This window comes from Phascolarctos cinereus, unplaced genomic scaffold (assembly GCF_003287225.1).
Source record: "Phascolarctos cinereus isolate Bilbo 61053 unplaced genomic scaffold, phaCin_HiC Scaffold_7;HRSCAF=346, whole genome shotgun sequence".
NCBI lineage: Eukaryota > Metazoa > Chordata > Mammalia > Diprotodontia > Phascolarctidae > Phascolarctos > Phascolarctos cinereus.
The window spans coordinates 52,260,010-52,332,098 of NW_027556180.1; the positions used below are offsets into that span (position 1 = coordinate 52,260,010).

Genomic DNA, 72,089 nt, shown 5'->3' on the forward strand with positions numbered 1-72,089 from the left:
ACTGTCTGTTCTACTTCCAAGCAGGATGCAATCAAACAGTCCCTTCTTTATGCCAAAGGCTATTTCTGTTAGCATCCGTGCAACATGATGAAGAAGAAAATTGTGCCCGGTGTCAGAAAGAAAACCTTAGTGCTACTAATTACATTACTGCTTGTGTCTGCAAGGTCCTTCATTAGCAGCAGTTTCAAGAAAGGGATTGGTCTGCATGTGTGTGTGCGCATGTGTGTGTGTGTGTGTGTGTGTGTGTGTGTGTGTGTGTGACAGAGAGAGAGACAGAGAGAGAGACAGAGAGACAGAGACAGACAGAGAGACAGAGACAGAGACAATGTTTAATGAAAATGTGTTAGAAAGAAGTCTGATCACTTCCACAGAAGAAACCCATCCTCGAGGTAATCCAGTAGTCGTTTCTTTAGAGGAAAACTAAACCCAAATTGTGAAAGACATTGTGATTCCATACACAATAATAATGTTTGCCCCAAAAAATATAGGTTGAAAAAAAGTGACTGTAAAAGTTAAGAATTTGGAGAGTCTAAGTCACAGAATAACACAGTTCTAGAAGTGGAAGTGACTTTGAAGATCATCTGGATCAATTGCCTCTTTCTAAAGATGAGGAAACTGTGGCCCAAAAAAGGGAAGTGACCTGCTGAAGGCCACATGTATAGTTAGATGGAATGACCAGTTCCACATGACTATAACTCCACTAATAAATGAATGACAATTAGCCAACAAATGGAAGCACTAGATGAGCTGTGATAGGATCTCATCCAGCAACATTCTCTGATTTGCTTATTTATATTTTATTATATTATTTGTATTATATTGTTTGCTTATTTATATTTATACTTTACATAGCCAACTCCTTTCACCGTGCTCTCTGGAATGCCTTCTTTTCTTAACTCCTCCATCTTTTTTCACTCACTACAAGCTGGTTCCCTTCTGATTAGATGTCTCTATTAGACTGAACTCTTTGAGAGCAGGGGTTGTCATTTACCTTTCTTTTATCCCCAAAGCATAGTATATTGTAAGCTATTAAGAAATGTTTATGGACTGGCTGACTGATGACAGCTTCCTTGGTCACCTTTTCTAATAATGACTGTATTTTCACTCATTCCCCCTAACTCATTAGTCGAGGTGAGGGAGTTGGAATGTTTTATTTCCCATTGCCACTTCCAGACTGTCCCTCTACCATCGTCAATCAGTAACCTCTCTTCCTTTGAGGTCCATTCCATCTATATCACCCAATCAAGCTTCGAGTAGCTGTTGAGTCTAGACTTCCAAGACCCTCTTTCCTTCCTCAAAGAGTTCAGTACCTGACTCATTTTACTCTCTCCAACTCCTGATCTCATACTAGGATATTTCAACATACATATTGATACCCCCTAAGATACTCTAAACTCCCAATTTCTCAGTTTACTTATTTTACATGACCTATTCCTCCATTCCATCACAAGTACAAACAGAAATGGTCAAATTCTTGATTTCTATCATTCATAAAACCATCACTTCCATGTTCATGAAATCTGAAATTGCTTTATCTAAACATAATCTAATGTCATTCCATCTCTCCCTCTGCCTTGTTATCCCCAAACCCTATTCTCACCATGACAAGTTCTTTCCCAGGCCATTACCCCTGCACTCATTACGCTCTCTTTCCTTCCCCATCTTTATACCAGTTCCATCCTATACTTCTCTGCTCTTTTCTCAAATCCATTGCCTTTTTTCCTATTGTCAACTGGACCAAACCAGCCTCTCCCCTGTGGGTAGCCAGAGCCAAACAGAACAGGCTAGACACAGGAGAGTCAGGAATCAAACATAAGTTTAATTTCAAAGTGAGAGAAATGGCTTGCAAGCAAGGACATGTGTGCCAGGGCCCTGCCCCTGGGGGGGGGGGGTACTTGAGGCAGTGGGGCTGAACCTTAAATACTTGTGGCTAGACAAAGAGTCAAACAGTACAGTGTAGTAACAGTAGTCAGACACAACAGCAACAGTGAAACAAGGCTATCTAGGGACAAAAAGTGTGTTCATAGCAGGACTTCATGTCTGGGCCTGTTGGTGTTTGCCTGAGCTCAGAGATCATCATTTCCAGAGGGTGAGTACAAGGGATTGTTGTTATGCCAAGCTCAGGGCATAGCTTGCTTCTGGGCCTTAGCTCTGGAAAACAGAGTATCTCCTAATAGTATCCTGAAACTATCAATGACCTTACCCTGCCAAACTCCAAGCTTGGATTACTCTCACCATTCATTTCCTTCATTCCTATTCACATGCTGCTGAGTGAAACTGAAGAAAACCACAAAACCATGCTGACTAGGTCTGCTACAAGTTTATGTTACATAATCTCAACTGGGCCCTCACTGTAGTAAGGCAATCCTTTCATGCCTCCCTAATTGCTTCACTATCCCTCTCCTTAAATCTCTCACAATTTTCCCCCATTCTCTCAGCTAATAACCTTATTTCATATTTCACTGGGAAAAAAAATGAGGCCATTTCCTGAGAGCTCCTTCTTCTCCCTAGCTCTTTATCTCACATCCCTCTGATGCCCTCTGCCACTAATTCCTTCATTCTTGTTTCACGTGTACATGTGATCTCATTCTATACCATCTTCTCCAACATATGCCCCCTCTATCACCTCTACTCTTTCACTAATCATGAATTGCTCCCAATGCACTGGTTGCTTCCCTTTTAACTAAAAGCATGCCTTTGTCTCATTCATCCTCAAAAAACTCCCACTTGACCCATCTATCCTTAATAGTTCTTATCCTATATCTCTCCTCCCTTTTGTGGATAAACTCCTCGAGAAGATTCTAGATGGCCCCAGTTCCTTTCCTCTCGCTCTCTTTGTAAGTCTTTGAAGTCTGGCTGCCAATTTCATCATTCAACTGAAACTTCTCTCTCCAAATTTGCCAGAGATCTCCTAGTTGCCAAATCTAGCAGCCTTTCCTCAATCCCCATCCCACTTGACCTTTGCTTACCTTGACAATGTTAATTACTCTCTTCCCCTTGTACTCTTTGTTCTGTAGGTTTTGAAGACATTTTTCTCTGGTTCTTTTCCTATCCGTCTTATAGCTCCTTCTCTGTCTCCTTTACTAGATCTTCATCCACATTATACCCACTAACCATGGGGGATCTCTAAGGCTCTCTCCTGGGCCTTTTTTTCTTCTCCTTCTATACTTTTTCTCTTGGTGATATCATCAGCTTCCCTAGTTTCAGTTATCTTCTCCATGTAGATTACTCTCAGGATCAACTTGTCACTCCTAACCTCCTTCCTGACCTCCAGTCTCATATCTATAATTGCCTACTAGACATCTCAAATTGGTTGTCCTCTAAACATCTTAAACTCAACATGACTAAAACTACACTCGTGATCTTTCCCCTCAAACCCTTCCCTCTTTCTGGCTTCTTTAACTGTACCAGCTGCCCAAGCTCACAACCTTGGGGTTATCTTCATCACTCTAATCAGTTACAAGTCTCATTGTTTCTACCTTAGGTGTTATTATTAGATGTTAATCTCTCCTCCAATACTGTGACCACACTCATACAGCCTTGCTCTCTGCCTAACATGTACCCTTAGGATTTTGTGCCTTTCCATTTACTCTGCTACTGAATTCTTTTAAATGAGTTGTCTCCTCCATTTAGAATGTGAGTTCCTTAAAAACCAGCACAGTCTTTTTCCCCCTTTTGTCTCTCTAGCATTTAGTACAAGGTTTGGCACAAACAAGTGCTTAATAAAGGTTCTTTCACTCATTTAATCCTTCATTCTTTAGGAACAAACTTAGTCATTACCATCAGTCTGAGTTTGGGTGCCTTTTAACTAGGAAACATTTTCATGGGACAAAAATTCTGAGTTTCAAAAAACCAACTAATAAATGAACTCTTGTACAAATCATTTGTAAGTTTGGAATTATCTTCATTTTATTTGAAAACCAAAAAAAAAGAAATTTGAAGACCCAGTGAGATAATATATGCAAATTAATTTATGATCTTAAATGCTATGGAAATGTGATTATTATTAGAGAAGCAGCCTGCTATGACAGAGAGGTCTGTATGAACCTTGGGGATGTCATTTACCCATTCACTGAGTGTTCATTCTCCAGACAATTTACTAACTCTAACTGCAGAAAAATTGGTGATCTGCCTTGGTAAACGAAGTTTCTTCACTAAGTGTTCACTATATAAATGGAATCATGTTTGGACAAAAAGCCATCATACGTGATAGAGATAATATATCATATACATATATATACATGTGTATAAATATGTTAGCTTCCATCATATGCATGCATGTATATATAATGGGCTTCTGTTTTTGTATGAGTATATAATGGGCTTATGTATACACACACATATACATACATATGAATATGTTAAGTGATGCATTAGATAGAGTGCTGGACCAGGAAATTCAAATCCTGTCTCAGATACTTACTAGCTGTGTGATCGTGGGCAATTCATCTAACCTTTCAGCCTTACTTTCCTCATCTATAAATGGGGGTTCATAATAGCACCTACCTCCCCAGGTTGTTGTAAGGATCAAATGAGATCCTAGATGGAAAGTGTTTGGAAGAACTTAAAGCACAATATTAATGTGATCTAGTATTATGTATTTATAATGTCTCTACTCAAATCCTAGTTTAGTGACTAGTTTTGATCTTTGGAACCATCAAATAATGAGATTTTTTTGCTATACAGATTTTTTTTCCTAGAAATTGACCCAAATCAAGGTTTTATTAGGAAATATTTAAAAATATATTCTAAATCTTACTATAGAGACTCCTTTGGTTTCCATCATTTGAACATGTCATTGGTTTAAATGCCTTTAGCACCTGATTAATTAGTAATCAGGGCACAGTCAGCTGATGTTCTCTTTTTCTTGGTAGTTATCATTCCCAACACAGAGTTAAACCCTGAGTAGGCTGCAAATATGCCACTTTCTCCAATTTGCTCACCCTGCACCATACTCTAGGTTTATTTTAAGGGTTCCTATGGGAAGAGGTGGGCACCTCTCTCTCAGAGATTTGATCAGTGAAGGATACATGAGCGGTGATAGAGGTCCTTCCTGAGTCATTTTGTTTTGTTCTTGTCACTGACTTCCTCGGGCTGTTCAAGAAAGGCACTTGTCACATGCCAGCCCATGTGTACCCCAGAGGTAATATTAAACATTTAAAAATAAGTCAGAGTCAAGTTACTTGAGTGAAGAAAAAGGGAATTATTCAGAAACTATTCTTCTGTAAGAGCTAGCACCCAAATCCTGAATGTGGAATTTATAAGAAACTGCCTATCCTTTTTGCTTGTGAATCTTCCACCTGCAGCTATCCATGTGAGTCAAACTGCCCCGATACAGAGTTTTCTGTGTACTGTTAATTACAGCCATGGTTGGAAAAACTCAAGCCCAATTAGTCACCTGCCGCTCATATCCAAAGGACATATATGTGCCTGGCATCCATTAGCCAATTGCCAGCATCCTTTTTCGTAAGGTCAAGGTCATTACCTCTCACAGAATGGCTTCTTTTTGAATTACTGTCTGTGATAGGACAGCTACAGCAGACACCACCATTAAGATGCTGATAAAAACCAGGCTGTGGGAAGCAGAATTTATATTATTGATTGTTTCCTTGACCTGTGGAGAACTTCCGGAGGGAAGGACAACTACAATTACCCATTCAGCTCTTTAATTGTGTCAGCTTCCCTTCTAACTAGAATTATTGGGGTTAGTGGGGCAGGAGAGGAAGCAACCCTAAATGATGTTTTGAAAAAGAGGTCAATAAAAAGAGGTCAATGCTTAGGACCCTCTGCTAAGGAAAGCAGCATTGTCTGGGTTGGAAATCACGGGCCTAGAGAGGGTCCATTTTCCCAATTTTGATGAGACAGCTATTTCTAAGTGAAAAAGGAAGGGGGCCACATTGACTAAGTGAGTTAGATGAATGGACTATGTCTAACAGATATGAAGGCAGTCCTGCAAAATGGTGTCACAGGAAAGGTAACATCATGAAAGTTAGGAAACAGAAAGAACCATTTGCTGGAGGCACTGATATTATAATATGGCTTTATGAGAGAAGAGGAATTGAAAGAAATAAGAGTAGGAGAGCAGGGCTAGGATCAAAGAAGGGGGAACTGACTTCATGCTCTTCTGGGCCATCTGCAGTTGTCCTGATCTATATCTGGCCACTGGAACCAGATGGCTCCAAAAGAGAAAGTGAGGGTGGTGACTTTGCATAGCCCTTCTTCAGTTAAAACTAATTCACTTGCAAGTCATGGCATCATCTTCCTGATGTCATGGTCCTCTTTAAGAATGAAGAATAAGCCACATGACTTCATGCTCTTAGAAGAACATCTGTGAATATTATTAAGATGGCAAAGAGGTGAGTATATTCATAGAATTCTTGCATATCAAAATGTAATGGAAGTGAAGGTATCATAATCAGAGGAACAGGACAAATGTAGCATGTTAAGATACCACTGTGCCCTTGGTTGGAAAAATTCACTTGTTTTCTCTGACCAACTATGAATTATAAAAATCCTAAAAAGAATCAAGAGATGCATAGAAGTGCCTGAAATGAACAATGTCAAGTAAGAATCAGCCCCACATAAGTTAAAGAAATGCAGGGAAAGAGCATGAGATTTATAGAAAGGCAGCATAGTAGAGAGGCTAGAGCTGACTTGAAAGCTGAGAAGTCCTGGGTTCAAGTCCCACTTCTGATAAGTACTGGCCCTGTGACCTTGGGCAAATCCTTTAATCTCTCAGTGCTCTAGACAACTCTCTAAGATTGTAAGTTACAGGGAAGGTGCTGACCTGCCTTGGTAGCAAGTTTCCTCACCTGGGAGTTCCCTATACCAATGAAAAAACAGATCCAGTCCCCATCCCTATTTATGAGCTTTGTGCATCCAGGAAACAAAACCAAGAAAGAGGACTTCTTAATATTTGCTGCAATCCTTGAGAGACTTCCAACAGCCTGAAGGAAAAAATCAGGGAGATATACATTCTTACCTTTGATGTGCATTTAAGACATTTCTTTTTAAAAGAGGCATAGTAGTTAACATATATCACTTTCCATATTTTACCTTATTTGATCTTTGAAACCACCATGAGAGAAATATGTGTCTTTACTCCAACAATACTGTCATTTTTTTCCAGGGGTTTCTTAATTGCATACATTCTTATAGGATAATGAGGATCTACTTTAATTATTCCCACCACATAAATAGATGCATAATATACACACATATATATATATACACATATACATATATATATATACACATATACATATATGTATATCCACACATATATATATATACAAACATATACAGATAGACTCACATATATGTGCTCATATATATGCTTCCATTTTGTAAATCTTTGGTGTAAATCTTTTACTCTAAACCTTGCTTCTCTAAAAGTATGAGGGAAAAATACATTTTAGAAAATGAAAATTACAAATTAATATATTTGAGTTCTTTCTTTGCTGTTAACTCAAGTACCTTGAATGCAGAGAAGAGGCAAAATGTTGTAGTTTTTAGGGTAGCTATCTTTAGAATCAATTGCCTCTCAGACAAGGCATTGAGGGCCCTTCTCAATCTCACTCTAACCTACAAGGTTATTTCAGGACGGGAAGGCACTAACAGCTGCGAAGAAAAGGCTGAACCAAGAAAGGCTTCAAATAAAAAGGCGTTTGAGCTGAGCCTTAAAGAAAACTAGGGAGGTGAGAAGAGATACGTTCAAGATATAGAGTCAACCAAAGGCGAAGACAGATAAAGAGACATGGGGAACTCAAAATGTCCTAAGCAGACCTCATTATTGCCCTTCAACACTGCAACCCACTTCTCTTCCAAACTTTTATTTCTGTTGAAGGTAATACCATTTTTTCAGTCGTTCATTAGATAATGAAATCTTCATTTTGCCTCACACCATGTATCTAAAGTATTGCCAAATCTTGCCATGTTTAATTCTACCTCTTTTGCATGCAAACTTTTCTCTACTCAGATAGTTACAACCTTGGTTTGGATCATCATTACCCCTTGCCTGAACTATTGCAATAACCTTCCAATTTGTCTCCCTGCCTCCTCCCTCCTCCCCAATCTATCCTCCACACAGCAGCAAAAAATATATTTCTCAAGTACAGATTTGACCATTTTATTCTCCTACTTAATAAATTCCATTAGCTCTTTAATGCCTCTAGAATCAAATATAAACTCCTCTGTTTATTTTTAAAGCCTTTCACAATTTAGCTCAACCTATTACTATTTATTTCTCCCCTCCCATGCACTCTGTGATCCTCCCAAGTTGGCCTTTTCTGTTCCTCACAAATGGCTCTCAGCTTCCTGCATCTCCCATGCCCAGAACACGCTTCTTCCTCATCTTGACTTCTTTGAATCTTTATCATTCTTCAAGAAACAGTTCGAGCACCATCTTCTACTTCTACATGGAGTTTTACCTGATCATTCCAAGGCTTTATGGCTTCCCTCCCTAATTACCTTATATTGTTTCTCTTTCTATCTGTGGGGGAAGCAGAGGTTGGGTCTGATATGCAGTACACCAATGAAGAAATGCTCCAAAACCCCTCAGAATATCTCAGAGTCCTAAAAGGTAGATGTAGCATGCCTAATGATGGATAGTGAGGTCAGAGCATAGTTTTACGTATTTATTCTGTATATAGTTGTATCCATATTTGTTGTGCCCTCGATAGAGTATACAGTTGGTGGATCAGTACAGAGAGTGCTGGGCCTGGAGTCAGTACGCCTTAGTTCAAATCCAGTCAAATCAGGTTCTTATTAGCTGTGGGAATCTGGGCAAGTCACTTTAACCTCTATTTGCCTCAGCTTCCTCAACTGGAAAATATGTATATTAATAGCTCACAGAGTTGTTGTGAGGATTACATTATTTGTGAAAAGCACTTAGTATAGAGCTTGACACATACTGAGCCCTATGTAAATGTCTATTCCCTTTCCTTTCTGGACCTAGCACAGTGTCTAGCATATTATGGGTACCCCATAAATGTTTGTTGGTGGATTGATGGTGGTCAAGGTCTATTTCAGCCCTGAATTTTTGTGATTTTGCATTTTGTGAGCACTCAGATAGAGAAGTGCTAATCACTGAAAGACAGCATGGCTTCAGCAAGAACATGTCATGCCCAGTTAAACACATGTCCTTTGTTGATAGTGTAAGAATGCCGGTAAATCAAGGTGATGAAGTACACATAGTATACTTATATTTCAGCAAAATATTTGATAGTCTCACAGGTTTGTGGATAATATGGAGAGAAATGGGGCTTGATGATCATAGTTAGGGTGATTTAGAATTTAGTGAATCAACATAATAATAATAATAATAGCAGCATTTATCTACTTTTAGATTTGCAAAGTACTTTTATAAATATTATCTTCTTTTATCCTCACAACAATCCCACAAGGTAGGTGCTGTTATTATTTCCATTTTATAAATGAGAAAACTGAGATAAACAGGGGTTAAGTGACTTGCCTTAGATCACACAACTTTTAAGGGTCTGAAGTGGGATTTTACCTCAGGTCTTCCTGACTCCAGGTGTACCTTTCTACTTACTGTGCCACCTAGCTTCCTCTACAAAGAGATATCTAATAGAGTGCTCTAGAGATCTGTCTCTGGTCTTACGTGCTTCAACATTTTTATTAATGACTTAGATAAAGACATAGAGTTTATGCTATTCAAATTCCCAGATAACAGAGAGCAGATATCTGCCACGTAGATAACAAAATTATCTAAGGCAATCTCAAAAGGCTTTCACAATGAGCTGCAATTCATAAGTTGAAAGCTAATATTGATCAAATGTAAAGTTTTACACTTAGGTTCAAATAATCAAGTTCATAAGTAAAAGGTAGAAGAGGCATAGCTTAACAATTTCTGTGGGAAAGACACAGACAGTATATGCTATTGAAGTTTCATAATCTAAATCTATTCATATACCCCCTTCCACAACAGATGTAGAATGTGGAGATCTTTGAAGTATTTGAAAGAAAAACAATAAAAAAGATCTAGGGCTTTTAATGGATGAGCTCAATGATAAGCCAATGATATAACAATAGTAATAAGTCAATGGTACTGGCTGAAAAGGTGAATACTATTCTAGGAATATTGTGTGCAGAATTAGGAAAATATTCATTCTACTACACCTTACACTAGCTAATATACATCCAGAATACTATGTTCATTTATAGGTAACTTGTCAAAAGAAATATAGTCAAATTGAAATGTGGCCAGAAGAGATTGGCTAGGATGGTGAAAGGACTGAACATATATTTTATAAGAATAGGTTGAATAAACTGGGGATGTTTACCCTGGATAAGCCAACACTCAAGGAATATATAATAAGTGTCTTCAAGTAATTAAAAGCTTTCATATAGAAAAAAAGGCATAAAGTCAGCTCAAATATGTGTTGGATAGATTTCTTTGATGCCAAATTTAAATTTTTCTATGAGTGATTTCCATCCTTAAACTTAATTCTTTCCTACCTGTCTACTCCTCTTACCCCTCACTTCCCTCCACATACTCTATGATTCAGTGGTACTAACCTCCTTCTTCTTCCTCACACAAGACACTTCATCTCTGGAATCTGGGCATTTTCACTGGTTGTCTGCATCTCCTTGTCTGTTCTCCCTCCACATCTCCTTGGCTTTCTTCAAGGCCACCTTCTGCCAGAAGCATTTCCTTGTCCCCTTCAGTGCTAGTGTCTTCCTTCTGAGATTATCTCCAATTCATCCTGTGCATATCTTTTTTGTATATATTTTTTTACATGTTGTCATCCCCATTATATGTAAGCTTCTTGAGAATAAGGACTATTTTTACTTTTCCTTGTATCCCTAGTGCTTAACAATGTGCTTGGGGCACATAGTAGGTGCTAATAAATGCTTGTTGACTTGATTTGGATTAACAGGGGAGACATCCTTTTGGCAAATTTATGGGAAGACATGACTGGGAGTCACCATGGATTGCCAGATGTAGTTGGGTTGCAATCTGCATTGTTGGAATCAATTCTCACATTGATGACATCATAGCTCCATTGGTATATTGGAATATATCATAGGTCTTGCTGCAACTTAGTCATAGAAACTGGATTATTGATATTTTTAAATAGAACCAAATGCCTACTATGAGATGCTACTCCAAAACATATCTCACCACTTCATAAGTAACAGGTAATAACTGACAAGCAAAATCTGATGGGAATTTGTATCTAAATCTTATGAGTACAAGATCCTTTTTTTCCCTTAGATGTACTCTGACGTTAACATTGTTGTTTTCCCTTTGTTCTTGAAGAGGACCATGACATCAGGAAGATGCTGTCATGACTTGCAAGTGAATTGGATTTAAGTGATAGAGGGCTGGCCAAGGTCACTAGCCTCACTTTCTACTTTGGAGACATCTGATTCCATTGGCAAGATATAGATCAGGATGACTGGAGATGGCCCTGTAGCCTTAGCATTACAGACTAATCGAAATAGTGACAACCTATAGTCAAAACACCTCTCTTCACTGACCATTCCTTTGTATTGTGTGCCTAAAGTTTTCTTTTGTTAAGCAGACATAGCCTTTTTTCCTTGGTACATCACAAAGATTTGGTGATAAAAAGATGAGAAAAACCATGAGTTGCTTGGATTAAAAAAAAAAAAGCTTTCCATGATGAAACTGGAACTTTTTGACTCACCAACATCCACCCATTCACTGCTTTAAAGTGTGAGAAAATTCCTTAGAATCTACTTAGGAAGTAGATTCTAAGGAATTAGAAAGTGAATAAATAGAAAACTTCCAGATGTTAATTATCTTAGGATGTCAGGAAATGAAGAATAATTAGGTAGTCAGCAGGCCTTTGAAATGAGCATATCTCTAAGTTACATATAGTAATGATACACATGAGACAAGGACTATAAATATTGGGAGGTACCCACTGAAGTCACCACTTGAGGCCATGAATATTAAAGTTTAAAATGCACAATCTTGAAAATAACCCATCATAGATATTCTAAAGATTTGCTGACTTCAAAATTTATGGAAACATTTTTTAAGAAGATAGAAAAAAATCCAAACTTATCTCTCAATTTTGAATATCATTCAACCAGCAAGTATTTCTTGTCTCCCTATGCAGAGCCTCCATACACAGAGTACTGTTATGGATGCTCTGTACTGTACCAGGTACTATATCAGATTGAAAGCCTAAATCTTCTAAATGAAAACTCAGTAGTTATTCTTGTAAACCAAAGTACAAACAGTACATTTTTAAAAAATGAAAACAATTTTAGGTGAACTACATAAGTATTCTGTGAATCTCATGAAGTATCTTATTACTTCAATTAGACATATAGGCCAGACCACTAGCCACAGTGCCTAACCTCTAATCTGTTTCCTCTTCCAAATTTTCATATTATTTTGAGGGTATCACACTCCTCCCAGTCACTTAGGATCACATATGAATGTTACCCTCATCTCTTCACTCATGCTCACCCTCCATATTCAATCTATTACCTAGTCTTATCATCTATACCTTTACAACATGTCTGTCATATGACCCCTTCTGTTCACTCACAAAGTCGCCACCCTGGTGCAATCCAGTGATGTCTAGATTATTGTAGCAGCCTGTGGGTTGATCTCCCTGCTTCAAGCCTCACCCAATTCATCCTTGACTAAGCAAACAAAGAGATCTTCTTAAAGCATAGATCTGACCTTGTCACTCACTCACACACACACACACACACACACACACACACACACACACACGCTCAATAAACTACAGTGGCTCTTACTACCTTGAGGATCAAATATTAAATTCTCTGTTTAGGTCTTACAACCAGCAAGATGGAAGACTAGACCTTTTCTCCAATCTCCAAATCTCTTCAAATCTCCACAGATAAAAATTATGTGCAAGAGATTAAGCAATTGCAACTATCTCTAAAGGCTAAGACACTGTAATGAGTTACTATCTTGATGAATTAATAGCAGAGAAGACTAATCACTAATGTTTCCATAGCATTCTTTCCCCCACTAACCCCCATGCACTGGCAGAGCCACATGACAAGACCCATAGACTTGTACTTTGGAATCCACCCAGCAATTTCCTTACGGCTTCTGTAGTCTATCAGTATACCTTCTTACCCCTGCTCTTCCCCACCATTCTGTGGCAACAAGCAGCAGAATTCAGTTCTTCCCTCATCACTTGCAGAGGCGGTCGAAGTATAAGAAAGAGGAAACTTTCTTTTCCTAGGGCAGCAACTTTTTGTGCTACAACACTGTTTAGCCAAAGAATTAAAGAAAATAGGGTACTAGGGCAGGATGCTAATATTTTAGTTAGGCTGCACCAGGCCTCCAGGAAAGGAGACTAGTATCTAGCTGGAGTCAGATCTGACCCCCCATAAGTGAGGCAGATGCTGAAGCCAGTCAAAAGTGAATTCCCCAACATGGGAGGAGACTAAGATAGCACTAAGGCCTAGCCCCTGAGAAAACTATCCTCAAAGAGGAAAGAGCAAAAAAAGAGTTACAGAGGAATATAAGAAAAAAATGACCAAAATTATCAAAGATCTCAGGAGAAAGAAAACTCAGTTTAAAAATCTAAGTATAAGTTTAAGATAAACCAACAGGGATGATATTAATAACAGTGGGGGAAACGGCCTCCAGAACATCTAAACAAGTCCAAATACCCCTGAATAAATATTGTAAGACAAAAAAAAAAATCTGATGAGAGAGAGGATCCTGAAAATGTATTTCCCCAAATGCATGGAACCACAGTAGAATGTTCCTGTATGGTTTAAGTGAGAAATAAGAATCATCAAATCAGAAAGGCCTATGAGAGAGAAATCTCGAGACAAATAGAAAGAAAAAAAAACTGAATCCGCAGTGACAAATCTCTCTAAAGAAAGAAGAAAGAACAATTTTTGGGACTAGGAATACAAATATACAGAAATGAAAAACAATTTGTAAAAATAAAAGTAAAATGTAGTAATGTGAAAAGAAAAGATGATCTCTATATAAGTAAAATGCAGTTAAGTGGTATAGTGGATAGAGTGCTAGGCCTGGAGTCAGAAAGACATCTTCCTGAGTCCAAATCTGGCCTCAGACACTAGCTGTGTGTGAGCCTGGACAAGTCATTCGTTCCTGCTTACCTGTTTCATCATCTGTAAAATGAGCTGGAAAAAGAAATGGCAAAAATCCCAAATGGGGTCATGAAAAGTTGGACACAACTGAAACAACTGAACAACAACATACAAGTAAAACATGGTCTGTACAGATAACTTAAAGATTATAGGTCTCCAAGACAGCATAACAAGTCAAAAATCTTGAATATCATGATATAAGAAAGAAAATAGAAAACTTCCCTGAACTTCAAAACACAGAATCCACAGATTGTCTTCAGAAAAGGGGAAAAAATGTTATGCTTCTAAATCCACAGAGTGCTTAAATTTGACAATTGAAATGATAAACAAGAAATTCTGCAAGAGATGGAGAGAAAGACCTTCAAATATAAAGGAAGGGAATTTGAATGACACAAGACTATGGTACACCCACCAGAAACTGCAGAAGGGAATGGAATAATGCGGCCAAAAGAGCAAAGAAACTCAAGATACAACCAAAAGTGAAACACCCTACTAATCTGAGCCTAATAATCAATAAAAACATAGTCATTAAACAAAAAGAGGCATTTGAAGTATAGTACAAAAAAAAAGAGGATATAAGGACATTGTTTGCTTTATAAAATCCTCTGTTTGGTTTTTGAAACACCTTTCTTATACTTTCTGGTCTTTTTACACTTTGCTCTCCCCCACGTACTATATAATCCAGCTAAATTGGCCTGTTTTGTGTTTCTACCACAGGATACTCGTGCTTTTTCATTGGCTATTCCCCATTCCTGGAATGTTCTCCCTCCTTAACTCTGCCTTCTGGTTTCCTTTCCTTTCTTCAAGACTCAGCTCAAAGGAGGTCATTGTATGATCTTCCTGTAAAGAAAGATTTTCCTTGTCCACTTTCCACTACCCCAACTACTAGCACTTTCTTTCTGAGCTCGCTATTTGCAATGTATATCTTGTATGTACATAGTTACTTGCATATAGTCTTCCCATTATAATGTGACCTTCTTGAGGGCATGAACTATGTCCTTTTTAGTGTCCTTTGTAGCTCCAGCACATATCACACTGTCCAAATGTAGTCATATTAATGAATTTTCGTTGTCATGTTGATTGTGATTTTTGTGAGTAAGGGGATAAAAATGGCTAGCCCATATGGCAAACCAGTTCACATCTATTAAGCCAAATGTCATCTGAAGCCAAACAACAGATATTTCTGGCCATGTAATTAGTAATTAAAATCTCAGGGAGCTTTTTGTTTTCTTTTAACCTTAAACTCTTTTCAACTTCTAAGCATTCTTTAGCTAAATGTGCTGCTGTGGAGTTCTGTCATTTATTATGGAACAACCTAGTAATTATTGTGTGAAATGTGCTTTTTACTGTAGTCTAGTTTATATTATATTTTTAGTGGCAAATTACTCTTTAAAATAAGATTACAGCCTAATTTGCTCTGCTCAGTCATCTGAAAAGTCACAGGATGAAAAGTGTGTTTCACCATATAGGAATTACTAAATCTACTTGGAATTGAAAATACAAGTTTTAATTAATACTGACATTTCTGAGCCATTTAAGAAATAGGGATTCAAATATGAGAAACTGAAAACCCATTTAGTATTTCAACAGTGGGTTAAGAAGTATCTTTATGTGAGCTCTTAAGAGGCCCTAACAGGTATGTATATGTGTATATACATACACACATATACACAAACATATACATATATTTGTGTATATATGCATATACACACACACACACACACACACACACGCACACATATACTCACATATATACAGATGTATAAATATGTACATAGGTCTAGGATAAAATATTTGATCATTACATTTTAATGAAATGGCACATAGGGACACTTGCCTATTGTTTTGAATTTTCTCAACAGGAGTATAATTGTGTTGTAACTAGGTAGATGTTTTTTGTTCCATGGTGAAAACCTGAGGGAACTACAAACCATCTAGTGATCCAACCAGAAATGGAGCATTCCAGACTCCATCTTTAGGAGGACATATGTCCTATTCTGATAGTATTTTCTTAAATAGTTCTAAGTTGAATGGCAAAATGGTTTACACACACACACACACACACACACACACACACACACACAGAGAAACATTCTCCCCAATATTTTAATACCCCAATATTTAAAGCCTTTTGTTTGATTCTGCTCATTACTTTTCCCCTCAATGGTCATGAGAGATATGTGACAGTTACGTAAACTCTGTAACATGGAGGAAAAATATAAAATTTCTCATCTCTGGCAATTCAAGTAAGCTATCTACTTCCCTGCTGAAGTATGATAGTCAGACATTGAGTTTTCAGATGCCATATAACTTATCCCTGATGGACCAGATGATCTCTAAATTCTTTTTGAGCTTTAAAATTCTGCTGGCCATAGAAGCACATTGAGAAACAAGGACTAGAAGAAAGAACATGATCAGAACATGAACATGACAAGTTCAGACTCATGACACCACAGGAAGGTAGCAATAGTCCAGGAAAGAGAACATGGTCTGAAAGTATTGGGCAAATGAGCTAAGTAATAAAGAAGGGAGTCTCCCTGAGGAAAGTACTCCATTGGTACCAGTTTGATGGTTCTAAGGGAATCACCAACATAGTGACAGTCTCCATCAGTACAGAACATCTAGACATCCTCATAGGGTGCACATCTTACCATTACCCTCCTGTGAATCCCTTTCACAGAGAGTCTATCCAGAATTCTGGGAATTTTCCTTTAGGTCTCTGGACATTATATGTGTCCCAATAAAGTTCCCAAGCTATCCCTTTGTTATCTCTCACTCTTCCTAATTTGTCAACTTGTCTCCTTGTCCTGCTGCATATCCATTTGAGAATATATTTTTATCACTTTTGTTGAATTATTCATCATTCATTAATTGCTACATCCTATTCACATCCTCCCTACATATCTCCACTGTCCCTTGAGTGATATATGACTTTAATTCTCCAGGGATTTTGGTATTCTATAAGTAACAGCCATGTAACATCCTTTGAAGCATATTGACATTGAAGAAATATGGTGTTGAAGTGCTGAATCTTTTCTTCAGGAAGAAGTTTGGAGTCATTAAAGTATCCCTCAGCTTCCTAGACCCAACCTCAGCTACTGTCCTCGTCTCATGCTATTCTGATCTGAGTTCCTTGTCCATCTAATCTATTCAAGATATATATACTGATGGGCTATCCATTCAACATATATATCATGGCCTGTGCAACAGACATGTTTTACCTATTTTAATTTTCCTATATGAATAGTTAGTCAATCAAGCAATATCTACTTATTAAGTACTTAGTATGTTCTAGGCACTGTACTAATCACACAGATGACCAAAACATTCCCTGCCCTCAAGAAGCTTACTTTCTAGTGAGGGAGACAACATATTCATAAGTCATTACATAAAAGATAAAATACATATTAGGCAAAAGGTACTATTAGAACTCTTTTGAGTGATTATTGATTTCAACTAGGAAGTTCTTCGATGTGTGGGAAGTTGATGGAATCATCACAATATCATCCAAAAACAGAAGCACCTGAAGGATCTCACTGTGGAAACAGAATCCTTCTTTTTTCTGGACTCTCCATTGGACATCCACCATGACAGTGCAAAATGTTTTACCAAGTTCTATTCTTTGACTCATTTGAGTCTTTTGCAACTGTTAGCTCTTAATGAAATCATGCTAGAAGGTCTTTAACCACAGGGAAAGATTTTTATTTCTTTTAATCCTTATGTTTATACCTAGTGGTTTACGTGGTATCTGGCAGATAGAGATGCTTAAAGAAAACCTGTTGAATTGAATTTTTATCTTTTGGGAAAAGGGGGGCTTTCATTGGTTTGATGTAATTTGTGTTTTAGGAGAATGGGTGGGAAAAGAATTTTTACTAATCTTTTTAGGTCTATGGAAGTTTTCTAAATTTTTTTTTCTTATTTAAAGGAAATATATACTTACAATCTATTTTTAAATAAGATGTGGGTTTAGCCAGATGGAGTAACATGAGCTACAGCCACAAAATAGGTGATGATGTTTGAAGCAGCCTTTGAAAGCCTATTCTATCTAACATTTTCCCACAGAAATTTGGTCAGGGCCACATTCTTGCACATGAGATAACCGAGAAGTTAATGCTGTATAAACATCACAGTGTGGTTCATGAAGGGTGGTGAGTTTACAATCCTTCAGACTCTCTGGGAAAAAGTTATCTCCAAGGAAACTCCCTGTTTACCCTTCACTGGCAGAATTGTGTGAATGGAGGCCTTCCACCCTGTCCAGACATGACTCTCGCCTGGACATGACTCTCCCCTAAGGGCGCAGATGCTGTGCTCTCCCAGGTGCAACAGAGACAAAGCTTGGTCAATAAGCAAATATCCCCAGCAGCTCCAACACAAAGCCTCCAGGCAAACAGTATTTTATTAGCTTTCAACAGGAACTGGATGTCCATGGAATTTGCCCCCAAAGTCCAATACTATCCTAAGAAATAAAATCTTTCAAGATTCAAATCTTTCAAAGTTCAGCCATTTGGAGTAAATGCCTGCGAGTGAGAATAGTTAATAAAGGTGATGAGTGAGTGGTTGGGAAGCAGGGAGGAAAAGAGAGACAAGGAAAGAGCTTTTCTCCACAGAGGAAACAAACCTTTGAATCCTCTGTGTCTTAGAAAATTTGGATTATTTATAAACCATTTCCCCCCTGCCTATCACCCACTGATCTGACAAGCAGAATTTAAAAACTGTGCCAGAAAGGAAGACCTGGTCCCATACAAATGTGCTCTAATGGTTATATGGATCCCTAATCTCACCAGTGTTGGTCCTGAAACCCAAAGGGTGGCTCACAACCTAACCCCACCTTCTCAGCCTGTTCAACTCTTGTCTACATCTTCTTATAAATCTTCCCTAAAGGTCTATGAGAGAAAAAAACTAGTGAGAAAAAGGAATATAGAAAAAGTAAATGGAAAAAAAGAACATGATAAAGAGGAAAGATCACTGGCTCTGGAGTCAGAGGAACAAAATTAAAATCACCTTTGATGTTTCCTATCTGTGTTGGGATAGATGGTCTCCAAGCTCCCTTCTAGCTCTCTCTCTGTCTGTGACTCTATGGTCTGATGAACAAGCAAAGGTCAATAACCTACTTGTGACAAAAACCTTGAGGGGTGGGGCAGGGAGGTGGACAATGGGATTCAGGGCAGCTTGATTCACCAAACATTTAAGTGTTTTCCTAGTTCAAGTAATATTTATAGTGCTTTCAGATTTACAAAACACTTTGTGTTTATCAGTTTAGTAGATCCTCACAACAACCCTGTGAGATAGGTTCTATTATAATCCCACTTTTACAGATGAGGAAATTAAGACTCAGAGGGGTTAAGTGTCTTGATAGACACAACTAGTTAAGGCAGGATTCAAACTCAGGTCTTCCTGACTCCAGATCTAGCACTCTATCCACTATTCCAAACTGTGAAGCACTGTGTCAGGCAGTGAAGATGCAGAGATATAAATGAAGCCATGCCTATCCTCATTATGTTCAGCCGAGAAAACTCAACATGGATCCAAATAAAGAATAATACAAGGTAAATTGAAAGAAGAGTCTGCAGTAATCACTAATAGGAATCAAAAAAGATTTGAAGGAGGAGTGGTACCTATACAGAACTTGGATTGAAGAAATTCAAGGCTTCCTCAGGTAGAAATAAGGAGTGCATTACAGCAAGAACCTCCTTTTATATTTAGTACAAAACTTAAGAGACATTTCTTACAATATTCGTGTATTAAAATTGTTTCCCCCATAATCAGAACCTGAGGAAATGCCCTTCCAGGTAGAAAGGGAATTCTAGGCATGAGTAATTTTACTAAAGGAATATTTCAAAGGTGATTATACTCTCCTAGGTAAGAAATTTCACCCTTTTTCATTTGTAAAATATAGCCTAGAATTTCAGTTTCCAAATAAATATTGAATAATAGATTCACACTATAGGAATTAGGAGGAGTAGTGAAAATAGGGACAATCTAAAACATCATATAATCCAGAAACTATTTGTATTTAGAAAGACATTTTGTATATACCTATGCATCTGATATTCAAGAATCTATTTCAGGCAAATAAAGTAGCCACAGCATGATGTCTTCTGTGGTGGAATCCAGTATTTATCCAAAATAGGACCTACTTTCTCAGACTAAGGCAAGATTTGTTCTCTCTCAAACCTTTCCAAGTAAGGTGGTTAAAATGGTGAGGTTTCAAATGTCTCCTCATGCAAAATAAATCTAGAATACAGACATCAACAAAGCTATCATAACTCAGATTGACTATTGCCTATTAGCATCAAGTTCTTTATAACAGCTTTAGGTGTTCCACCAATACCTCAAAGTCCATATGCCCAAAGCTGAATTAATGGCCTTCCTACCTTAAACCTGATGCTCTTCCTAATTCCCCTTTTTCTGGTGAAGATACCACCATCTCCCAGTCATCTACGCTTGGAACCTCTGACCCTCTTTGACTCATCCTTCTCCTGCACCAACTATATTCCATCAATTTCTAACTCCTGTCCATTTCACCTCCATGTAGCTTTCACGTCCATCCCTTTCTTACCATTCATGTGGCCACCATCTTAATTCAACATCAATATATTAGCTTCCTGGCTAGCTGCCATGCCTCCAATCTCTCCCCTGTGCAAAGCATTTTTCTTCCAGCTGCCAAAATAATCTTGCCCAGTGATGTTCAGATCATTTCTCCACTCAACAACCTTTAGGGGCTACATTTTGCTTATAAGATAAAAAAAAAACCTGGCATTTAGCATTCTCTACAACCAGGCTCTAACCTACCTCTCCAATTTTATGTAACATTATTCCCTTCTTTCCCACATCAGCTTCTGCCATTTCCCACCTTCATGCAGTCCCAAAAGCCATCCCACAAACCTGGAATACACTCTTTCCTCATTGCTACTTGCTCAACTACTTTTCTTTTGAGAGCTAGTTCAATGTAACCTTCATTGTTTCTCACAGCTATGTTTTTCCTCCCCTCTAAAATGTTCTGGAGCATTTGGAATGTCCTCTTTCCTCTGACTCCCTTCTACTTCATGTAACAGTTGTATTCCCTAGTAGAAGGTGAGATCATTAGGGACAATGACTGTTATTTTTCAGTTGCACCTAGCATAATTCCTTGGATATATTAAAAATGCTTATTGAATTGAACTGAACTGAATTGAATTGAATTGAATCTTAAAACTGGTAGATGACTTTACACATCATTTAGCTGAGAAGCATATGGCCTAGTGGGAAAAATATTAAACTTGGAAGAACAACTAGGTTTTCAGTCATTCCTTGGATACTTACTAGCTCAGTGATCATGGGCAAGTCATTTAACTACTCAATCTTCTTCAGGACCCTGAACTCAAGAGCCTTGAGAGTAGCCATGCTTCCAGCCTAGTCCCTTCACCTATCTAGCAACCCCTGTGGAGATACAATCCAGCAACTGTCCCTAACATAGCTACTGAAGACCTAGAAAAGAAAGTTCTTGCCACCAAAGTCTTTGGAACTATAAAATGGTTCAACATCAGAAAATTATGATTTTATCAGAGGACATGGCATTACAAAAGAGTCACTATCATCTGCATTTGAGGAAATTGAGTCTCAGAGAAGTTGAGTGACTTGAATAGGGTCACACCGCTAGCAAATGTTAGACTTAGGTCACCTGACAAAAACTCTTCAGATTTTTTTCCTCTGAACCATAACCAGTACACTAAGAAGTAGGCACACAAATGCTGCCAAGCTCCTAACCAAATATAATACATGAAAACACCATAGGAATCCTTCCCTGGCCAATGTGAAATGATGGATAATGGAATAAAGCCCCTTATGAACCAATCCTAAGTTCCCAGAGAAAATTAGACAATTTATCCATTCCATACTCTTGTGATAAGCAGCAGTGGAAACTGAAGGAATTGGTAACCAAAGATAGTAGGGGTTCAGCAATATTTAAACTGTCCAATCATCCTAGGGAATCTGTCTATCTAGATTGATAACTAGACAGAAATACATCAATAGATATAACAATATAGGTTGATATGTTGAGAGAGAGAGAGAGAGAGAGAGAGAGATAATCAGCCTCTGGAGTAGACTAGAGAGGAAGACCCATTGATAGTAAATGACTCCAAGTAATGTCTTGTTTGACATATTGATGGAGTCTTCTTTAGATATGCATTTGTTATTCATATATTGGATGAAGGAATTACACATATCAATGTCCTTTTTCACAGGTAATTTTTTCACCATTGTATAAATATCAAGTTAATGTGGACCAGTCATCTTAACAGGCTTTCATGGGTGACTTTTTAACTTTTCAGCTGACATAAACTTGTAGGAACAGAGATGATTTAAAGCTGGAAGGAACTTTAGAGATCTAGACTAGAGAAGTCAAGGGGTTATCCAGGGCCACATAGAGCTGGAACAGAGTTCTATGAACCAATTTCTTCTGATCCTGAGTGCAACACTCTTTTCAAAACACTGTACAACCTTTACATTTAAGTCATAAAACATGGCACAATATAGAGATAAAAGCACAGTCCAAAGAAAATATAGCTTTGTATCAGACTCAAGTTGTACCACTTACTGGCTATATAACTTTGAATATGTCACTTAACCTAACTCTCAGCATATTTCCTCCCTGACAAACCAAAAATATCTCTGTCCCACCTACCACATGTGACATCTCAATGAGGAACTCTTCTTATCAAATCAGATTGTTGCTGTTATGGTTCAGTCATTTCTTCAGTCATGTCCAATTCTTCATGACCCATTTAGGGTTCTCTTGGAAAAGACACTGGAGTGGATTGTCATTTCTTTCTCCAGCTCATTTTACAGATCATAAAACTGAGGCAAACAAGTTAAGTGATTTGTCCAGGGTCACATAGCTAGTAAGGGTCTGAGGCCAGATTTGAGCTTAAGATGAGTCTTCCTGACTCCAGGCCTATTACTCTATCCACTGCACCACTTAGCTACCCTTGAATGACTTTAATGGTCTAAATCTTATAGTCTCAGAGATTTGTATAGAGTACTGAGGGGTAAAGCGACTTGTGTTAGAGGCAAAAAATGAATCCAGATCTTCCTTACTCCAAGGTTAATTTGATATCTAGTATGCCACAAAGCCTCTTGGAATTGTGATGTATATTACATGAGAATTGATATGAAGTGTTTAGCAATCATAAAATGCTACATAAATGTGCTTTTATTATTATTATTATTGGTAATGATAATTGCAATAAATGTACCAATAAAGAATCACCATTTCCCACATTCTAATCAATAAAGTATTTTTTCTCTGTATTGTGAGTGTTCATTGATCTCACTATCATTGGAGGCTATAATAATGCCACACTCCCCCACCCTCTTTTGTGATGTCAATTTGTTTGGTTTAACTCATTTTCCAGTGTTTTTCACGTTATGCATGCTACCAATTGGAAAATAATTTTAAGGTAACATCACATTTTGATTCTCCGCAATCATAAAATCAAAGATGACTTAGATGAGAAATTTATCATAAATGAAAACACCAACAACACTAATGTCTGCCAAAGTTTATTAAAACAAGAAATGCCTACAACATAGAGGAGGCAATGGAGAAACTCCTGATAAGCAAAGATGGGCTGCTATGAATCCAGAAGAGCATATGGCAGCAGCTACTATAACCTTTACCCAGATCTATGTAGAGCAGGACAAGGGGATTCCATAAAGGAAGCCCAGTCAAACCAGTATGATCCCTACAGTAGAGCTTCAGTGACCCTGGGCAAGACACCTTCTCTACCTGTGCATCTGTGGTATGCACGAGAACATCTTATCATTTCAGAGACTGGCTCAGACACCTCCCAAATAGCCTGGAAGCCAATGATGAAAGGAAAATGCTTGGTAAGAAGCCAGATGGTGAAGAACTAATTGTAAGTGAGTCTGTTATAAGTGATTCAGGATCCAGTATAGAAAATGACATGGAGCTCTGGGACTTAAGGCAAAGACAATGAATTTGTAGCCCTGCCAGGAAGACAGTGAGGCTGAGGTTGAAGGTTTGGGTAGTTCAGGAAAGTTTTCCCCACAACATTGAAACCATGACATTTCTCAGGAAAAAGAAAAAATCATCTGCTACCTTCAAAGAAAAGCAATGGAACCTCCAGCTTGTGTTTCTAACCAAACAATGAAAATTGAGTAGCCAAGTCAATGCATAAAGCAGACAAAACACCAACAAGAGTTACAGAAACATTTTCCTCAGTATGAAAGTTTCCTAACTTACCATTAGATTACAAGGTCTTTGAAAGCATGAGCTATCTGTGTTTGCATCTCCAGCACAATGCCATGCAAACCATAGGTGCTTAATAATAAATGCTTATTAGATTGACCCCTAAGTCTAACCGATGAACTGTCTCAAAAGGACTGGGAATCTTTTAGAAGAGGCTAGATGGAAATTTGTCACGTTGTGAAAAGAATTCCCATTCAAGTAAAGATTTAAACTAGGTGACCTCTAAGAGCTCTTTATACTCCAAGATTCAGTGATTCAAAGAGCATCCTTTTAAAAAATAAATCACTATTAAGCAAACAGCCCAATTTATCTTATCCTTAGGTACGTTGCAGAAAGGTTAGAATTTATTATTTTGATTTAATTTATTTTAATGGATTTAAATCTAGATCTAGAGAACACACACACACACACACACACACACACACACACACACACATACACACAAAACACTTAATCCACTCAGGTTTGGAACTTCTGCCCTAGAGCTAAGCTTAGTGAATGAGGAGAACACTGCACACTCATCTAGCACACTACATGAAGCCAGCCCAGGCCAAGGCTTCCCACCCAACTTCCAGCAGTCTACCTAGACCTTTGGCCATATGTCCTGCCCATTCATTTACCAACTCTTCCCTCACTTCCTATCTCTTGACCAGGGTGCAATAATCAAATCAATACTGCTAAAGCTTCTCAAAAGGTTGTGTTAACTGAATGCTCTGTGAATCAACTGCCTACTCTAAGGAACAACTGTCACTGTGATTCCTCCTACCCAAAAAGAAGTGGCAGGAGAAAGAACTGGTAATTCATAAGAGACAATATGAAACAAGGAACCAGCAATAAACATCGGTAGCTCCAAATATCTATATACAAATGCACAAGGTATGAGTGATAAAGAAGAGATGAATAGCTGAGGATAAATACAAAAGTAAAGCATGGTCCTTTAAAAAAGAAGTCAGAAGAATTAAGGCAAGAATTAACTGAAAGTGACAGTGAATACTTTCAACAAAAAAAGTTTTTGCTTTGTTTTGTTTTGCTTTGCTTTGTTACCTATTTTGGAGGCCAAAGGAGAATGAAAGAAGAGATTGGAGCAACACGACCATAGCTCTGCCTCACTTCAACCCAATTCACTTGCAAGTCAAAACATCACCCTCCTGATGACATTGGTCCTCTTCAAGAACAAAGGATGAACAATAACAACAAATCTGATAATGATAGATTATGAGGGAAGGATGAACTGTTCAACTCTTAATCTGATTCTTATTTTATCTTTGAGGAGAATGATCTTTAAACTAGTAAAGACAAAAAAATGATGAATACATGGTTGATAACATGAGGAAAGCATAAAATCTAGCTGCATCCAGCTATCATCAATGATTTCAAGTTGCCACAATGCAGTGAACTTCAAAATAATTACCTAGCATTTATGTTGCATTTTAAGGTTTGCAAAGTATTATCTCATTTGATTCTCACTACAATCCTGGGAGGTGGGTATTTTTTTAATACCCAGATGGGGAAACTGACTCAGGCAAAGCTTAAGTAACTTGCCAAGGGTCACACAGCTCTTGAGTGAGTGATGTTAGATTTGAACTAGGATATTCTTTGTTCCAGGTCCAGAGCTCTATTCACAAGACCACCTAGCTACCTACATCAGAGGGTACAGAGAGAATTGGAAGTTATGATTGCTGAATTACTGTCAATAGAATGTTCTTAGACAACAGGAAGGATAACATGGGGCAGAAAGAGGGCAAATGACTATATCCTTCAAAAAAGGAAAAAGATAGAATCCACAAACTTTAGACCTATAAATCTGTCTTCAAAAAAAATCAGATCATTTTACTAAAAAAAAAAATTGCAATCATTCAATAAAGGGAAGCAGTGCAGTGTTGATCAGTTGTGAAAGACAAAGCTACCCTATCAATATAGTGATACAAGACAATTTCAAAAGACTCACAAAGAAAGATGCTATCTACATCCAGAGAGAGAACTGATGAATTCAGAGAGCACATGAAAACACTTTGTTTTTCACTTTATTTTTCTTGCTTTTCTTTTTGCAACATGGCAAATATAGAAATATGTTTTGCATGACTTCACATGGATAATGGATTTCAGATTGCTTGCCTTCTCAATAGTTGGTGGAGATTTGGAACTCACTTTTATAAAAAATGTAAAAAATGTAAAAAATATAAAAAATATTAATTTTTAAAAATAAACAAAAAGGGAAGCAGTGATTACTTACAGTGAACTTGGATTCATAAAGAATGGGTTATTCCAGACTACCTTCATTTCCTTTTCCAAAAGGGAAGCTGGTATGATAGGTCAAGGGAATTCTATAGACATAGTTTATTTAGATTTTGGCAAAGGATTTGACAAGGTTCATATTTCTGTTCTTGGGGACAAGATGGAGAAATGAGGATCATCTAAAAGTAGAGTTAGGTTGAGAATTGATTGAATGCCTGTTCTTAAAAGACTGAATGTTAATGGACCACTGGCCAGCTTGTGAGGTTTAGTACTCCAGGAATCTTTGTTAACCATATATGGTTCAGTGTTCATCAATGGTTTGGATAAAACCATAGCATTCAGATCACAAGATGCTGGCATTAAAGCTAATAACAATAATAATCAAACCAGCTTTAAGGCTTCCAAAGTGGATTACATATTCAGTCTCATTTGATTCTCACAGTAACCCTATCAGATAGGTGCTATTACTATCTCCATTTCACATATAGGGAAACTGAGGTTGAGATTTTAAATGGGGTGTCCAGGCTCACAAAGCTAGTTAGTATTGAGGCAGGATTTGAATTCAGATCTTTCTGACTCCCCAAGCCCAATACTCTATCCACTATACCACCCGACTGCCTAATGAATTGAAATGAAAAATAGCAAACATTTGGATGACTGAGTCAGGATTCAAAAAGCTCTCTGAAGGCTAGAAATTGAGCAGAATTGAATATGATGAGATTTAATAGAGATAAATATAGAACTTAGTCTTTAAAATTAATTTTATGAATATAGCAATGAGTGGAAGTGCAGAAAAGATTTAGGCCAAATATAAGCACCTACTTAGCAACAATTAGAGATAACCAAAGTTGGAATGGTTTAAGCTGGGAGGTAGGAAGTTAACCTCCACAGAGGTTCTCAAAGAGAACCCAGGAATGCTGTAGAGAGAATTCTTGGTCAGGTATAAGTTGGACTAGAGGGCCTTTAAGAGTCTTTCCACATCTTGAAACCTATCATTCTGTAATACTGGTTGACTGGTGGGGAAGTAGTGGTGGATGATATTGGCCCTACGTAGTAAATCTGGGCCTCTGAATGAAACTGACAAGATTTTGAAGGGAAAACAGTGGCAGGTTTGAAATCAGAAGCTCTCATTTGACTATCAAATTTATCACTTTCCAGCTGAGATTTCTGGCAAGTAAGATCTCCTCTACAGACTTTGATCTTCTCCTCTGTAAAATGGAGACCATAACAATTTCACTATCAACATTGCAGGAAAATATTTTGTTCTGTAGAAATGTCAGCTATTAGCATTATAAGTATCACAACATAGGTTTTTGACCGTTTTATCATAAATGCATTCTACTTAAGAGCCATATCCAAAGATAAATTGCTAAAACTCAGCCAAAGGCTACAGAGAGTCTTCACTTCCTAAGATGGTCTTTCTACCCTTGATATCACTTATTAGTTCTCATGTGTCAGTTCAGAGTGCAGAGTTCTTTCATTCCACACTGTCTAGAATAACTTCCTTTCTCTGCCAAATTCAACAAGTTCATTTTTTATTCATTATTCAAGAAATTGTTTAAATCAGCTTTCCCTGTTAACACTTTCAAACCCAACTAGAAGGTATTATTATTCCCTAATCCCTACCCCTCCCCACTTGAAAATGCAACTCACACGTTTTACTCTGATTGATACCCAGAAAGATTTATTTAAATAAGTGTTTGTGAGTAGTGTAAATAATCCATGGTGTTTTACAATTAACTTGTATTTGTCATCATGTCGGTGGCTGATTTACTTAGCTGATTGATGGACAGTTACCAGCTCCAAAAGATCAATCCTCCATGGACCAATTAGATCCCTTCTATCTTATGGCCATTTCACAACTGTTCTGTTCAGTCTAAAGGAGACAAAAAAGAGAGACAAAACCAAGGCCAAAACAAGAAATCTATCCCTATTAGTCAAAATACAAGGAGAACTATATTTTCATAAATAAAATCTGAAGAAGGTATAGCCTTAGTTTGAATTTCAGATAAAACATACATCATAGTTTCAAAAATGTAGCCAGACTTTCTTGATAAAAATATAGTTTCATTAAATATGACAAACATTAAATATTAAAGTAGAAAATATATATAGAACAAGCTTTTTAGAGAAATATCTTGAGTTGATACAACTTGGTACTACCTACCTAATTTTATTTTTATTCATAGACATTAGCTAGGATTATTCTTTCTTCCTGGACAAGGAGAGTGTTTGTTTAAGGAGGAAATCTTGTTCTACAAGTGAAGGCTGAATTGTAGATGGCTACCATGGTAGGGCTGCCTCTAAAGAACACATGGCAATGTGCTGTGAAAGGATTCTTGAGAGCAAACATGATTCTATTGAAGAGTCACTCCTTCTTTCCTTTTGTTGGTCAAATAACTCATACAAGTGAATCATTATTTTGAGAACATAAAGCTAGCTTCTACATGGAAATTGAACTAATTTTCCACTTTCCACTTAAATAAGTTTGAAAAATCTACATATTTTTCTTCCTTATCTTGCTATCCTTATCTTCCATCTTCTATCAAGCTGAGAACTTCTAGCTCTGTATGACAAGAAATTCTGAAATTTATGTAAACACTCCTGATCAAATCTTCAGTAACTAGAGACTTTTATTAACTGTCTCTGATAAAAAAAAAAAGGAAAAAATAGCAAAAAGACATTTCTGAAAGGACATCTATCTCTTACATATAATATGAATTTTGATCAGTATTTATATTTTTGAAGGAAAAATCTTAAATGACTTCCATGACAGTCAAAGATAGCTCTCATTTAACATGTCCTCTACAGCACATGGCTTAGTAGCATACATGTGTGAGTACTTAGATACTGCTAGTAATGGTATTAATTTTAAGCCATCAATATGGACACATTATATCTATATGTATATGTATATGTACATATAATACATATATGTTAGAAGTGTTATAATATAAATGTGTTATGCACAGAAGAGAAACCATACTTTGCCTGTAATAAATTAAAGTTCACTCTTTTTGTTTTTGAATTCTAACAAATTTATCTGTCTTATTTTTACATTTACAACAACTTCAGTAAACTAAGCATAATTTTAGTGCCTTACTGATATTTTCCAGCTCAGTTCCAGAAGCAATGGGCAGAAGAGATTGACAATTTCAACTTATTTTTCAATATATACCTTATTGGTGTGGTTCTCCTTCCACTGGTACAGGTGGGGCACCATAAACATCACTTCCTCTTCCATGATTCTTGCCCATTTCTTTCTGTAAATCCTCCATTGAGGATTGACCCAATGTCATGGAGGCCTTCTTCTAGCTCTTTTAATATTTTTTGTAACTATCAAAAGGACACTCAAGCTAGTTGTTACCCCTTATTCTTGATACAAGGCTCACTTCCTTTTCCAGTCATATATATCCTTAGTTCATTTTAAACCATTTCTTGCACGTAAGTCACCATTGCTACAGCCTATGGAAGCCCATCATATGTCTTTCTATTGGCCTTTGGATGACCAGTGTAAGTAACTCCCTAATTTGGAAACACTGTCCACCATGACAGAATGATTTGTTCTTGTTAAAGACCTAACACATGTCAGAGGCAGGCCTTGAACCCAGGTCTTCTTGACTCCAAGGCCAGCACTGTATACACTATCCCATACCACATTGTTTTTCTTTCATTCTTTTAACTTTTATTTTTTAGACTAGACCTGTGATTTCATTAATATAAGGAATTCCCAATGAGAAGACTCCCTCTACCAACACAAAGCAGTGTCACTTTTGTATCTTACAGTCTTAGGGAGCAGCTTGAGCCACTGAAAGGTCCGATGACTTACCTAGAGACAAATAGCCAGTAAGTGTCAGGGGTAGGACTTGAACCCAGGTCTTCCTGTCACTGGGAACAGCCAGTTATCTACCAAGCAACACAGCCCATTTGAACCCATACATGGACTTCATCTAAAACTATATCTAAAATTTAGATTTCAAAAGCAACATTATAACTGAGCCATTGGACCTCCTGATATACTCTAAAAATATTATCACCCATTTGATAGGAGACACGCTTACCTTTAAATAGCCAAATCATTCTTGTTCAACTGCATAGAATTTTTAAAGCCAATTAAAAACAATGATAAGTCAATGTTACTTTAAAATACCCAGTGCAGATATGAAAAAAAGTTTCCAAGTTAAGATAAAATAATGAACCCATTTCACAGATTTCTGTCAGATAGACATAGAGACCTTAAGATCTTTGCCTTGATAGTTGGAAAGACACAAAACACAAGTGAGTTATATCCTTCTAGGACAGGGTTTTGCCACTTCTTTCTGAATTGATTTCCTATACTTTGGCATGTCTTATATAACCATTCACAAACAAATGTAACCTCACGTAGTCAGGTTTCTGGCTATGGCAATTAGCATACAGTATACATATTGGTATACATATCATATAATGTACACAGTATACATATTTGTATACATATCATATGATGTAGAAAGTTCTAAATTTGGAGTCAAAAGGTATGGTTTTGAATCTAGACACTATCTAGCTATGTGACCTTGGCCAGTTCACTTCTCCAACTCTCAGCTCACCTATAGAAGGGTGATGTTAATGCCAACATTGCCTATCTCCTATAGATGTGTTGAGGATTCACTGAGGTAATGTATATAAAGAAGGTTTTATGACCATGAAGCACCTTAGAAATGCAAGATTGCATTATGATGATGATGATGATGATCGTCAGAGATTTAGAACTGTGAAGGGAACTTACAAGTCATGTGTTCCAACCCCCTCATTTGACAGATAAGGAAACTGAGGCTTGCAGAGGTTGAGTGACTTGCCTTACGGTCACACAGGTAGTAATCAAGAGAGCTAGCAGAGGAAAAGCATCCTCTGACTATTGACCCAGTGCTCCACATTAGAAATACAGTGGCATTAAAAAAAAAACAATCCTTTCAAAGTAAATACCTAATTATATTAGTACACAAAACGTGGATTTTCAAAATTGAATACTGTTAATCATCTATCTTAAACCTAAACATGGCCAACAAGGCAACATACTCTTGAGAGCTTGCTTGGGATTAAGTCTTAAAAACAAAATCTCCTGTAGACTGTGATTTCACAATAAAGACCTTTGGGGATTTGTTGCTAAGAGTTCTTTCCTCTTGGTAGAGTCTCCTGGAATAAACAGGTGAGGTTAGGAGAGAGAGAGTAAAAAGGATCCTTTTTACCTGGTGAAGCTTGCTGTGCCTAGCAACAACCATAGATATTGTCTTTCCCAAAAATTAGCTGACACAGGAGAGGTAAATTAGGCCACCTAAGGAAGACAGCAGGATTTAATCTATTTTAACATGTTTCTGTTCTTTTGACCGAGATTGCTGTTTATGTGATCTTGGGCAAGTCCCTTAACCATCTTATGCCTCAATTTCCTCACCTGTAAAATGAAAAACCTAGACTAAATGTCCTCTTAGGTCACCCCCAGCTCTAGATCTATGAGCCTATAACCTGAAGTTAGATGGGAGGGCCCAGAAGAGTTCTGTCCATTTTGTATTTAAATTTAGGCATCTTTGTAGATACCACATTCAGCAGCTAATTACAGAAATTTCACTATTTCAGTTCCCAACACAAAGGAGCCTCTGTCCTGAATTACACAGTTGCAAGAAAAATGGAATCTCCTTCCTATCCAGAAACTAATATGAAAGTGGAAACCTTATATGTCCTAGAGACAGAATCGCTGAATTGCCTTTAGAAAACTATGCTTCACATAGTTTTAAAAGAGTACCTGCACACCTCAGTAAAAGCACTTTCTTGCTGCGAATGTGACAAAGAGTCCAATCATGATCCCCAACTACCCTCTGCATTACCCTCCAGCTGTCAAGATTGCTTTCTTTTCCTTTTTCCTCTCTTCCTACCAATGTTAATTTCTAAGCCATTAATTGTCTTCGCATTTATGGCAAAGATGCCAATTGACACAAAAGTCAGGTTCATGAAAAAGCACTTGATTTATAATCAGAGGATGTGGGTTTGAATCTCACTGCCTCCTGTCTCTGGGGTCTTTGGCAAATCACTTCATCTGTCAGAGCCTCTTCCATAAAATGAGAAATATGTTGTAGATTAGGGGTTTTCCAAATTTTTTGTACATCATAGACCCCTTTTATCAGTCTGGTAGGGCCAAATGCTTTAAAACTCATGGAATTCAAAACTTCTTGAGGTCGGGGACTGTCTTTTACCTCTTTTTGTATGCTTGGTGCTTAACACAGTGTCTGGCACACAGCAGGTACTTAATAAATATTTATTGATTGATTAATTGGTTGATTAGTTTACAAAAGAAAATGAAGATTACTTAAAATAAATATACAATTTTTCCCATCTAAGACATATTTAAGAATCCAGATATATTACACACAAGGTTATACAGAAAGCACTTTTAGACTGCAATGTGCTCTCTAAATGTCCGCAGTCATTTAGAATTAAAATGAGGACAATATTTGCCCTATGACTTACTCTATGGAATTGCTATGAGGTTTCAATGAGATAATGTATTTAAAGTGCCTTGTACCCATAAAGAGCTACATGACTTTATTCTATTACTAAACTATGACAATATACACCACTTGTAGGGCACACTTTTTAGAAAGTAGCATCATAAAAACATTTAAGAAAATTATAAGGAGAGAACCATCTATTGTCTTCTTCTACAGTAACTGGTTATTCATCTCATGTTCATGACCTCAAGGATGAGAATGCAAAGGACTCTAATGAAACAAAAATGTCTACCACAAGAACAGAAACTGTCCACATATTTTTTCAAAACCATATACTATGATAAATTCCACTTAGATTACTTGAGCTTCATGAAGAAAGAAGTATCTCTAGTAAGTATGCTTTTAAAACTCTTCAAAATCCATACTGTCGATAAAAGAAAAGTAGGGTGTTAAGAATCACATTTTCATTATGGTTCAGAATTACAGTTTTATCAACCAGTCACTGTCAAAAGAGTTGAATAGCTTCCTATCTTCACAGCTTAAACTAAAGTTGGAAACCATTCTAGCATAGGTTGATACTATAATACTTCTTAAGAAATAAGTTACTAGTGTGTATATAAATTTACTTTACTAGATAATAGGGTACTTTATAGAAAAAAATATAGACTAGATGCTATTTACTTAGAATTAGTAAGCATAGAGTTGCATTCCTTCACTCAAGAGTTCTCTAAATCTTTGCTAGTAGACTACCAAATTGAGCAGGTCCTCCAAGCTGAAAAAGTTTTAAGCATAGGCGCAGAGACATACTGTGTATCTATTGTCCCAGTATCAGACTAATTAACCCTGCTGAAGATTATCATCAGGTTGACTGCTAGGTATTGATTTTTTTTTATCCATAGCAACCCTTAAAGACCATCTTCCAAGCGGCCTTGCCATCTGCCTCAATAGAGGGTATATTGATGACAACGAAATCATAATGCCAATTAGTACCCTCCCATTTGTCAACGTCCTTCCTAAAACGCATCATCTGGAAGTGAACATATCACTCCAGAAGTGACCTTATTGGGGTAGAGCTGATGGGGGCTCTGACCTCCCTCTTTCCAGCTCAAAATCACGTTAGCCTTTTTTGGTGGCCAAATTGTGTTGACTCATATCAAGCCTGCAGTCCAAATCTTGTTTTTTTCAGATGACCTATTATGAAAGAATAACATTGCCATTGTGCTGTCTCATATTTGTAAGGTTATTTTTTTAACCCAAGTATGATGTTTTACATGTCACCTTCTTAAATTGCATCATATTAGATTAAGGTAGGATAGCAATGCATGGTGGATAAAACATTGGCATAGCCATTAAGAAAGACCTACATTCAAGTCCCATCTCTGACACATACTTACTGTGTGACCCTAGACAAATCATTCAACCTTTCTGTGCTCTAGGCAAATCTCAAAGAATTTAAGTCACTGCAAAAGTGTTGAAATACATTTGTGAAGGGAGTTTCCATACCTTAGAGTTCCTTTTCCGATGAAATCACAGGTCTAATCCCGAACCCTTATTGGACTTTATCCAGTGTTCTAGCCTAGAGTTTCTTAAACTGAGTTTCACACACCTTTAAAAGTCCAAGGATAGATTTCAAGGAGTCCATGAACTTGGATGGGAAAAATTAAGTCATTATTTTTACTACTCTTTAGTTGAAATTAGTGTTTCCTTAAATCATGTCAAAAAGATGACTATGAAAATGGGTCTATACGCTTAAACAGACTGCCAAAGAGGTCCATGACATGCACACAAAAAGGTTTCAAACTTCTATTCTCAATTGGGAAAATCTTTTGGGGAAACCGTCTTGCTTTTCCATTCTGTTAGCTAGCCCTCCCACTTTTATTTCATCTGTAAATTTTACAAACATCCCATTACCATTTATGCCTTCATTTGAGTCACTGATAAAAATATCAAACAAAGGTCAATGGCTCATTGCACTAGAATCTTGCCTCAAAGTCAGTATTGACTTATTAAGGATTATGCTATCAATTGCACATTCGCCTAACTGCACTATTTTCTAGCCCATATCTCCCCATCTTGTCCATGAGGATATGGCAAGAGGTTTTGTCAGATGCCATACTGAAATATAGACATAATATAACCATGGCATTCCCTTCATCCACCAGTGCAATATGGTTACCCCCATACAAAAAGAGATTAGGTGAGCCTGGCTCAGCCTCTTTTGTTTTGTTTGTTTTGTTGTTTGTTTGTTTTTTAATCAAGCCATGGTGGCTTTGAGTTATCTCTGATTCCCTTTCTTAGTGCTCTGACTTTCCCCTTTCCTGGAATACTCTCCCTCTTCTGACCTCCCTAGCTACTTTTAAGTCCCAACTAAAATCCTACCTTCAACAGGAAACCTTTCCAATCCCTCTTAATTCCAGCACCTTCCCTCATTAATTATTTCCTATTTATCCTGTACATAACTTGCCTTGTATATACTTGTTTGCATGTTGTCTCCCCTACTAGATTGTAAGCTCCTTTGCCTTTTGACTCCCTAGTACTTAGTACAGAGCCTGGAACATAGCAGGCACTTAATAAATCTCTGAAGATTTATTGATTAATTCACTTCCAGGTCTATCACTGACTAGCTCTGGGACTTTAGGCAAATCAAACCTCTCTAGCTCTCAGTTTCGCATCTGTGAAAAAGAGAGTTGTACTAAATTCAAGATCAATACAAATTCCGAAAGCCCTTAACATTCTCTTTCCATCTATTTTCATTAATTCATTCAATTAGTATTTAGTGAGTGCATACAAAGCACTGTGAATACCTAGAACAATTTCTTTTTCTAGATCCCTGCTCATAAAAACAAGAGGAAGACATAAGGATGTACTCAAGTAACTAATATGTGGCATAATGTGGGAGGTCATTTCCAGTTCAATAAGCTGTCAGTGTTGTGGGTTGTGTATCTATTTGGTGTTCACTTATCTGTGTATTTGTTCCCCTGCTCAGACAGGAAAGCTCCTTGCTAACAGGGATTGTTTCATTCTTGTCTTGTATCCTCAGTACCTAGCACAATGCTTGGCACCTAGCGCTTAATAAATAAATAAATATATGTTGAATAGAATTGATTCAAAAAGAGAGAAAAGATGAAAAAGAGAGGTGCAGTGTTCTATAGTTACTACTAAGAGAGAGCGTATCCAACTGGGAGTCTGGAAAGTCTTCATGGAGTGGATGTCATTAGAGCTGAGTCTAAAAGGAGAGGCAGGATGTCTTTTAGACCTGTCCCCTTCTCTCCACATACAGCACCATCACCAGATTTCAGTCCTTTTTCCCCTCTAGACTATCTTATCATTTCAATATACCAACCCTTCTCTTTGCTTTCAGCCTCAGTCATCTTCACACAACTGCCAATATATAGTTTTCCTGAGTCACAGATCTGCTTGTGTCATCCCCCTGTTCAAAACCCTTCAGTAGCCCCTGACTGCCTATGAGATACAATACAAATACCTTAATTTAGCATTTAGACTTTCCCCAATCTGGCCCCACTCCATCTTTTCAACCTTATCACTCCCCTTCACAAGCTGAACATTCCAGCCAGCCTAGACTATTTCTCAGACTCACCATACCAGTTTCCTTATCTATAAGGGCTACCCATAATACCTAGAGTCCACCTTTCATTGTCTCTACCTTTTCTCTGAACTTTTCCTTTATCCTCCATTACCTAGAAATATTCTTTTTTTCTTTCATATTTTCCTAGATTTTCCTTTTGTCATTACCATGCTTTCTCTTATTTTATATTAGTCATTGTACATAGCATAAACCGTGCTCATCTTCATTAACAATCAAAACGTAAGTTCCTTGACAATGGAAACTACGTCTGCTTTTAATCTCTGTCTCTTAGGTGAAACAGTGGATAGAGTACCTGGCCTGGAGTCTGGAAGACATAAGTTCAGATCTGTCCTATCAGACACTTACTAGATGTGTGACCCTAGGCAAGTCACTTAACTGTTTGTCTCAGTTTCCTCATCTGTCAAATGAGCTAGAGAAAGAAATGGCAAATCACTCTAGTATCTTTGTCAAGAAAACCCCAAATGTGGGGGCAGCTAGGTGGCACAGGGAATAGAGCTCTGGCCTTGGAGTCAGGAGGACCTGAGTTCAAATCCAGCCTCAGACATTTAATAATTACTAGCTATGTAACCCTGGGCAAGTCACTTAATCCTGATCACCTCACCAAAAAAAGAAAAAAAAAGGAAAAGAGAAAAGAGAAGAAAAGAAAACCCCAAATGGGGGTCACAAATAGACATGACTGAAAGAATTGAACAAAAGAAGGAGATGGTCACCGCATCTATCTCACAGGGTTGTTGTGAGGATCAAATAAGATCATATTGTTAAAGCACCTAGTACAGTGCCTGGCACAGAGAAGGAACACTATAAATGCTTATTTTCTTCCCACCTCAGTGCCTAGTGCATGATAAATTATCGAAGGAATGCAACTGAACTAACATGAGCAAAACAGGTTAGGTGAAACCTTAGGAGCAGTAAGAGACACAGAAAATGCAGGAGCAGGGGAACAAGACAACAAAATGAATAAATGTATGGCGCTGAGAAAAGTGAGTCCTGTTGGGGAAACAGGTAGAAACCAGTTCAGCTAGAGCACGGCTGGCACACATGTAGAAGTGTAGGGGGAAGCCAGTAGAGACAAGGGGATGGGCAATCCTGAAAACCAAACAAAGGAGGTTAGACTCTGGGAAGTTGCAGGGAGTCATTTTAAATTCTTCATTATGAAAATACATCTTTTCTAAATTAACTTTCCTTTTATTCCCTTCCTTGTGGTTTCTCAGTAAAAATTTGCTTAATCTATAGTTTAATATTACAATGCTTCGGACACAATTTCTATGCAACATAAAATATGTTGTGTCAATCAATATCTGTCCCCTGAAAGTACACAGTAACAACACTAAGATGAACATTTCCACAATGAAAATTGCTGCAAAGTGGCAATGATTCTAAAGATTTAGAAGAATGTGAAACAGATCCTCTCACATGAGCTCTAATTTCACTTATTAATTCCTGTGTTCCTAAAGAAAGTACCCTTTTTTTCTGGCTTGGTTTTAATTTTTAACCATAAACTATTCCTCAAATTAACCATGCATGCAAATGAAGACCCACATCTCTTATGATTAGCAGTCACAGTAGTCATTAGAATACCTCAGAGACAAAGGACTATCACATTAGGAAGGGGGTTTTATAATATTTAAATATTCCCTAATCCAACCAAAATAAAATGGAAAAAAAGCACATAAAACACGAGAAGTTTTAAAGCACAATTCAATCTATTTGAATATAACACATTAGAAACTTCCTTTAGAATGCACAGCCTGCATCACAAGCTATGATGTGGAAGCAAATGCATATTATGTACTTTGAAAATTATATAAACAAGGAAGTCATTAGGTGCCTGTCACAGCAAACTGTGTTGTGAGTAGATTAGATAACAGAAGTTATATTTTTTTATTCTGCTGCCATGCCATACTTATAGTCATCAGACTTTATTACTTCTTGAATGTAATTATGATTATCTGAACAGATTCTGTGAGCTTTCTAAAGACTCATATTGTTTTGTTGATTCAATTAATATTTTGTGAGCACCCACTATGTGCAAGGCATTGTGATAGGTACCATGAGAGATATGAAGAGAATAAGATATCTGCCTTCCAAAGTTAAACTTTAAACTGGAGAGATATGACATATATGTCTATAAATAAATTGAACATACATGTGTATGTATGTTCATATATACATATGCAAGAGAATGTGGTGAAATTTGTTGTAAGAGAAGCAAAGAGAAACAAAAAATAAAATGCTATGGGACTTTAGAAGTAAAATCACTTTCTGCTAGAAAGGTAAGGAAGATCAGAGAAGGCTTCCTAGAGAAGGGCATCTAAGCTGGTGCATGAAGAATAGGTATGCTGCTGACATGTAGAAATAAAGGAACTGGCATAAGCAAAGACAAGGAAGTAGGGAAATACATGATGTATATATGAATATGTATATGTATATATGTGTATATGTATATGTGTGTATGTACATATGTATGTGTGTTGATAAAACTGTAATTCTGAACCATAATGAAAATGTGATTCTTAACACCCTACTTTTCTTTTATCGACAGTATGGATTTTGAAGAGTTTTAAAAGCATACTTACTAGAGATACTTCTTTCTTCATGAAGCTCAAGTAATCTAAGTGGAATTTATCATAGTATATGGTTTTGAAAAAATATGTGGACAGTTTCTGTTCTTGTGGTAGACATTTTTGTTTCATTAGAGTCCTTTGCATTCTCATCCTTGAGGTCATGAACATGAGATGAATAACCAGTTACTGTAGAAGAAGACAATAGATGGTTCTCTCCTTGTGTGTATGTATATGTATATTCCACAGCTTGATACAACCAGCATAATGTCTTCTACAATCAGGAACAACTGAAGAACCTCAATGTATGTAGGGAAATCCTCTTAAACTTGGCCACTGCATTGAGTCTCCTCCATCTGCATGGTAAACACATTAGGCAAGCAATATGTTGCCCTCTTCTATGCTTTGCCCTTTGCCTGATATTAATGCTTAGAGAGATATCATAGTGACCTAACTTAGTACATGCTTCAGGGAATCTTGAATACTTTGATGTATTCATGTTAGATGCTTTATTAGAAGGTGGTATTCTGCTCTACAGAATCAAAAGTTATTGTATGGTCAAAAATAAGCCAGGTGATTCAACTGTTAGAGTATTGGACTTAAAGTCAGGAAGTCTTGATTTCAAGCCCAGTTTCACATACTTACAATCTCAGGTCACTCACTCACTTAAATGACCCGGGACAAGTCACTTAAACTCTGCTTGCATCAGTTTCTGTAAAGTGGAAATAATCTGTAAAATGGAAATAATAAAGCATCTATCTGCCATAGTTGTGATGAGAATAATATGAGATATTTGTAAAATGTTTTCCAAACTTTAAAGACCTAAATAAATACTAGTTGTTACTACTACTACTACTACTACTACTGTATATATATATATATATATATATATACACACATATACTATATATATATATATATATATATATATATATATCTGTCATTCAATTGTGTGATGGTAAAGAGATGGTCTTCTACGGAATATCACTTTCCAAAGCTTGCGGCTCCTCATCATAACCTCATCAAAGATAACTTCAATGTGTATGTGTAGTACTCTGAAAAAAATTTTGTGTAGATGAAAAAATTGGCAATAAAAGTCATTGTTTGTTTATATTCTTCCAGCTATACTGTTTTTATATTCATAGAATCTAAGATTTTTCCTATGCTTTTCATCATCCTCATCATAATAGCTTGCATTTAAATAGTGCTGACCAGGCACTATACATGCAGATGTTATCTCATTTGATCCTCACAACAACCCTCCAAGTTAGGTGCTATTATTTTCCTCATCTGAGAATTTAAGGAGCTGAGCAAACTGAGGTAAACAGAAGTTAAGTAACTTGCTCAGTGTCACACAGCTAGAAGCATGAGGCTGGATTTGAACTCAGGTCTTCCCCACTTCAGGCCAAGTACTCTATCTATTGTGTCACCTAGCTGCTTTGCATTATCTTACATCCCATAAGACACCATGTGAATTGACTCCTCATTAGCTGTCTCCAGCATGGGTCTTCTCCACATATACTTACTCTGATCCAGCTACTGTGTGCATTTCCTTTAACATCGTTTCAACCGATGCTATAACCATAACAAACACATCTAAGTCTATCATGTCAGAGTTCAAGTTTAGGGGGGAAGGCTTAGAAAAGTACATTGAGACAAAGTATAAGGAGACTTGAATGATAGACTAAGAAGTCTGGACATTATTCAATAGATAATGAAGTGACAATAGGGTACCGAGGAGAGGTCATTAAAGGTTTTTGATCATAAGAGTAACCTGATCTGAGTTGTGCATTAGAAAGATTAATATGTATACAAGATTAGTGTGTGAAAGATCAATCTTATGTATACAATTATATATAAGATTAACTGAAACTTAGAGGGAATGGGGCAGAGGACTAGAGCCAAACAAGTCAGCTCAAAGGTTATTAAGATAGCTTGGGCAGGAGAAAGTTAAAGCCTGAAGTAGGATATTGGGACAGTGGGAATGAACAGGGCAAGGGGAATGTGAAAAACAGTTTGTTGGACAGATTGACTAGATGTGGAAGAAAAGGGAAAGGGAAGATCAAAGGTGACTAAGCTTCAGGTCTGGGTGCAGAGAGAATTATAGCATTATTAACAGACCAGAAGAAATCCTGGGGAAGGAGTTGGTTTAAGAAATGAGATCATAACTTCAGTTTTGGACATACTGAGGTTGAAATTTTGGCATCTAAATGGAAATGTCCATTTATGGAAAATAAGACTGGAGGTAAGGACAGTCATCAGACTGGGCGTACAGATTGGAGACTCACCTACAAGGAGGCAAAAATTGACTAGATTTAAGAGCCATCTACACAAGGGATGATAGCTGAGGTTGTAGTAGATTTGATCAACAGGAGAAAGAGTAAAGAAAGAGAATGGGATTAAGTACTTGGGAAATGGCTGCATTTAGAAGACCAAGACCGTATGTTGCGTATTAGTGGAGGCTGAAAGCTTAAAAACAAATGTGTTGCTTTGGGGGTAGTACACGCATTTATTAAAACTGGAATACCTTCCTTATAATTACACATCTGGACACTGAAACCTAGAATTGAGCCATCTTTGGAGAGGGAAGGGAGTGTCAAACATGGCCAAAGCACAAAACTCAGATTCCATATATTGAACCATTCTACCTTGAGAAACCCACACATACATTTGCATTAACAGATATTAGGATGGTATCTCAATGATGAATTTGGCTCCAGAATATTTAGAGTAGAGAAAATAGTCTGTCAGCCAAAATATCCTAAGATTAGACAAACAGTGAAATGGGGTGTGATGAATCAAGCTAGAATAAATAAATGCAATTTTCATAAAACTGACATTAATAGCCTTCTTCTGGCCATTTAGAAAGTCATCTGCCTGAGTCATCCAAGAGCCTTTAATACCATTTTTTTTTCCAGAGAAGTGTACTAAGGGAAGAACAAATATCTGAGGAGAGGCTCTGTCCACTTTAGTCCCTTTTCCTGGTGAAAACACCATTTAAAAGAAAAAACAACACCTTAATGCAAATGTGCCTGTAAGCAGATTTCTGGCTGTCATCACAGGGAAAGAAAATTGTACCATCAGTGTTACATAGAGGTAGAGGGGTGAAAAGAGAAAGTGAAGTCTACACCTATTTGGCATCCCATTTATCAGTGAACCCAACAAGTTGGCCTATTAGGTAGATCTGCATACAGCAGGCTAAGATTGCTGGTCACCACTGCTGACAGTATAAGAGGAAAAATTTTCAGATTGCTAAGTCATTTCTGTCTTAAAATTCAGTGAATGTCTGATGTCAAAATATTCCTGAACATGGTAAAGACCTCATAAGTAACCTTAGACACACACAAACAGCATTAAAGGTGATTCTTTAAAGGCCACTCTTTTGGTTTTTTTCTTAGCATTTCCCAGGCATATCTATTGGTTCTTTGAGATATTCTGCATTTATTATTCCTAGCCTTTAGTTATTTAATGGGTGTTGCCTCTGACAAACTGAGACCTGGGAAAGACCTTGGCTTGAAAAGGCCGAGGTCTCCTACTGCTTCCAGGGCCAACTCCAGTCATCCTGACCTATGTCTTGCCACTGGACTCTGATGACTCTAGAGGAGAGAACGAGGCTGATGATTTTTGCACAGCCCTGCTTCACTTAAATCCAAATTCATTTTCAAGTCAGGACATCACCCCCCTGATGTCATTGGTCCTTTTTGAGAACAAAGAATGAACAATAATAACAACAATTTATTCAAAAGTGAACACTTCATGCCACCCTAGTCAAAGCTTTTCTGCCCATCCAGGCTTCTTTGATTTACCTATGTTGACTATTTTGTCCTGAGAGGCTTTACAATCAATTAAGCAACCAGAGTATCACTTTGTTTTGCAAGATACCTTGCTTTGCATTTTTCTGTGTCGGATTCCACTGACTGTTATTTTGCTTAATGAACTCATTTTGTTCCAGAATTAGCTCATCTATTTAGTACCTCCTTAAAGTCTTTAAAGTTACTGTCTCATCTTTCCCTAACTAGATAGTTTAGCATCTACTTCATTTCTCATCTTGCCATTCAAACCTGTTTTTCCAACTTCCTAAAAAGATACTAACATTTTAAGCCCCAGTACAGATGCCTAGAATGCAACACTTTCAAATTATTTTCCTGCTGTGACTTGCCTTTCCTCTCCATTGTTTTACTAATCTCTTAACCTGATTTTAATCTCTACTCAAATTTTACCTCTCACCACAAAGTTACCAGTTTCTTTATACATTTCTCAGGGGGATCATGTGTAGATATTATCAAGTTTTCAGCAATCACTTGGAGCTTCTTTAAAATAATTTTAAGATGATTCATAAAGACTTGTGGGTTTCATATGGAATTGTAAGCCATCTTTAATGACAAAGTTTAGCACAGTTATTTAATCCCTCAGAAGTCTTGGTCATCGGCACTGTGGTCTAGGAAGTACTACTGCTTCAGGCAAAACTGACAGCAAAAAGAGTTTCTTGGCTTCCATTTAAAAAAAAATGAAGATACGTTTCCCCTGAAAATACACCTTAATGGGAAAGGAGTCATTACCAACCAATGTACTTCAGAAAATTGGTTATAAATTTTGCAGGAAAGGGATTTGGACCTACAACTTACATTGTATGCCCCAGTGAATTCCAGCTCAACTGAAAATTTTAACATAAAAAGAATTCTTTAAAATGGAAAGAAATCAAAATATGTATCTCAAATGTGATGGACAGGTTATTTTTCTTTCTATTCAACAAATGGGAAAGGATTTTTTTACAAGGTTTTTTTTTCTTTTGAGGCAATTGGGGTTAAGTGACTTGCCCAGGGTCACACAGCTAGTAAGTGTCAAGTGTTTGGTCTGAGGCAGAATTTGAACTCAGGTCCTCCTGACTTCAGGGCTGGTGCTGTATCTACTGAGCCACCTAGCTGCACCTTGGGAAAGAATTCTTGAGGATAACAACATAGATGTGCTTTACTACATTATTTTTTTTAAATATCTGTGAAATAAGATGACATAATTAGAAGATAAAAGAAAAATAACCTGGTGGGGGAAATATGATGAATAAAAACTTGAGGTGTAAAATATGTTAAATCCCTAGTTTCCAACAGTCAAAGGTTATAACAGTTTTCAAAAAAGGAAACACAAATTGTTAGTAATCACTTGAAAAACTTTCAACCTCAAATGCTCAAAGAGGTATAAATTAAAACAAATTAGAGGTTCCACTTCATAATTATCAAATTGGTAGAAATATTTAAAAGCCATGAACTTCACTGCAAGTGGCGTAATGGCAAAACAAGCATACTTATCCATTGTTGTTGGAATTTCAAACTTGTAGAATCTTTCTGGGAAACGATGCTCTTGGGCTCAATAATTTCCATTGTTAGATACATGCATCAAACATGCTATGAAGAAGTGAAAAAGAATTATTTGCTAAAAAATTTTCAGAACAGCATTACATGGAAGTACAAAATAAAAATGGGAGCAACCAAAATTTGTGATAATAAAGGAATTGCTTTAAAAGTTATGGTCTAACCAAAAAAAAAAAGGCAGGGGGGCAGCTAGGTGGTGCAGTGGATAGAGCACCAGCCCTGGACTCAGGAGGATCCAAATTCAAATGTGACCTCAGACACAAAACACTCACTAGCTGTGTGACCCTGGGCAAGTCACTTAACCCTATTGCCTAGCCAAAAAAAAAAAGTTATGGTCACAAATGTCAAGGGTTTATTATAGTGAAATCAAATCTAACAAGCATGAGGAATACAACAAAATCTGGAAAGACCTTTATGAAATAATTCAAAAAAAAATTGGAACTAGAAAAATGGAGTATACAGTATGATCAAATGAAAGAATAGCCAAAGAATCCTGATGAGAACTTCAAGGGGGCAGGTAAAATAGCATTATGGGACTTTATGTATTTAAATTAAGTTTTAAAATGCCAGTAGTTAACTTAAGCAAGCAGAACTGTTTTCAATTGTTTAATGTTAAGTTTCTAATAAACATTTAATTTTTTAAAAGAAAATACTACCCTAGAACTAAGATAAAACTGTTTAGGAATTGTGTGTTTATTCTGGTAACCAGACATTAAAGGTCCTGGGGCCGGCATTGGAAAACCAACTGCACATGCTGTTAATGGTATATCTTCATTCACTTTTCTTTGGTAATAGTATAGTTAATAACTAATATTGTACATGTGTTTGAATGGGGAAAAGGACAGAATATATAACCCATCACTCCCTCACCAAGACCTAGCCAGTGGAGGCTGCCCCCCACCAAAAATAAAATAAAATAAAATAAAGTAACAAGATTATGAGGAAAACTTTCTATTGTCAAATAATTTAGGAGTTTCTTGTTTCAATTCTTGATCTCCCCAAATGTGGACTGAAGAGGCAATTGTATAGTCAGATCTCTTCTGACTGATAAATGTACACTTCTTGCCAAAGCTTGTAATAAAAAATAGAGACAGCTTCTTTCTGGTCCCGGTGACAGGAGGACGTTGACAAAGAGGACATGTTTGTTTGGTAAGCAGTGGAATAAAACACACACTTTATGTCATCGTTGTGGTTCCAAGGCATACCATCTTCAAAAGTCAACATGTGGCAAATTTAGATATCCTTCTAAATGCAAGAGAAAGTATAATTGGAAAGCAAAGGCTAAGCGATGCAACACCACTGGTACTGGTCTAATGAGGCACCTAAAAATTGTCTATCACCAATTCAGGAATGATGTCCATGAAGGAACAACACCTAAACCCAAGACAGCAGCTGTTGAAGCATCTAGTTCATCTTGAGGATTCAACTGTTTGTTAAAATAAATGTCCTGGAGCAGCTACGTGGTGCAGTGAATAAAGCTCTGGCCTCGGAGTCAGGAGGACCTGAGCTCAAATCCAGCTTCAGACACTTAACACTTACTAGCTGTGTGACCCTGGGCAAGTCACTTAAGCCCAATTGCCTCACCCAAAAAAAAAAGTTTCATGAATGAAAAAAAAAATTGAGATGAGCTAACTTTCCATCATCCACAGAGGTTGAGATGAGTACAGCCTTCAGTTTTAGTGGGAGAATATACCATTGGAATCATGTGAATTGTCTTGACCAGAAGTAGCTGGTAGAACTTCAGTCAGAGAATTGAGGTGCTTGTCCTTATTTTTTCTTGATTCTCTTACTTTCTGTCCCATTTTTGGGACTGGCATGAAGCACCAACAATCTGAACTAGTTCCCACTCCTGGTTTATTTTGTTAAGGGCTGGAAGAGCAGGAGGGGAGCCTAGGAATACCAAGGTTCCTCAAGTTCTCAGCAGAAGTCTAGTCTTCTGGAAAAAGGAAGAACATTCAAAATTGTCTCCTTCCCTCTCTCTCTTCTCTTCCTTCTACCCTCTTCTTCTCTTTCCTTTCTTTCTCTTCCTCTCCTCTACCTCTCCATCTTCTCCCTGTATTTGCTAGGAATTCAAAGTCTTCATGGCCTCGTGCTTAGGCATGTACCGCTGGACTTAGAAGAGGCGATTCATTGTGATCCTTTTCTATAAGACAACTATGTTTCATGTGTTTGGAATTATTGTTAAGGATTAGATTTTCATTACATAGGAGTCATTTTGATAGATTACTATATTATTGAGCTAAGAATTCCACTACAATCCACATGTTTATTTCCCTCCAATGAATACCTTCTCTCTGGCAGAACTGTGCAATTATTTTGTGGGAGTTCAGCCTTGTAGGCTTGCAAACACCAGCACCTAAAAGATATACCAGGAATCCTGGCCTCCATTAGATTTGAGATACAGCAGACCCAAAAGTTGAGAGTTCAAGATTTCTCTCTTTCTATTAGGGTATATAGCATTGATTTTGTTGTACCTTCTATCTTCCAGAATTTATCTCCCCTTAAGCTTCCCTGCCCCTTAATTCCTGTCCATCCTTTGTGGGAATTTTTTCCTATAGATAAGTACACTTTTACTCCACAAGGTAAAGACATCAATGGATATTTGTAAAAAAAGTCCCCTTTTCTCAAAACGTGACGATTATATATGTGTATCTCAAAATCAAAACAACCCCCTTGAGTAATCTTGGCCAGTTAGTAGCTTAACTATGATTAGCTGCTTTATTAACCAGTCCAATATTTTCAGCAAGCAAGAACTAATTCAAAAAAAATCTTTATTTCTTTTGAAGCATTTGCAAGTAAATAAGCAAATTAATTACTTGCTTGGTGAAAAGATGATAAAGAATCTTGGTTTGAAATCATGATAAATAAAAACTCAGTGGTTTGAATGTAATGGGTATTGTTAGAGAGAACATTATGTTTTGTTCCTTCCATATAAATCTATAGGTAATCAATTCAAAATTCTGGCCTAAAGTAAAACCCACCCTTCTAGGGAAATCCAGGAAGAGATAAAGACAATCAAATTAAGAGTAATGAGTGATGTGATGAAAACAATTTCCACAAACATACTTGAACTAGTTTTTAGCAGACTGCTCCAAGGGATGGATTAAACCAGACTGCATTTACTGAAATGTCATTATGGGGAAAGACAAATAAGGACCAATATGGGTGGAGGTGGGGGGGTAGAGATCTCTTAGAGTACCTGTAAAATTACCATTTGAAAAGGAAGTTTAATTTTTTGTACCACAGAGACTATCTACTGGCTTTGGAGTCAGGAAGACCTAGATTCAAGTCCTCCCTCTTACACATTCCTACTGTGTGGCTAAGAACAAGTCATTTAAGCTTTCCATGTACTAAGCAACTAAGAATGTAACTGTGGAAGAGTTGCCCCTCTGTACCACTGAAAGGAGTTTTCATACCAGAAGTCCCCACCTCTCTCTATAGATAGATAGATAGATATAGATATAGATGATATAAATATAAATATAGATATAGATATAGATATAGATATAGATATAGATATAGATATAGATATAGATATAGATATAGATATAGATATAGATATAGATATAGATATAGATAGATATAGATATAGATATAGATATAGATATAGATATAGATATAGATATAGATATAGATATAGATATAGATATAGATATAGATATAGATATAGATATAGATATAGATATAGATATATAGATATAGATATATAGATATAGATATATAGATATATAGATATAGATATATAGAAATAGATAGATATATATATTTCCCTCCCTCCCTCAATTATATGTCTAGACCTAAAGGGGAAAATGATACCACTTGCTTAAGGAACCACCCAGGAAGATGTTGAGTTCATTATTTACATTCCCTGATTAAGGGCTCATCAATTTTCTATATAGAAGATATTATGAAGATCATAGTCCTGTAGGAAATTATACAAAGCAATGTTCTTCAAAATCTGCCTTTGAATTTCAATTTCAGATTAAACACTTGCCCTCTATCTCCAGAATAAACCTGCTAAGTTTCTTGGAAATAGTCATTTGTAATTACTATTTGAAGCAGAAATATGTGACTAGCTATATGCCCTCAAATTTTATATAGCAAATCTATTAACTAATGTTAACTCTCCAATAGTGGTAATTTTGGGCAACACAAAAACATTCTGTCAAGGTACAATAAAACAAAATCAAAAAAAGTTTTAAAAAAGTAGAAGAAAATGTGAAATTTCTCATTGGAAAAAACAACTAACCTAGAAACTAGATCCAGGAGAAATAATATAAAAATCATTGTACTACTTGAAAGCCATGATCAAAAAAAAAAAAAGCCTGTACAACATCTTTCAAGAGGTTTTCTTTGAAAACTGCCCTGATATATTAGAACCAGAGGGCAAAATAGAAATTGAAAGAATCCACTGATCACTGCCCGAAAGAGATCTCAAAATGAAATCTCCTAGGAATATTATAGCCAAATTCCAGAGCTCAGAGATCAAGGAGAAAGTATTACAAACATACAAAAAGAAAGCATTCAAATATTGTGGCGCTACAGTCAGGATTACATAGGACTTGGCATCTTCTGTATTAAAGAATTGGAGGGCTTACAATATGGTATGCCAGAAGGAAAGGAGTTAGGATTACAACAAGGAATCACCTACTCAATAATCTTTCAGGGGGAAAAAAAATTAACATTTAATGAAATAGGGGGCTTTCAAGCATTTCTAATTAAAAGACCAGGTCTGAATAAAAATTTGACCTCCAAATACAAGACTTAAGGGAAACATAAAAAGGTAAAAAAGAAATAAGAAAGAGAAAACATAAGAAATTCAATAAGATCAAACTGTCTATATTTCTATATGGCAAGATAATATTTGTTACTCTTAACAACTTTATTACTCTAAGAGCAATTAGAAGGAATATATGTAGACAGAGGGTGTGGATATAAGGTGACTTTGATGAGATGATGGCAAATAAATTAATTAAATAATTGCTAAATTAATAAATGAATGAATGAATAAATGAGTGAAGAAATAAATAAAAAGCTGAGAAAGAAGGCTCTAGAAGAAGAAGGAGGGGCAGAGATTGAATGGGGTAAATTATTCCACATAAAAGAGGCATGAAAGAGATATTACAATGGAGCGGGAAATGAGGGGGGTGAGGGGAAAAGCTTAAACCTTACTCTCATCAAAATTGGCTCAAAGTGGGAATAATATATGCAGTAATTTGAATATAGAAATCTATCTCACCCTATAAGGAAGTAAAAGGAGCCAGGGATGATAGAAAGGGAGGGGGGAGTGATAAAAGAGAGGGTATATTGGAGAAGGTGGTGATCAGAAGTAAAACACTTGTGAGGAGGGAAAGGATAGGAGGTAAGAGAGAGGGATAAATAAGTGAAAAATAGCATGGAGGGAAATACACAGTTACTTATCTTAACTATAAATGTAAATGGGATGGACTTGCCCATAAAACAGAAGCAGATAACAGAATGAATTAAAAAACAGAATCCTATGATATATTATTTACAAGAAACACATTTGAAGCAGAGAGATACACACAGGATAAAGGTAAGGGGCTGGAGCAGAATCTATTATGCTTTAGCTAAAGCAAAGAAAGCAGGAATACTAATCATAATTTCAGACAAAACAAAAGCAAAAATAGATCTAATTAAAAGAGATAAGGAAACTATAGCTTGATGAAAGGTATCATAGAAAATGGTCATATCAATATTAAACATATATGTACCAAAAGGTATATATAGCATTTAAATTTTTGAAGAAATTGAATGAGTTATAGGAGGAAATGGACAATAAAACTATACTAGTGGGGGACCTCAACTTTCCCCTCTCAGAATTAAATATATCTAACCCAAAAAATAAACAAGAAAGAAGTTAAGGAGGTGAATAAATTTTGGTAAAAGTTAGGTATGATAGATCTCTGGAGAAAACTGAATGGTAATAGAAAGGAATATGCCTTTTCTTCTCAGTAGTACACGGCACCTACAAAAAAAACCTGACTATGCATTAAAACATTAAAACCTCACAACCAAATGCAGAAAAGTAGAAATAGTAGGTACATACTTTTCAGACGATAATGCAATAAAAAAATTCATTCAATAGTGGACAATGGAAAGAGATATTAAAAATTAATTGGAAGTTAAATAATCTAACTCTAAAAACAAGTGGGTCAAAGAACAAATAACAGAAACAATCAGTAATTTCATTAAAGAAAATGACAACAATGAGGCAACATAACGAAATTCATGGTATGCAGCCAAAACAGTACTTAGGGGAAACTGTGTATCTCTAATTGCTTACATCAATAAAACAGAGAAAAAGCAGATCAGTGAATTAGGTGTGCAACTAAAAAAAAAAAAGCTAGGAAAAAAGGAAATCCTGAAAATCAAAGGAGAGATTGATAAAATCGAAATAAGAAAGTCATTGAACTAATAAATAAAACTAGAAGTTAGTTTTATGGGGTAAAAAAGGATAAACCATTGGTTAATTTGTGTTTTTTTAAGAAGAAAACCAAATTGCTAGTATCAAAAATGAAAGGCATGAATTCACCAACAACTAAGATGAAATTAAGACAATTGTTAGGAGTCATTTTGCCCAATTATATGCTAATAAATTTTACAATCTAAATAAAATAGATGAACATCTACAAAAACACAAATTACTCAGATTAACAGAAGAAGAAATAAAATACTTAATTACCCCAATCTTAGAAAAAGAAATTAGAAATAACCATCAATGAACTTTCTAAGAAAAAAATTTCCAGAACCAGAAGGATTCACAAGCAAATTCTGCCAAAATACTATATAAACTATTTGGAAAATAGGGGAAGAAGGAGTCTTCCCAAATTCTTTTTACAACACAAATATAGTGCTGATACCAGAAGCAGAAAAACCAAAAAAGAAAAAGATAATTATAGACCAATTTCCTTAATAAATATTGATGCAAAAAGAATTTTAATAAAATACTAGCAGAAATTAAAGCAACATATCACAAGACTAATACACTATGACCAAGTGGGATTTATATCAGGAATGCAGGTCTGGTTCAATATTAGGAAAATCATCATCATAATTAATTGTATCAGTAACAAAACCAACAGAAATCATATGATTATTTCAACAGATGCACCAAAAGCCTTTGACAAAATACAGCACCCATTCCTATTTAAAAAAAAAAAACTCTAGAGAGCATAGGAACAAGTGACGCTTACCTTAAAATGATAAGTAATATTTATTTAAAACCGTCAGTAAGCATTATCTGTAATGAGGATAAGCTAGAAGCCTTTCCAATACAATCAGAGGTAAATCAAGAATGCTCATCATCACCTCTATTACTTAATGTTGTACTAGAAATGTTAGCTTTAGCAATAAAAGAAGAAAAAGAAATTGAAGGAATTAGAATAGGCAATAAGGAAATAAAACTATCACTCTTTGCAGATGATATGATGTTATACTTAGAAAATCCTAGAGAATCAACTAAAACACTATTTGAAATTATTAACAACTTTAGCAAATTTGCAGGACATAAAACAAATCCACATTTATCTATATATTACCAACAAAGTCCAGAAGTAAGAGATAGAAAGAGAAATTCCATGTTAAATGCTTATAGACAATATAAAATACTTGGGAGTCTACCTGCAAGACAAACCCAGGAACTATATAAACATAATTATAAAACACTTTTCATATAAATAAAGTCAGATCTAAACAATTAGAAAACTATTAATTGATCATGAATAGGTTGAGTCAATGTAACAAAAATGACAGTTCTACCTAAATTAATGTATTTATTCAGTGCCATACCAATCAAGCTATCAAAAAAATATTTTATAGAGCTAGGAAAAATAACAAAATTCACCTGGAAGAACAAAAGCTCAAGGATATCAAGAAAATAAATGAAAAAATTTGAAAGAGGGTGGTCTAGCCATATCAAATTTCAAACTGTACTATAAAGTGCAATTATCAAAACAATCTGATTCTGGCTAAGAAATAGAGTGGTGAATCAGTGGAATATATTAGGTACAAATTACCTTATTGTAAATGAGCAAAGTAATCTAGTATATGATAAACACAAAAGAGCCAAGCTTTTAGAACAAAAACTCCTTGTTTGAGAAAAAACTGTTGGGAAAACTGGAAAATGACATGTCAGAATCTAGGTATAGACCAACATCCCATGTCATATACCAAGATAAGGTTAAAATGGGTACATGATTTAGATATAAAGGGTGATACCATAAGCAAATTAAGACAACATGGAATAGTTTATCTGTCAGATTTATGGATAAGGGAAGAATTTAGGACCAAAGAAGACACAGAAAGCATTACAAAATGCAAAATAGGTAACTTTGATTATATAAAATTTAAAAGTTTTTGCACAAACAAAACTAACATAACCAAAATTATAAAGAAAATAGAAAATTGGGGAAATATTTTTGCAATGAGTATCTCTGATAAAGGCCAAATTTCTCAAACATACAGAGAAATGAGTCAAATTTATAAAAATGTAAATCATTCCCCAATTGATAAGAGTCAAAGGATATGAACAGGCAATTTTAAGACAAAGAAATCAAAGTTATCTATAGTGATATGAAAATAAAATTGCTCTAAATCACTATTTATCAGAGAAATGCAAATTAAAGCAACTGTGAGGTACCATCTCACACCTATCAAAGTGACTAATGTGACAAAAAAGGAAAATGTGAGGTGTTGGAGGGGATGTGGGAAAACTGGGATGCTGATGCATTGTTGATAGAGTTGTGAACTTCTCCAACCATTCTGAAGAGTAATTTGGAAGTATGCCTAAAGGGCTATAAAATTGTGCATACCCTTTGATCCAGCAATGCCACTGATAGGTCTATCTCCCAAAAGCATACAAAAAAAAGGTGGGGAAAGGATCTATTTGTACAAAAATATCTATAGAAGCTCTTTTTGTGGTGGCTAAGAATTGGAAATAGAAGGGATGCCCATCATTTGGGGAATGGCTAAACAAGATGTGGTATGTGATTGCAATGGAATGTTGTCATGCTATAAGAAATGACAAGCAGGATGATTTCTGAAAACCCTGTAAAGACTTACATGAACTGATGCATAGTGAAGTGAACAGACCCAGGAGAACATTGTATACAGTGACAGCAGTATTGTTGGATGAAGAACTGTGAATGACTTAGCTATTCTCAGCAGTACAACAATCTAAGACAATACCAAAGGACTAATGATGAAGCATACTATCTGCCTCCAGGGAAATAACTGATATTGAATGAATACAGACTGAAGCATTGTATTTTTCACTTTTTTTTTCTTTTTAGTCTTCTTATACAAAATGAGTAATATGGAAATGTTTTACATAAAAAATAAGCATTTATAAAGCACTTATATGCCAGGCATTGTGCTAAGCATCAAGGATACCCCACCCAGAAAAAAAAGCACAAACAAATCCTACTCTTACGGAGTTTGAATTCTAACAGAATGGACTAGCCTCTATTCAAGGTGATGATGACATTAGGATAAGTGTGGATACTATACCTTTGGTGAAAGCTCAACCTCAAATGAAAGCTTTCCCCCACATCTGCTTAATCCTGTGGGCCAGTCATTTAACATCAGTTTTCTTCCCTGCAAAATGGGGACAATAATAGCACCTACCTCCCAGTGTTGTTGTTAGGATTCAATAAGATAATACTTATAAAATCCCTAGCACTGTGTCTGGCACATGAAAGGAGCCTGACAAATGTTTATTTCCCTTCCTTCTTCATAAAACATGGTTTTTACCATGTTCCTCAATTTTAGGTTTAAGAAGCTAGAGTTCTTCAACATTAACTCAAGGAGGATCAGGCGCAAATTGAATTTGATGGCCTTGTTCATACAGTCATCCTCTCTTCTACTCCCCCATCCCCATCCCAAATCCAAAACCAGTACTTCATTTTCTTATCTTCTTCATGAAGTCTTTCTAATTATCCCTGTCTATGTGGATTTTTGTGGCTCAGTGGCTAGACCACTGGGCCTGGAGTCAGGAAGAACAGAGTTCAGATCCAACCTCAGATATTTACTAGCTGTGTGACCTTGAACAAATCACTTAACCTTTCTCAGCCTCAGTTTCCTCACCTCTAAAATGGGGATAATAATAACCTCTATAGACTTTTCGTAAGGATCAAATGAGATAATATATCTAAAGTGTATTGTAAACCTTCGTGTATTCTATAAGTGGTAGCTCTCCCATTGGCTGAGCTATAATCAACATTAGCCTGGCTAAGTGGGGCCTAATTGACAGCTCTACCAGCTAGTAGCATTGGGGAAAAGAAGGCAGAGTATAGTCTCCTTTCCCCACAGCAAATTCCATGGATTTTTATGAGCCCCATATGTGCAAAATTTCTTCATAAAACTGTTTCCAACCAACTTCAATCTGTGCTCTGAACAAAAATTGTAATTATTTCCCTTTATAATTAAGATTCAATGTTGCTTAATTTCATACGTTAATAATAAAAAAACACTGACACTACATTTCTTTAATTAACAATGTACTTTCAGAAACATCAAGAACCAGGAAAATGCAGTCAAGCAAACACACAAAAGCTTGTATTATAATAATACCTTTCTCGTAAAAAGCCGTAGTGTGTTCTCGTCCGTTATCTCATTTGTTCTGACAACATCATTCTGTAAAAACTAATTACTACTTTGCCCTATTAGTCACAGTTCTCAAAGAATAGTATTTCTATCCTATTCTATCCTATTAATTTAAAGAAGGTACAAAAAGAAGGAACGATTAATTTCACAGTCTTAACTTAGGCCAAACCTACTTTTGAATGAGGACCTACAGCAGCTCCAGTAGAAGAGAGTAAGTGCTTTAAATAAAAATGGACTCTAACCTTCCCTCTAAGTTATTACTCTATCCCAAGACCCTTTTTAGTTTGGGGTTTTTCCCCATGGTACTGAAATCACTTTTGATCTTTCTGCAGCAAAGAAACAACAGAGCTTAGTAACTCTAATTCTATTTTTTTAGTTTTGCTTTATTTTGTTGCAGGGGTGAGGGATTGAGGGGTATTTCATTAATTTGGGGAATTTCTCATAAGGAAACTCACTCTACCAATACAGATCACCAATTATTCTTCAATCAGGGGTTCTCATCATTTTTGTGTCATTGTATCCATTGGCAGTCTGGTGAAGCTATGGACCCCTTCTTCAAACAATGCAAATAATGTTTGAAAGGCAGAAAATAAATGCATGAGATTACAAAGGAAACCAATTAGATTGAAATACACATAATTTATAACCAGTCTTAGAAAATTGTGTGGAGAATTAAAAGGTCAAGTGACTTGTCCAGGGTCACACAGGCTGTATGTTTGGGGATGGGGAGGAAGTAGTAAGGGAATGTACCTAACTTTATATCTTCCTGATTCTGATTCTAGCTTATTATCCACTGTTCCATGTTGCTTCTCTATGACTCTATTTAGTAGGAACAATTGCTTAAAACCAGTTGCTGCCAGATGGCACACTGGGGCGAGTTTTCTCCCCAATCTCCTGCCAATTCATTCCTATCTGAGTGCAGCATTTGTGTGACTTGTCCCAGATGTGAAAATTCCCAGCTGAGACTCTGTCCAAAACCTTTCTATCAAGGGATAGTTCTAACCATCTTGTGCCATAGAAATAGGAAATGCCTGATCCTTAAAGACATGGCTAGTTAATTTCTTTACCACTTTTTAAATTGAAAAAAAAATGAGGACATAGATTTTTGTTTCATGACCAAATGAATTTCTCAATCATTTCCACAGCAAATCATTTTTTTTATTAGAAAAGCTACAGTCACAGTCATATATCTTTACTTACTGATGGCTGGGGATTATGCAAGTCCAGACAAGATGAATTTGTATCATTTTCTCTGAAACTCCATAGGCTCTTAATTTCTCACATTTTTTTATCTTCCAAACTAGTGAAGGAGGTAACACTATTTAAAAAAAAAACAAACTCTCTATGCTTCTGAACATAACCAGAGCCAGTAATTAGACTCTAGATTTGATTATGAAATAAGCCTAAGGAGCTTTTTCAAGCATTAATCCCTGATTTTGCATGCCCCTACCCAACTTAAGTCTACATTTTCATTTTATTTAATGGGCATTCACTGTCGATAAGTATGCAAATTTCAAAGGGGCTGGAGAGGAAAATAACAGGTATTCCTCTAGAAATGAGCCTCAAATAAGGTATTTGAGTCATTACTAAGCTAAAATAGCACTGAGAACTCTAGACCATCCCTTAATGCACAGCTGCGCTTTTCATTGGGGTGGGTCAGATTCTAACCCCATCACCTGAAGAAGAAATCCTCATTATAGTTACCCAAATGTCTCATAACTTACTCTCAGCTGGAGCCTCCAAAGCCTCATTAACCATCCATTAAAAATGTTAACCATATGGACAAAAAAAGTATATTAATATCACCTCATTAACACATAGAAGACCTACAAAGGCATAGATTGCCCATATTTGTACCAACTCATTCAAATGTTAATTGTCCATCTTATAGGGCATATCTTCCTTACTGCTGCCAAAAAGTTGTTCTCACTTTGCTTTGAAAGGGCTAAATTTTAAAAAAAAATGTTCAAGGAATGACTATTGAAACCCAAATATGGGCAATCATCACTCTCAACTAATGAAGGATAGAGTTGAATGTGTCTTAATGCCCCCGCTCACATCATATTCTTGGCAAATACAAAGCCGGTAAGCTACATGGTTTCCATGAGCCCCATGATTTTATTTTCTACAGAAGTTAGTAAAATGTTCAAGCTAATGAATCATAAAGATTACAATCCTGACCAATAGCTTTGTTGGCAATAAGAACCACCCTCTCTCTAGGACCCTTACCCTTGGAACCACTTAACAGCTTTGAAAGTAAGAAAATTGTGGGAATATGAATGTATGTTTTACATAAAATCTATGTATCCCATTTGGTATAATAAAATACTTCATTACCACCATCATTGACAACAATAACCATTTATTAGGCTGCCACTCTGTGCAAGGTACTGAGCTTGTGAAGACATTTAAATATGGTCCTTGCATTTGGGGGGTTTATAGTTCAGTTTGGTAAGAAGAAGGAAAAGAAGAAGAGAGGAAAGAAGAGAAGGAGAAGAGAGAAAGGGAGACAGGGAGGAACAAAGAGACAGAGCAAGGAAGGAAAGAGGGAAGGAAAAAAGAAAGGAAGGAGGGAAGGAAGGAAGGAAGGAAGGAAGGAAGGAAGGAAGGAAGGAAGGAAGGAAGGAAGGAAGGAAGGAAGGAAGGAAGGAAGGAAGGAAGGAAGGAAGGAAGGAAGGAAGGGTAAACAGGAATGCAGACTGGAACAGTTACATATTTATGATAAGCAATATGTGCAATGGTTCAGATCAATTCAATTTGCTATCTCCCTTGACTAAATTCTCCATGCATAGGCTTTCATAGTAAAATGAAATGTGATATTTTTGAGTATACACAATTGCTGCTGCCTTTAAACATACTAAAAGTATGGGCACTAACCTAGCCTGGAAAGATTTTTTATCTATCCTGACTGTCACAATCTCTGTATCAGAGTCTTGAGTACAGCCACATACCAAAAGAGCCCAACTTCCTAATTTACTAGCTTTATAAACATTATAAAAGAAATGGCCCATAGATGGTTAGAGTTCGATAATTATGAAAAAAATAAAACATGACAACTTCAGTTCCCATATGTCCAGTTTACTTTGATCTATAGCACAGTCACAACTAGCTGCCCCATGAATATGCTGTTTGTTATGAGGACTCTCTAGTGAAAGAGTTTGGATGGTTGGGTCCAAATCATTCCCAATTACCAATGAACCAATTTGAAAATCATTCCCTACTGAGGGAAGGTGAGTTGGCACCTATCTTTCATATAAAACACACAATTGTATATTATATTATCATGATCATATTTTCAAAACCTAAAATCAGGGCACATTGTATGACAAAATAGTTCTTTTCTGAGATGTGAATGGGATAGGATATTTGAGGTTGGGATTCTAGGGTAGAGCTTTTCCCAAATTTGACAACAATAAAAGGTTTCTGAACTTGCAACAACCAAAAATTTATTCAAAATCAAATATGTAATGAATCCAAGGTGTTTCTGGCAGCTTGCCCATGTTGCATATCGCAACTTTACTGCAGCCTTGGTTCTGAAAACAAAGCATGGGCACTTTGCACTGTACATGGCCTCAAGCCACACAATACTAATTACCCTACCAAAATGCAAAAAGGGGTCACGAGTGAAGAAAGTGTAGAAGCCCTACCTAGAGAGATCCAGGATATGAGATGCCCATATATATATTCATAATGCATCAACCATAAATGGAATTCTACTGGTCAGTTATTGATCCTAGACCTCTGAAACTGGGTTTGTAACATTGTGGTTGTAGTCAAATGCACTCTGAAGGCACACTAATACCTTAATAAAACCTTTATTTATGAGATGGGCAAAGCTGATTGCAAGAAAAATATGATTCAGTGGTATGGGAAGAAAATGACTGTTAACTGAGTTGTTCAACCTTTAAGACATCTTGTTAAACGATTATAGTGGCAAGATTTTTCACAGAATGAAGAAACCTCCAATGATGATGAATCACAGGCAATCTATCTAGTCCTTAAATTCAGAGTTTTGCATATTAGATATCATAGAGTGGGATGAGCAGCTAAGTTCCTCTGCCAAATCCTGAAAATGAAAATTCAGAATGTATATTTACATTCCTTTGGGTTTCATCAGATGAGAATCTAGTCATCTGAATAAAGCAGGCCATGGATGTATCTGAAGAGATGCTTGACACGAAAAAAAAAATTCATTCTTAGTTTATTGTTTCCTTTTAACACTTTAGTAAATATATTATGTTAGAATAGGACTGGTCAGGGCTTGTATTTTTCAAGATTCTATTATTTATTTAATATTGTGGGCAGATGAAAACAATTTGTTCCAATGGTCATGAAGGTGGCTGAAGCAGGCTCTAATGAGAGCTTAGAGCTTGGTTAGACATAGAAGACACCAAGGTCATCCACTGCATCCCAGGCCATTGCCAGTCATCTTGACTTGTGTCTTGCCACTGGACTTTGATGACTCTAGAAGAGAGAGTGAAGCTCTGCCTCACTTAGCTCCAATTCACATGCAAATCAAGATATCATCCTATGGTGCCACTGGTCCTCTTCAAAACCAAAGAGAAAGTCATCTCCTTGAAGGCAGGGACTGCTTTGCAATTGTCTTTTTATCCTTAATGCTTAGCAGAGTCTAGACGATAGTAAATAAATGTTTTTAGGTTGATGATTGATTGAATGATACAAAATCTCCTCAAGCTAATAGCATCCAAATATTCTTCTTTAGGGAAATAAGATAGGTACAAAGATTTTTTGTTATTGTTTGTTGTTGAATCATTTCAAATTTGACTGACTCTTCATGACACCATTTTAGGGTTTTCTTGGCAAAGATACTGGAATGGTTTATCATCTCCTTCTCTGGCTCATTTTACAGATGAGGAAACTGAGGCAAATAGGGAGAAGTGACTTGCCCAGGCTCACACAGCTAGTAAGTGTCTGAGGCCAGATTTGAACTCAGGAAGGTGAGTCTTCCTGACTTCAGGTCCATCACTCTATCAACCATGTCACCACTTCCTATTCAAAAGTGGGGCAGACCTGTGTGGGGCAGGTATTAGGCTCTCCATTAAAAGAGGTTTTTAAGGGAAGGATAGATTATATCTTGTCAGGTTTCTTGGGCAAATGTTTTTTGACTTAGATGGCTTTTGAGATCTCTTCCAACTTGGGGATTCTGTGGTAGCAGCCATGAGATTCTTACCACAAGTCCTCAGCCAATGAGCCCATTTCAATTCACAGGTAGAAAGGGCATCCACCAGTATGCTATGAAACACCACCTCCCTCAGCCTGTGGAAGAGTCTTTTAATCCCACTTTTAGAGAATTGTTACATTATAGCCTGCTCAAATAGAAACAACCTTGAGAGAGCTGATATTGAGCTATTACCCATTATTAACATTTTAATGTGACTTAGTTTATCAGCTCGTTTGCCGATGTTCTTCAGCAACTTCGGGATAGTTCTTTGATGGATCCCCTTTGAAAATAGGTATAGGAACAGTAAATTCTAATAATTGAAGAATAGATAAATTTAATCTCCCTACTACTGGCTGTTTTCCAGCTGCCTACAAATTTGCCTATATTTCCTCCATCATTAAAGAGAAAAAAAGAAAAATTTGATTCAACCATCCCCACCGCCAGCTATCTTGCCTTCCCTTTGTGGCTAATCTCCTTAAGAAAGCAATTTATGATAGGTACCTTTACTTTTAATACTCTCATTCTCTTCTAAATCTTCTGCAGTTTGGCTTCTGACCTTATCATTCAACTGAAATTATTTCCTCCAAAGTCACCAATAATTTAGTTGCCAAATCCAATGTTTTTTTTCTTGTCTATGCCTCATACTTTTCAATTTCTCTTCAACCTTTGATGTCAGTGGTCTGTAGTATCAAAGGCTGCATATTGACCAAGAAAAACACAAATTAATATCATCTATATTATTGTATTGAGTTTTTTATTTATTTTGCTAAACATTTTCCCAATTACATTTTGTTCTGATTTGGGCCACTCCTGAGGCTTGCCCCTCCAGTTTGACACCCATCTTGGTCTATGATAATCTGTCTTCTCTAGGGTCTTATGGCATAGCCATCCTCTGGTTCTCCTCCTACCTGTCTTCTCAGGTTAAGCTCAATGCCCCGGGGTGTTGGCCAAGGCTCTTTCCTGTACTCTCTTTTCTTTTCCCTTTATATGATCTCACTTGGTGGTCTCAACAGCTCCATGTATTCAAGTATCATCTCTATGAAGATGATTTTTATTCAGTCCTAAATCCTCTCCCAATTAATTTCATAATACCAACTGGTTATTCAGCAAACTAGATGTCCCATAGGTATTTCAAATTCAACGTGTCCAGATAAAATTCATCATCGTTTCTCTCCCGAAACTTGCCCTTATTCCCAGCTTTAGTATTACTGTGGAGGGCATTGCTATCCCCCAGTCACACAGGCTCACCATCTAGGTAGCAACCTCAACTCTTCAGTCTCTCTCATCCCACATACTCAATCTGTTGCCAAGTCTATTTTCTATTTCCGTCTTCCATTTCTGTCTTCTTTCTATCCATTTCCATTTCTATCTTCACGTCTTTTGCATACAACCCCCTGTCTCCACTCACTTGGCCAACAGCCCAGTGCAGGCCCTCATCACCTCATGCCTGTGCTATTGCAAAAGGCTTCTGGTCTGTATTTCAGCCTCAAGTCTTTCCTCATTCTATTGAATTAGCTGCCAAAATGATCTTCCTGAAGTGAAGGTCTGACCATGTCACCCTCCTATTCAGAAAATTCCAGGGGTTTCCTGTCACCTCCAGGATCACAAAGAAAATCTTGTGTTGGGCTTTGAAAGCCCTTCAGAACCTGGTCCCTTCCTAACTTTTCAGTCTTCTCATACTTGAAGCCACTCCTCATGCTCCATAATCCAGCAACACTGGCCTTCCTGCTGGACCTCATACATAACACTTGGCATGTTTTTTCACTGGCTGGAATGCCTGGAATGCACTCTCTTCTGACCTCTACCTCCCGACTTCCTTCAAGTCTCAGCTCAAATCCCAGCTTCTCCAAGAGTCTTTTCTTGCTCACTCATTCCCACTACTAGTGCCTTCCCTAGTGCCTCCCATCTTCTGTATATATAGGCAGGGGTATGCTTTTAAATGTTTAACAACTGGCTCTCTGAGGGGAAAAGAAAAGAAATGTAGGTATGGCACACTTTCAAGTTTAATCTGAATTATTCACATTTTCTCTATCACTCACTTAAGTCTAGACAATAAACAGAACATTAAAAACAAGCCTTTGATTTGTGCAGTATTTGCTGATTTCTGAGATGCAAATACTTACGACAACAAAGTTAACAATCAGCTTTCTCCAGGGCTCCAGTACATCAATGTATAGGGTATGGACATGGTTGTTCACACATTGTCTCCCCAATCAGAATGTGAATTGCTTGAAGTCAGGGACCAGTTTTTGCCCTGATTTCTGCAATGCCTACATTTTTTCCTCTAGGAGAGCCAGTTATTAAATATTTAAACTCCTGCCTATATGTACAGTAGAAGGGAGGGAGTCTCATAGGGGAGGCACTAGAAGTGGGAAGGAGTGAGAAAGGACTGTTGCAGAAGCTGGGATTTGAGTTGCAACTTGAAGGAAGTCAGGGGATAGAGGTCAGAAGAGAGAGCATTCCAGGCATGGGGGATAGCCAGTAAAAAGGCATAGCTAACAAGAAGTACTTAGCACAGTTCCTGGGCACATAATATGCACTTAATAAGTGTTTGTTATAGTTGTTGAAGATGATGATAATGATAATGATAATATGATACTACCTAAGGAGGACACACCTGGGTGGTGTCATTATTTGGGGCAAGATACCACAAGCAAAGGAAATAGGAAATCACGTAAGTTAAAACTGACCTACTTAAGAATTTCACCTAGAGCCAAACCTACTAGTGTTCTCAAAGGTTCTCTGTGGGAAGAGGAGAATCAGTTCAGTGTGGTAAGAGGAAGGATAGCCATTATAGAGTAGAGAGATAAAGTGATCTGTGCTTCACTCATTTCACATCTCAAGAAGCCAATGGAAGGTCACTAGCAGGATCACAGAATTTAGGGCTGGAAGGGACCTTAGAAATAAGCCTGTTTCTACAAAAGCACCAGGTAGGGGCTCAGAGACAGGCTCAAACCTCACCTCTTCTACTTGCTGCCTGTGCGACCTAGTGGCTCAGTTTTCTCATCTATTAAAGGAAAGGATAGGACTACACACATGACCACTAAAGTCTCTTGCAGCTCTACATTCTGTGATCTAATACAGGCTTCTTTTGGCAGATAAGGAAACAACAAGAAGTTAAGTGTCCTGCACAAAGTCATACAGAGAGTAAGTAACTGGAATTGCCACCTTAAGTATTCTGACTCTGGATCCAATGCTCATTCTATTATACCCCATTTTTGGATGACTCAATAACAACAGAAGTGGAGGTCCTACTCATCCATTTCAGACAGAGTAATATTGAAATTCCCAAATTCCATGAATTATCCTCTGTAACTCACCACGAAACTTTCCACAAGTTTAAATATTGGAAATGAGTTTGACAAAACCTATGCAACCAAGATTAGAAGGAAAGCAGAAAGCTGGGAAACAATTTTTACAGTCAGCGTTTCCACTAAAGGTCTCATTTCTCTAATATGTAAAGAACTGAGTCAAATGTATAAGACTATGAGTCATTCCTCAATTGATATGAAGGATATGAATAGGGAGTTTTCAGATGAAGAAATTAAAGCTATCTATAGTCATATGAAAAAATGCTCTAAATCAGTATTGATTTGAGAAATGTAAATTAAAACAACTGTGGGGTATCACCTTATACCTATCAAATCAGCTAACAGGACAGAAAAGGGAAAATGATAAATGTTAGAGAAGATGTGGGAAAACTGGGGCACTAATGTCTTGTTGGTGGAATTGTGAACTAATCCAACCATTCTAGAGAAAAATGTGGCTCTATGCTCAAAGGGCAATTAAGTTGTGCATACCCTTCGATCCAGGAATACCACTACTAGGTCTGTATCCCAAAGAGATCATAAAAAGGAGAAAAGAACCCACATATACAAAAATGTTTATATCAGCTCTTTTTGTGGTGGCAAAGAATTGGAAATTGAAGGAATGCCCATCAATTGGAGAATGGCTGAAAAGTTGTGGCAAATGAATGTAATGGAATACTATTGTGCTATAGAAATGATGAGCAGGAGGATTTCAGACAAGCCTGGAAAGACTTGTATGAAGTGATACTGAGTGAAGTGAGCAGAACCAGAATATTGCACATAGTAACAGCAACAATGAGTAGTGATCAGCTATGATAACCTTAGGTCTTCTCAGCATTACAATGATCCAATACAATTCCAAAAAACTCATGATGTAAAATGTTATCCACATACAGAGAAAGAACTGATGGAGTCAGAACATGGATTGAAGCATACTATTTTCACTTTCCTTTTTTTTAATGTTTTTTTTTCACTTTTGTTCTGCTGCTTCTTTCACAACATGACTAATGTGGAAATATATTTAACATGATTGTACATGTATAACCTATATCAGATTGCTTACTGTGTTGGGGAGAGGGAAGGGGAGGAAGGGAGGGAGAACTCAAAATCATATTTAAAAAATGAATGTTGAAAACTATCTTTACATGTCATTGGAAAAAATAAAATACTATTTACATTAAAAAGTGAGTTTGAGCAAAGTTATTATTTAGAATATATGTATCTTTTCTTGCACACAAGGTCCTACATGAGCTTTTATCAGAAAGCATAATCATTTGTTAATGTACTTAAGACTGTGCCAGGGTGAAAACAGACCATAAAGGAAAACTGATGACATGGACTAGCAGCCAGTGGGCATTTGCTGAGTGCCTCTTGTGTGCTAGGCACTCTTCTGGGTGTTAGAATGAAAAAAACAGAAGTGAGACCATTCCTAGCTCTAGGGAAAGTATATGCTATGAATTCCTTAAGTACAATTTGTTTAACACTGGGTGGGACCTTGATTCCTGTTATTGGTGAAGTGGGGTGGGAGGAGGCAAATAATGTATTAAGAAAGTTACCTACTTCTCCTGCACTGAAGTAGTAGTAGCTGCCCTCTCAGTTGAACCCAAAGGGGGAAAATCTGTCCTCTGGAATGCCCTTTCTCTTTTTCATTTGAGCATAAGGCAGAGTGTTCATATCCTACTAGGCGAGCCTATGCCCCATTCTTGGGTTTTGTGGTAGGAGCAATATCCTAACCCCTCCTGCCATGCAAGTTAGGGAATTATTGTTTTTCTTTTTGTTTTTCTTAAAAGGTATTGAGATGTTCCTTGAGATTTGGTTGGCTCAGGGAACTAAAAACTCAGCCTGTTGATGTATTTCCTCCTTACCTGAGTAAAAAGCAGGCTTTAGGAGTTAACAGTTAGCTGTTGTTGAATGACCTAAGAGTGTCCTATTTTTTCCAGTAGCAAACCTAAAATACCAAGGGACTGACCTGAGTCAGGTGCAGCCACAAATAGGCTGTCCTTTCAGTTTTATTTCTTTCCTGAGTTTAGGGAACCAATCAATGATCCTGAAGTGGATATTTCCAGGTTTGGAGGCAACTTTGCAAGTTCTAGAAGATGAGAACTCCTGGATCCTCGATTTGCACCCAGTACACTTTAGGAAGCGTCCCCACAATCACTACGGTATTTCTTAGAGAAGATGACCACTGAAAATAAAAAGGAATGAGTTTGAAGCCTCAATCTTAGCTCTGAGCCACATGCCATAAGAAAAACCCTTTCAAGAATTAAAAAAAAATACAATGTCCATATATACTAAAAAGAAAGCTATTTCAAATCCAACCTGATTTTTAAAAGAGAAGGCTAATAGGGGAAAATGCCCAAGGCTCTTTGTAAATTAGGGACTGAGTAGTAGGGCCATTTTTGCTTTTTAGCTGTTTTCAGTCTTCATAGAAACACAAACCTTTATATCCACCCCCAGGATGTGCCCCCCCTCCCCACGCTACCCAACAAAGCTAGCATCTTTTGCCCATGGCAAGTGTCCAGTGAAGGGTTTCCACATCAGTTGAAATGGTCTACTCAGAGCTGAAGGTTTCAGAAAAACAATTACTTTGTTAAAAACATACTTGATGACCCTCAGGTGAAAACAGCCCACAAGAAGGTAGAGGGCAGAAGGGGAAGAGGCTTCCAAAACTAACCTTCCCAAGCCATGGAGCAGCAGACCATTCCTCATATACCCCTTACCAAAAAAAAAAAAAAAAAGCCTAGATTTTCTTGGAACTTGACTGATGCAGAAACTTTGCATGTCTACACATATTTGTAATGGATTTTATTTTCCTTATCTTCTCAATGGGTGGAGGGAGGGGGCAGGGAGAAAATTTGGAACTGAAAATAAAATTTAATTAAAAAAAAAATGAAGGCCAAGAGCAGGTGTGTATTGGTGGGGAAGGAAAGGGAATGGTTAACTCAGGTCTATTTGCATTCTGGCCCACAACACCCAGAAAGCCAGCTGTCGTACAAGCCTGTACCTAATGGATAAAAAGCGAAGGACATTGTGGCTTTATCCTTGGAGATTTCATTTTGCTTGCTTCATTACATCTGAAGCAAGCTAGTTCTTCATCATTTGTGCCATTCCATTTCTCAACCAGAAGCTAGTCAGGAATAGAATAGAAATGCTTTCTACCTCTCACCTCCACCTCAAATAGAAGTTCCCACAGAGCTTTGCATTAGGAGATCCAGAGGATATAGAAAATGAACATCCTTGTCGAGGAAGTTTGGGGGTAGAAAAAACAGGAAGTGAAAAGAAGTGAGGCGGACAGACAATCAGACAGAGACAAACAGAGAAACAAAGGCGGTTGGCAGGCTGAGCTCTCCTTTTCACTACAAAACCTAAAGAGAAATGACAAGTGCCCCCTCCTCAGGCAGAAAGGTAACGAGCTTGCAAAGTGGATTTCTTTGCAAGTATTGGTAGATAAGACAGAAATTAGATATTTTTTTGTAGTATAACCTGTGATACAGAAGTTGAATCAAACTCTGGGATTTAACACAAGCTCTGGGTTGTGTTCAGTTTTAGGGGTTTTTCAAAGACTATCTCACGTTGGCTTTTTACTGCCCCCCTCATTGAGTTTCCTTGGAAAACCTCAGAATATACTGAGCCTACACTTCTATTAATATTAGCAAAAATGTCCCCAGTTCTTATGCAAGTATTCAAGATGACTGCATATTAGGCAGAAGATAGCTATTGTTTCATCACGGAGAAATGCAAAATAGTATAAAAAATCTACAGTAACCCATGAATAATTGACATAATTCTTCTATCTTTTCCAGTGAATTCTACCTTTATTCTAGGTACCTAGATGGGCCTGACCTTTTCAGTTCTTATACTTTACTCCCTTCCATATATTCTTTGATCCACCAACACTGCTTGCTTACTTGCTATTCCTCACACATGGCACTCTTACCTACTGAAGCCATCCCTTTTCACTGACTGTCCCCATGCCTGAAAAGCTCTCATTCATCACCTCCACTTCCTGAGTTCCCTGGCTCCCTTAAAGATTTAGCTTAAATAATTTCTGCCTAGGCCTTCCCTAGTGCCTAAACTGTACCCTCTGACTCAATGGAACCACTATTAGGTATTTACCCCCAAGGATTTAGAAGACAGGAAGATATCACATACACCAAAACATTTACAGCAACACTTTGTAGTAGCAAAAAACTGGAATTAAAGTAGATAATTATCAATTGGGAAGCAGATAAACAATTTGTAGTATATGACTATAGTGGAATTAATTGCTGTTCTATAAGAAACTATGAATATGATAACCACAGAGAAGTATGAGAAGACTTATACAAACCAATGCAAAGTGAAGTAAACAGAATCAAGAAAAAAACGAGATAATTGAAATCGAATGCTATATAATTATAATGACCAAACTTGGGCCCAAAGAAGACATGTGAAAAGGCACCTCCTGACTTATTTGCACAGATAAAGGATAAAGACAAAGTTGTGGAGTACTACAGATGATATATGTTTTTGATGTGTTCATTTTGCTATTTTTTGTTGCAGAGGGTGGTTCTCTGATAAGAAGTGGGGGAAGGATACATAGGAAAATGTAGATGATATAAAACAAAAGATATCAATACTTATTTTTAAAAATAAATGTGTACTCAAAGAAAATATATAAGAAAATACTCATACCCCATTCCTTTGCAGAGATGGGAGGCCCATAAGTACTGTGCATTGCACAGATTTTCAGACTTTTTTGATGTATTGATCAATTATGCTTATCTTTCACTCTTTTTTTTCATTTTTAAAAACACTATTTTATATAAAATGGCTCTCATGAGTAGGGAAGGGGAGGAATACAGGGGAGAAACTATGGTGATATGAAAAACAATATAAGGAGAAGAAAAAAGGGAATAAAAGAAAGTTATATGATAACTTTATTATATATTTAAAAGGAATAGCAAGTTGTACATAATAGATTAGCAATTTCATGTACAATCATCTTTTTTCCTATTATTCAAATGCTTGTTTTTTTCTTAAATTCAGAATAAAATAAATATTTTTTAAATATCAATAGAAAAACATCAAAATAAAAATATCAACAGAAACCATTTTTTTAATGTTGAATTGCAGTGCATTGAAATCAAATTGAATATGTTTGGGCTAAGTAGTTATAATTCTATCTCTCCATGATTGGAACTGGCAACCCAGCATCTAAGAACTTGGTGTCCTGACATTTTTCAGGGACCACCTGGTTGAGACACAGACCTAGGGCATGTACTAGATACTCAACAACTGATTGTTATTTGAATTATTGATCAATCACAATAATGTGATACACTTTACTTTAGAGGACTCTCTCCTATCAACTTGACTTCAGAAAACAAATGTCCCTTATGATTAAAAGATGTAATTCACAGCTATAACTCCTACTTGTTTAGTTATTAGTGTGAATAATAATGACCAAAGCTTCACATTAGTCAGGAAAATTGCTATTATAGTGAGGCCATAAGAATATATTTAGACTTCATTAATGGAAAGCATATATTAAGCCCTCCAACAGAGTAATTCAACTTAAGGACATGTAGCAGAGTTATCTCACTTTTTATTCCACTCCCTCACTGGAGAAAACTGTTATCCCTCAGTGCTACACGTGACTTATTACCGTAATTCCTAAGCAAGATCTAGTCAGTACCTTTCATTTTGTCAGATTTTGATTTTGCTAAACGTCATTCCTAAAGTTTAGGATCATGATGGGCTAATATTTGGCTTTCATTAAGTTGGATTTTTGCAGAAGCTTTGTTTAGGTAATAAACCCAGAATCTTCTCATATTGGTGCATTTAGTTTCCAATAGGCCTCTAAAACTACAACTACAAAATGCAGCGTAACTTGCACAGTCAGAATTAACTCTTTTCTAGCTAATTTCCAGCTTTATATGTGAAAATTTAAAGCTTCCCCCATGCGTTTTCAAAGACTTCAGCTAAGCCAAAAATTTGTCTTTGGTGGGCTACTCATACTTAATTACCAATTTGGTTAGGCGTCAAGTGTTAACACACATTTTGTTCAAATGTCTTCTCCTTATGGATTTTCTTCATTCTTAAAACAGGAAAAAGTAGACAAAATAATATTAATAACAACATCTGATATTTATGTGCCACATTAAAGTTTCCAAAGTAGTTTATGTACAGTACTAATTACCAGTGGAATTTGAGATGTGCCTATCTCAAAATATGTGATTTCACCACCACCCTCAGCCAATTCCCCCTTCCTCAGCCAGCCCCTTTGACTGAAATTTGCACCACTTAGCTAAAGTCAGTAAAGGTCCTTATTAAATAGAAAGATATTACTTAAAGTCTATCAGTCATTAACACTTTAGTGAAAATTAACTTACAAAATTAGTTACCAAAAAGCAAGGTGTCAAAAGAATAGAAAACAGGGCTATTAAGTTTTGCTGGGGGCTGGGGGTGGGGTGAAATACATCATATTGGTCATTCCCTAAAAGGACTAGCACAAGTGAAAGACTACTGTGAAGGGGCTTGACAAGAAAATAGTGAATATCAAAGCAAAGGGGGAAAAGGGACACCAACATTAATTGTAGACTTCATAGTTGTCCCAGAAGCTAACTCTCCTTTAATCTAATCATTTCTATTTTACAACTGGGTGGAGTAAACTCCAATTCAATTAATAAACTGATGCAGAAAAAAAAATCTTGCAAAATGTGGAACTTTATTTCCTGATGCACTTGCAAATGAAGCATTCTGCAGCTCTGGGTCATTTAAAATCCATGTTGCAACATGAACACCGAGTAATGACAGATATGACAGAACAAAAACTCACCAGAAAGGAATCATTTAATGGCCCACGTGGTGGCATCTGCAAGGCAATGTGTTTGCTAGCATTGAGTAACAAATGCCAGTTCTTGCAGCAATCATCAGAAAGAAGAGAACAGAGTAAAAAATTTATGTTACTAATCATGAAATGATACCTGCCACCCCTCTGCCCCCAGGGGCTGTGAAGTCGAAGCCTTACTCCTAAGTCCAGTAGTTTTCATTTCCTATTCATCCATTAGCTTTTTTTTTCTATTGAAGAAATGTGTTCTCTTCATAGGAAAGTGCAATTATGGTATGATTTGAGGCAGCATTAGCTTAATAGATAACAATCGTTACTCTCTTACTTCCAAAGCATTACTTTGTAATTACCTTTTTTCACTGGAAGGGAGGTAAGGGGCCCTTAACTATTCCAACCCATATCCAATAAAGAATCCCTTCTACCACATACATGATCAGGGGCATCCCCTACCTCATTCTTCTTGTTTGTGTATTTGTTTGTTTTGTTTTTAAGTTTGGGGAATAAGGGGGAGAAAGGAATCCAGACCTGTGATTTTATTGGTGTAGGGAACTTCCTGATGAGAAAACTCCCTTTACCAATGCAGATTCCAAATTGTTTTCTAATTACAAAGAGATTTGTCTGAGACTTTCAGAGTTTAAATAACTTGTCCAGTGTCACACACAGCCAATATGTCAGAAGCGAGAGCTGAACTCAGGCCTGCCTGACTCTGCCTGACCCTATGCCACCCTAATTAAATGGGTCTAGCATTAAAGAGGCAGCTAGGTGGCACAGTGGATGGAGTACTGGACTTGGAGTCAGGAAGACTCATCTTTGTGAGTTCAAATCTGATCTCAGACACTTTCTAGATGTATGACCCCGGGCAAATCACTTAACTCTGTTTACCTCAATCTCCTCATCTGTAAAATGATCTGTAGAAGGAAATGGCAAACCACTCCAATATCTTTCCCAAGAAAAAAACATAAATGGGGTCAGGAAGAGTCAGACAGGACTGAAAAAAAAACCCAACAGAATGAAGCATCAAAGTATGCACATTCAAATGTTTACTCACCACTTACTACCTTGGCTAGTGACCTTGAGCTAGTGACTTCACAGTTACCTCATCTGTAAAATAAGGGGGTTGAACTGGATGATTTCTGAGCTATCTTCTAGAGCTATATCCATGAACCTAAAATCTCCATGTCTACAACTTCTTCCTAATTGCAGCCATTTGGGCCAAGCAGAAGACAGAGTTTATCATTCTGTCCTTCAAAAAAATGCCTAGGTGGCAAAGAATTGGAAATTGAAGGGATGCCCATCAATTGGGGAATGGCTGAACAAGTAGTGGTATATGGTTGTCGTGGAATACTATTGTGCTATAAGAAATGCTGAGGGGAATGGTTTCAGAAAAACATGGAAAGATGAATATGAACTGATGCAAAGTGAAGTGAGAAGAACCAGGAGATCATTGTGCACAGTAACAGCAAAGTTGTAATGATGATCAACTGTGAAAGCCTTGGTTATTATGATAGTACAGTAATCTAAGACAATTTGAA

General features: G+C 36.9%; 1 protein-coding gene and 1 pseudogene across 1 annotated transcript; both read left to right on the forward strand.

Annotated features, from left to right (window-relative positions):
• Window positions 1–9,161: 9,161 nt before the first annotated feature.
• On the forward strand, window positions 9,162–24,274 carry LOC110203567 (centriolar and ciliogenesis-associated protein HYLS1-like; annotated as a pseudogene).
• A 6,142-nt stretch (window positions 24,275–30,416) lies between these two features.
• Window positions 30,417–46,027, forward strand: LOC144454122 (large ribosomal subunit protein eL37-like). The gene is made up of 2 exons (XM_078147656.1): window positions 30,417–30,442; window positions 45,727–46,027. The coding sequence occupies exons 1-2, from the start codon at window positions 30,417–30,419 to the stop codon at window positions 46,025–46,027; spliced, it is 327 nt and encodes a 108-aa protein (XP_078003782.1).
• Window positions 46,028–72,089: the final 26,062 nt, after the last annotated feature.

Bases quoted from the DNA above. Each gene is read 5' to 3' on its own strand.
- LOC144454122 (XM_078147656.1), top strand. From the start codon at position 30,417: ATGACTTACCTAGAGACAAATAGCCA. The intron at 30,443-45,726 runs GTAAGTGTCAGG...TCCCGGTGACAG, and splicing joins TACCTAGAGACAAATAGCCA to GAGGACGTTGACAAAGAGGA.